This window comes from Panicum virgatum, chromosome 4N (genome assembly GCF_016808335.1).
Source record: "Panicum virgatum strain AP13 chromosome 4N, P.virgatum_v5, whole genome shotgun sequence".
Classification (NCBI taxonomy): domain Eukaryota; kingdom Viridiplantae; phylum Streptophyta; class Magnoliopsida; order Poales; family Poaceae; genus Panicum; species Panicum virgatum.
This window is the reverse complement of record NC_053148.1, coordinates 10,783,998-10,854,068: the sequence shown is the minus strand read 5'-3', so window position 1 is coordinate 10,854,068 and position 70,071 is coordinate 10,783,998. Positions and strand designations below refer to the sequence as shown.

The 70,071-nt window shown below is 48.8% G+C and overlaps 4 protein-coding genes and 1 long non-coding RNA gene across 6 annotated transcripts; 3 read left to right on the top strand and 2 right to left on the bottom strand.

Annotated features, from left to right (window-relative positions):
* The first annotated feature begins 64 nt into the window (after positions 1–64).
* LOC120669657 lies at positions 65–12,147 on the top strand. Its single transcript, XM_039949467.1, has 9 exons — positions 65–646; positions 731–868; positions 1,289–1,368; positions 1,862–2,247; positions 3,121–3,305; positions 9,748–9,833; positions 9,986–10,122; positions 10,992–11,294; positions 11,655–12,147. Exons 1-9 carry the CDS (start codon positions 131–133, stop codon positions 11,840–11,842), a joined length of 2,019 nt encoding a protein of 672 aa, XP_039805401.1. The 5' UTR covers positions 65–130; the 3' UTR covers positions 11,843–12,147.
* Positions 12,148–12,475: 328 nt separating this feature from the next.
* On the bottom strand, positions 12,476–15,945 carry LOC120671452. Its single transcript, XM_039951787.1, has 9 exons — positions 15,612–15,945; positions 15,319–15,488; positions 15,164–15,226; positions 15,005–15,024; positions 14,836–14,880; positions 14,331–14,398; positions 13,682–13,821; positions 12,914–13,002; positions 12,476–12,822 (listed from the first exon to the last, which is right to left on the bottom strand). Exons 1-9 carry the CDS (start codon positions 15,700–15,702, stop codon positions 12,705–12,707), a joined length of 804 nt encoding a protein of 267 aa, XP_039807721.1. The 5' UTR covers positions 15,703–15,945; the 3' UTR covers positions 12,476–12,704.
* A 17,726-nt stretch (positions 15,946–33,671) lies between these two features.
* LOC120670924 lies at positions 33,672–34,902 on the top strand. Its single transcript, XR_005673439.1, has 2 exons — positions 33,672–34,146; positions 34,477–34,902. It is a non-coding gene; the product is annotated as an uncharacterized LOC120670924 (long non-coding RNA).
* An 11,676-nt stretch (positions 34,903–46,578) lies between these two features.
* On the top strand, positions 46,579–50,541 carry LOC120669860 (TORTIFOLIA1-like protein 5). Of its 2 annotated transcripts, none has more exons than XM_039949730.1 (5): positions 46,579–47,571; positions 47,659–47,782; positions 48,035–48,582; positions 49,360–49,721; positions 50,022–50,541. In XM_039949730.1, the coding sequence occupies exons 1-5, from the start codon at positions 46,792–46,794 to the stop codon at positions 50,029–50,031; spliced, it is 1,824 nt and encodes a 607-aa protein (XP_039805664.1). In that variant the 5' UTR covers positions 46,579–46,791; the 3' UTR covers positions 50,032–50,541. The 2 variants fall into 2 exon arrangements, with proteins under 2 accessions (XP_039805664.1, XP_039805665.1); XM_039949731.1 differs by having other exon boundaries at positions 46,678–47,571; positions 49,360–49,726; positions 50,022–50,531.
* A 227-nt stretch (positions 50,542–50,768) lies between these two features.
* LOC120669859 (alpha-mannosidase 2-like) lies at positions 50,769–57,227 on the bottom strand. The gene is made up of 4 exons (XM_039949728.1): positions 56,504–57,227; positions 56,263–56,412; positions 55,414–55,446; positions 50,769–54,069 (listed from the first exon to the last, which is right to left on the bottom strand). Exons 1-4 carry the CDS (start codon positions 57,116–57,118, stop codon positions 51,316–51,318), a joined length of 3,552 nt encoding a protein of 1,183 aa, XP_039805662.1. The 5' UTR covers positions 57,119–57,227; the 3' UTR covers positions 50,769–51,315.
* Positions 57,228–70,071: the final 12,844 nt, after the last annotated feature.

The window sequence follows — 70,071 nt, the reverse complement described above, 5'->3', positions numbered from 1 at the left end:
GTGCGCGCCAAACTAATCCGAGCGGTCCACTGGAAATAAACGGACTCTTGTGCCGCCACCGTCCTCTGCCGCCGCCGCCGCTACTCGCTGCTAAACCCTCGGCCCGGGCGGTGCGCCGCCGCCTCACGCCATGGCGCGGCCGGCGCGGCCGCCGTCTCCCTCGCTCCGCGCTGCCGTGAAGAGAGAAATCGACGACATGGAGGCTACCGTTCACACTCCAGCGCCACCGCCCCGCAAGAGGCGCCGCCGAGGAGGCCTCCCGGTGACCCGGACCCAGCTTCCCCTGAGCCCTAGCCTCCTCACGCCCCAGACCATCCCGTCGGGTCTATCAGCGGATGCGTCCCTCGCCGACCTAACGCCGACTCCCGCGTGCTCCGCCGTCAAGCGCGAGCCCGGCGCTGACACCGATGTGGGGGCCCGCGGGAGGGCGGCCGGGAAGCCGAAGGAACCACGGGACCACCGCCACGGCCCGAGGCCCGCGGCGGCGGAGCCCCAAATCCGCTGGCTCAACCGCCGCCGCCTGGGCCGGATCCTCCACGAGCTCGTGGGAGCGCAACGGTGGCGCGAAGCAGCCGGCGTCGTCTCCACGCAGTTCTGCAGCACCGAGAAGCCCGGCTCCTTCCAGGAGACCCGCAGCCTGTTCGTGGTGAGCAACTCTGCCTGATAAGACCCTGCAATTTTAGTTCGGCGTAGTTGGGGTTTCTGATGTACGCCAGGTGTTCCATGAAAGGCCGCCATGGAGATTCATAAGCAGCTTAATGAGGACGGCGGCGTGAAGCAAGGCAGCAGGAACTCCTACTACCTCAGGACGCAGAAACTGTTCGATGTTTGGATGCGAAAGTTGATTTGGTTTCCTTCCTGCCCAAAAGTAAGATCCGAATTCAGCTGTAGAGCTTTCATAATTTGTTTATGCTGATTGTTGTTATCAGCTAGGTAACTGGAAATCTAGTATGATGGTTAAAATTGGAAAGTGCAATTGAATTTTAACGTATACCTCGGGTTTAGACGACCAGAGTTTCATTATCATTTGGATTTCCACTAAAAAGGTATAATTTAGGACATATCTGGTCGCATATTAAATTTTGGGGTGAAATGGAGGTTATGTAGACATGTAGTTTTACATCGCAAGCACAAGTTTTAATGGTAATGTGCTGGTTGTTGTTTCACCTAGGGAATGCTCCTTTGTTGCTTTAGATGGAAGGAACATTATGTCTTCCTTTTTTAAAACGGACCAAGATTATCACTTATGTTCTGCTATTTGCTTGACAATGTTATTTTTATTTGGCAGAAACACTTGGTTACACTCGAACTGGCATTATTTTACCTTTTACAAGGCAACATCGACAATGCATATAATACAACAAGAATGTGCGTCACCTGCAAACTCAGCCCTCTCTTTTGTTCTATTCTCTACACCTCTTGATCTGCTGTACTTATGGGTTACAAGCCTCCTTCACTTTTCCTGTTCAGTTTATAAAACCCAGTATGGCTTCATAGGCATTCAATAAAAGGTCAGGTGCTGCACGGATTATTAGACATGCATTTATTTTTCTTTGAAAGAATCAAGCATAAGATACTTGAGTTTTATTTAAGACATGTTGATTTAGGTTTTCTTTTGAGAATCTGCATATTTACTTCCTTCTATCACTGTAAAACTGTCTGTTTTTCGTAACTTAAATATTTATTATGCTAAAATAGCCCTGCTACCTTTGTGCGGTGGTTGTAATACTTGGAGCATTGAAGCTTTTCGATATTAGCTGCAAGTCACTTTTTACTTCTGTTTGGTGTTCTTTTTCTTTCTTCCCACATGACTTACAGATTGGTACAGTGTAAGAACTTGATAACTTCTTTTGTTTACCAGCCTAATCACTAAGGACAGACTGCAGACAGAACCAATCTTAAATCTGATTCATGGTTTGATATCATTTGATAAGTGGTACTCTGGCTTGCCTAAAGATATGCAAGTTGAGGAGTTTGATGTTTATAATGAATCATGCACGATTTCTATGAAGTCAGATGGCTGTGAAGGAACTAGTCTTGCGGATGATTCTGATGACAATAGCATTGATGATGATGCCAGTTTGCATCCTTGCTCTTCAGAAAGTTCGATCAATAATGAGAATAACAACATCAAAATGGATAAGAAACCTGGCATCATTCGTCCTAAGGAGGAAATTGATCCACTTGGATCTGTGAATGAAGATTTCCGAAGCATATTTTTGAATACCTGTGATGGCCCTACCTGTGGTAAGTGCCAGTTTTGTAGTGATTGTGCTTGTGTGTTCTCCAAGATGTTCTTTTGTTTTCTGTTTCTGTTAAGGAGCAAGGTATTTTTGTCGCTCCACATTGCCAGGAACTTGTACTCGGATGCAGGTGCAATAATGATATCATATTGGAACCATATAGAGATCAATAAATAAATAATGCTTAAATAGTTAATTGTTTTGTGGTACCTACCAGATTTTTTTTTTGCATTGATATTACTAATCCACATTTTGTTCTTGGTCCATCCAGTACTTGGTGTTACCTCTACAGCAGTTTTCTTGAATCCGTTAATGCTATAATTCTAAGTTGTTGATACATGTTCTAGTTACTAAGTATCAATTCCATTGTATGAGTTTACGAGGAGTGCTGAGCAAGGGAGCTATACATTAAAATGTTCTTATTGTAGTTATGAAGACTTGATGTCAACATAAAGGACAAGAGATAACACAACATGGCATATGCATTTCTCCTAAGTTAGGCTTTCTACTTCATTTTGGTGTGGAACAATATTGGGTTTCTTCGTTTCTAGTGTGCTTGCATCTTGTGGTGGGGTGGAGTGTTTGAGAGTTGCTTATAGCTTCTGTTATAAACCTGCTGCATGAAAGTTCTAGCATCGTCTGTGTCTCCTGCCAGATTAGTTCTCAGACTAACCAACCTCATTAAGCTGAATTACCAATATATGTTTTTGTAGAACACGCATGAGAGCTGCATAGCATTATATTAAAGAAAGAGAGGATTAGAAATCCTTGTTACAGACGAATTACCAGTATATTCCTCTATTAGTCTTTTTTTTTAAGTCACAACTATAGTTCCTCATGTTGTATCATAAATGTTACTTTCTCTTCTGCACTGAAGGATTGGAAAAGAGCTTGTTGCCTTTACGGCTAGAGATTCCTACTGGGGCTTCAAACGATTGTTTCCATAAATATTGGCAGTACAAGTCAACACCCAATGCCTTTTATGAAGATGCAGAAAAATGTCTAAGGTTGGCCCTTCATTCGAATCCGCCAGTTATGGCAGCCTTATTGCCACTAATACAGGTAATTGGAACTGATGTCATCGCATACATATTTAGGAGTCATCTGATTCTGTAATGCATTCAAACTAAAACCAAATGGACCTGCTTGCTGAACCAACCTAGGGCTATGGACTGTTTGTTTGATATACCATCTCCATCTTATTTGTACTTCATTCTCATTTTGTGCCTCTGACCCCTTATCTATTTAGTTTTCCCTGAAACTCTCCAAATCATGTAGAGACACATAAGGGATAACCACTCCATTCTGTTATCTGTAGTTGGTTCCTAGACACTTAACTAATGTACACTGCAGTCCATGTTTCGTGTCTTGGTGGTACAATCTTCATGCAAGTTGGTTGTTTCTTTCAGCTTTTTTTTTTCAAGCTATCTCTTGCATAAGAGATGTCCTGACCATAGTCACAAAGTTCCTGGGTTGTGGAACGGGGTTGGGGAATGTGGTACCCTACTTGTGAGGGGTTTTTACCTTTTACAAGGCAGGGACTAAAATGTCCCCATGTTCCCGCGACAGGTCGACGTTCCCAGGTCGAGGAACGCTGCCTTCGACCCCCGTTTTCTGTGACTATGGTCCTGATTGTCACTCATCAACACCACTCAAAGATGCCTTTATGGACTGCATTTTGTATTTTTTTATATAAAAAAATCTGTCATTAGGCACACGATAATTGGCTATGAGTGAAAGCGAATATGGCACGGGAAATCTGTGGATTGATTAAACAGGGGTACAGAGGTGTACATTATATAGGCAAGGAGCGTCTAGGGTTTATAGAAAGCACCCTAATCAACGGAGATCCTTGCCTATTCTAAATCAATCACAAGAAAACCCTAAGGCAGCCCTAGCAGCATGGGCTGGGCGCCAAGGCCCAAAGGCCAGCCTACTAATCACCTTGCTAACACGCCCCCGCAGTTTGATCGTCAGCCACTCTGCACGTTCAGACTAGACCTGAACTCCGTGAACACCGAAGAAGGAAGTCCTTTGGTGAAGATATCAGCATATTGCGACGAGGTCGGCACATGAAGGACACGAAGATCACCAATGGAAACCCGCTCTCGGACGAAGTGGAGGTCAATCTCAATATGCTTGGTGCGCTGATGCTGAACAGGATTGGAGGACATGTAGACGGCGCTGATGTTGTCACAATACACCAGTGTGGCTTGGCGGAGGGGGGCGTGCAACTCCTGCAGGAGTTGACGCAGCCAGGAAGCCTCGGCGACACCATTAGCCACTGCGCGATACTCAGCTTCTGCACTGGATCTTGAGACGGTGTTTTGACGCTTGGAGGACCAGGAGATGAGATTGTCCCCGAGGAACACAGCATAGCTTGATGTGAACTTGCGCGTATCCGGACATCCAGCTCAATCAGCATCAGTGTATACCACAAGATCTGTCGAAGTAGACGGGCGCAGCAGAAGACCAAGGTGTAGAGTGCCTTTAACATACCGGAGAATGCGCTTCAGAGCCGCCAGGTGAGGTTCACGCGGATCATGCATATGAAGGCAGATCTGCTGAACAGCATAAGCAATGTCTGGCCGGGTGAAGGTGAGGTACTGTAAGGCACCAGCAAGACTGCGAAAATCAGTAGCATCTGCTACGGGCGCACCATCAGCAGCTGCAACCTTGGGATTAGTGTCAATCGGAGTGGAACACGGCTTGCATTCAGTCATCCCAGCACGGTCCAGAATATCCAGCATGTATTGCCGCTGCGAGAGAAGAAGTCCATCACCACAATGTCGAACTTCCATCCCAAGAAAATGATGTAGTTCACCAAGATCTTTCATGGCGAATTCCTGTTGAAGAGCCGAAATAATCCGTCGAAGAAGACCCGGAGAGGACGCCGTGAGAACGATGTCATCCACATAGAGCAGCAAATAAGCCATGTCTGAGCCCTGCCGAAAGACGAAGAGCGAAGTGTCCGTCTTGGCTTCAACGAATCCCCGTGACAGCAGGAAGCTGGCGAACCGACTGTACCAAGCACGAGGAACCTGCTTTAATCCGTATAGGGACTTGTTGAGGCGGCAAACAAAGTCCGGATGAGCAGGGTCCTCAAAACCAAATGGCTGTGCACAGTAAACCGTCTCCGACAGGGTGCCATGTAAAAAGGCATTCTTCACATCCAGCTGATGAATGGGCCAACGATGAGAGAGTGCCAAAGAGAGGACTGTCCAGATTGTAGCAGGCTTCACGACCGGACTGAAGGTCTTTGCAAAATCCACACCAGGACGCTGAGTAAACCCTCTGAGGACCTAGCGAGCCTTGTACCGCTCGAGGGTTCCGTCGGCGTTGAACTTGTGCTTGAAGATCCACTTCCCAGTGACGACATTGGCCCGCGGAGGGCGGGGCACAAGATCCCAGGTGTGGTTCTGGAGCAAAGCATCATGTTCTTCCACCATAGCAGCTCGCCAGTTGGGATCGGCCAGAGCGCTACGGTAGGTCTTCGGAACAGCAGAGAGTGGTGCAGCATGGTAGAGTGCAGGCATCCGGAAACCATGTTTGGCTCGCGTGGACATGGCATGCTGATTGGAGACTGGGGGAACCGCCACGGCGCCTTGGGCAGCGGCTGGTCGGCTGGTGCAGCTGGAACCGCAGCCACGCTGCTCGGTGCTGGAGCGGAAGACGGCGGCGGGCGCGGCCGTCGGGTGTACACCTGCGTGATGACGCGAGCGGCTGGTGCTGGCGGCGTGGGCGAGGTCGCCAGGGGTGGAAACCCTGGTGGTGGTCCACTCGTCGCTACTAGGGACGTCCAGGCCGCGCGGAGCGCTGGCGGGATGTACAAGCGACGTGGAGTGGGTGACGAAGGAGCCGTGGCCGCGCGTGGCGCGGGGACGAGCGTCGATGGCGATGCCGCGCGTGGCGCCGGGGCAGGCGTCAGGGCCCCTGGGCTGCGTAGCGCAGGCGGGACGTAGAGCGCCGGCGAGTCGTCGGAGGGCACCCCGGGCACAGCCGAGGACGGACTGGCTGGGGCACCAGGAGCGTCGGAGGAGGCCGCCGCTGCCCCTAGGGGAGCGACAGGAGCAACGCCAGGAGGAAGACCTGCAGGCAAAATTGTGTGCAGCGGCCCAATGGGGGCTGGCACAACATCAGTAGCATCAAGAAACTCAAGCTCCGTGGTAGACCTGGGACCATTGCGCTCAGCGAAAGGAAAGGCAGTTTCATCGAAGATGACATGCCTAGAAATAATGACTCTGTTGGAAGAGAGGTCAAGGCAGCGGTATCCTTTATGGTGAGTGGAGTAGCCCAGGAAGACGCACAGGGTGGAGCGAGGGGCGAGTTTGTGGGAGGCTGTGGCAGACAGGTTGGGATAGCATTTGCAACCAAAGACTCGAAGGTGACCATACGCTGGGGAAGTCCCAAAGAGGGCATGGTGCGGCGTGGAGAATCCGAGGGTCTTGGTTGGCAGAATGTTAATCAGGACAGTCGCCGTGGAAAGAGCCTCGACCCAATAGGAGGGAGGCATGGAGGCCTGAAATAGCAGGGAGCGAACAACATTATTAATAGAGCGAATAATGCATTCAGCTTTACCGTTCTGGGGCGAGGTGTAAGGGCAGGACATGCGAAGATGAATGCCCTTGGTGAGGAAGAACGTCCGAGCGTTGGAGTTATCAAACTCCTTCCCGTTGTCGAACTGAATCGCCTTGACTGAGGTGCCGAACTGATTTGACACATAGGCGAGGAAGTTTGCGAGCGTGCTGTAAGTATCGGACTTGAGGCGTAGAGGAAAAGTCCACAGGTAGTGAGTGCAATCATCAAGTATGACCAAATAATATTTATAGCCTGAGATACTGACTACTGGAGATGTCCACAGATCACAATGAATAAGATCAAACTTGCTAGATGCACGAGAAACTGATGCATGAAAGGGTAAACGAACATGTCGTTCTAACTGACAAGCATGACATAAGTCTGAACAATCCTCTATCTGACAAGAGATACTAGAAGCAAGCTTCGACAAGGCTTCATGACCGGGGTGGCTGATACGCCGGTGCCAAAGTGGGGAGGCGGCCTTGGCGACAAGTGAGTGCGCTGGAGGGAGGCGCAGAGGGTACAGCGGCCCGGAGCTATTGCACCTGACTATCTCGTCCCGAGTGTGTAGATCCTTCACAGAGCAGCCAACAGGGTCAAACTCCACAAAGCAATTGTTATCGGTAGTAAATTGGCGAACAGAAATAAGATTCTTAATAATATGTGGAGACACAAGAACATTATTAAGACGAAGGGCGGGAGACAGTGCGGCCGAGCCAGTGCAAGTGACCGGGAGCAGGGCGCCATTACCGACAACAATGGATGAAGGAGTAGGATACCGCTGGGAACAGGCATGTGAAAGATTATGAGGAGAGGAAATCATGTGAGAGGTGGCACCTGAGTCGAAGTACCATTCGCCGTTGGAGGGCTGATTCAGCGACGCCGTGCTGAACGCGGATGCGAGGGATTGCTGGTCCCAGGAGGGCAGGCCGGCCATGGGATGGTACAGCCCTGGTGCTGTCCAAGGGCCGGCCCCATCAGCAGCAGGCTGCTGCTGCTGTTGCTGCGCGACGAAGGCTTGCTGGGGAGGGCGAGGCTGCTGCAGGGGCGGCATCGGAGGGCGGGGACCAGGCCACATCTAGATGGAGCCCGCCCAAGGGTTGTATAAGCTCGGCCACGGGGCCCCTTGGGGGGCAGCAGTCTGGGCGCCGGGGGTTGGCTGGGCGCCGCTAGCCTGCTGCTGCTGGGGGCCGGTGGTGGCGCGCTGGCCACCCCCGCCGCCACCAGAACCGTCGCCGCGGCCATTACCGCCACGCTTGCTGCAGCGGTTGTTGTTGCTTCTGCCGCCGGTGTTGGCGCCCCCGGAGCCGGAACCGGCATTGGCGCCCCCGGAGCCGGAGCCGGTCTGCGGAGAGGGTGCAGAAGTCCTGGTAGAGGCGGCGAGGGCGGCGGCAGGCGAAGACTAGCGGTTCACCAGAGTGAGTTCCTCCAGGATGAGATCGTCGCGGGCCTCCAGGAAGGAGGGGAAGGGTCGACCTCGCCGCAGGAGGGCCCCGACATGGGCGAAGTTGTCGTTGAGGCTGCGGATCACGTTGAGGACAAGAGCGCGGTCGGTGATGACTTCGCCGAGGGCCCCAAGATCGTCGGCCATCTTCTTGAGGCGGCGACAGTACTCGGAGATGGAGAGGTAGCCTTGGACGAAGTTGCGAAACCTCATCTCCAACTGGATGGCACGAGCCTCCCTGTTCCCGAGGAACTGAGACTCGACGGCGAGCCAGACATCTCTGGCGGTCGAGCCCTGAGAGGAGATGGCTTCAGCGAGGTCGTCGGCGAGAGTGCCGAGGATCCAGGACTTCACCACACAGTCCATCCGGGCCCAATCCGGAGAGAGGACTGGTGCATCGAGGTGGATGTGATCCTGGAGGGAGAACTTGCCGAGAGTCAGCAAGAACTGATCGCGCCAGCGACTGAAGTTGCCGGAGTCGACGTCGAGGACGATCGGGACGAGGCTGCTGATGTTGTGGACGACGACCGCCTGGGCGTGCAGATTCAAGAGGGCAGCAGCCTCCTTAAGGAGCATGGCGGTGTGGAGGTCCATCGCAACATGGGGACCCGATCCAAAGGAGCCTGGCGGGGCTAGGGCAGCCGCAGCGGCCGCCCGTTCCTGGGCAGCAAGCGCCCGGGCGGCGTCAAGGGCTTTGGCGGCGGCCGCGGCGGCGGCCGCGGCGGCGGCATCAACCTTGGCGGCCCACGCCATGGCTGCGTCGTGGGCGTCCTGGCGTTCCTTGGCGAGGCGGGTCGCCTCGGCAGCAGCAGCCGCCGCTGCCTCCTTGTTCGCGAGGAGGTCGTCGGGGCTAGGACCGGTGACGGCCGAGGGGGAGGATGGCGGCGCGCCAACCATGGCGCTGCGCGGCAGGGGAGCCGGCGCGCAGAGAGGGAGGGGGGCGCGACGGGAGTCGGCGCGCGAGCGCAGCACGGCGAGGGGCCGGCGCGCTAGGGCAGTGGAAGAGGAATCCGAGGGGAAACCCGGACTCTTGATACCATGAAAGAGAATATGGCACGGGAAATCTGTGGATTGATTAAACAGGGGTACAGAGGTGTACAATATATAGGCAAGGAGCGTCTAGGGTTTATAGAAAGCACCCTAATCAACAAAGATCCTTGCCTATTCTAAATCAATCACAAGAAAACCCTAAGGCAGCCCTAGCCACATGGGCTGGGCGCCAAGGCCCGAAGGCCAGCCCACTAATCACCTTGCTAACAATGAGTATGGGCGTTTTTTATTACCCTATTGGTCTTGTTCTAGTCTTCAATTTATCTTTCACCTCTGTTTCCCATCAAGCCAAATCATGTGCTTCTTATTTTGCACACAAGTTTTTTTCCTAATGTGGGTGCATTTTGTTTTGAGTCTTCTACATTTTGTTTTCTTGTATGAATTTTGCTTTCACCATTTGTTCAAAAAGAATTTTTACATTTCTTTTGAAAGATTCTCCTGCTTGGTGATAAACTGAAAGATGCACTTGATGAGCTTGAGAGAACCTGCCTCAGTTCAACTACAGCCCTTCCTTTCAGGTAAAACAATGTGTTGCTTTGAATCTAATCCCTTATACCTAATATTACATGATATCTTTCAATTATCATAGTTTCTGCCTTTTTTCCTTGTCTATATTGAAAGCAAACTTTTATGATTTAAATAACTGAAATTAATTTGTTTTGTGCTGCAGGTTGAGAGGTAAGCTGCTAGAAGAGTATTTTGATCAAAACCAAGTATCAACCATTTCCTCTTGCTATGAGGAAGCTTTGAGAAGAGATCCTACTTGTAGCTACTCAATGGAGAGGCTAATCAAAATGCATAGAAAAGGTGTGGGCTTTTTTTTTTCCTTCATCCACAGTGTTCTGCTAATCACAATATTACTTGAATAGCTTAGCTGAATTGTTCTTCCATATATCTGGAATAAACATGGTATGATTGTATATATGCTATCATGTTGAGACTTGAGACAACATATATACCCGTAGGTTTTTCCTTCACTAAAATGCCAATTTGAACCAGCTCTTCTTTTTTAACTGACACTGGTTATTCTATTACCCCTACCAGTCATAAATATAAGTCATTTTTGGACTATTGCCATTCCAATTTTTTTTAGCTTATATGATCAATACATAAAATACTTGATGGATTGAAATAAATAAAATTGGTGTTAGTAGATATATATCATGAATTGCTTTCATGATTTGTAATGTTGTTTCAAATATAATATTCTCATAGAAATTTATAGTCAAAGTTCTACTTCATAGATCATGTCAATGTTACACAATGCATATATCTACGATCATAGGGACTAGGGAGGAGTAATTGGTTGATATGTTCCTGTCTTTGCTTCCTTGGAAAGGACCTTATATACAGAGCTTTAGGGGTCTTAGTATATTTTGCATAGAAGGCCATATCCATTGATGAAAGCTCCCACAAGGTGGGGTCTTGAGAAAGTTATTTCTAGGCAGCCTGCCTTGCTTATTTTTCAAGGTGGATTCTAACCTAGGATCTCCAGGACAAGTGGAGGGATTCTACGTCCTGTGTACATTTGGCTTGGTACAAAAAATATTTAAACATCAATATGGGTGGTGGTTATAAAAGTTCACTACATCGCTTCTCTGCAAAATTAAGATTTGAAGTGTTCTGACTTTCTGAGCAATGTTTGTGTTCTCTTTTTCTTCTGCTGGTTGCCCCAGGATACTATAATACCATCCAGCTACTCGAGGCAATAGCTTTACATTTAGATTCCGCCAATGGGAAACCTTGCATCTGGGAGGAGCTTGTATCGTGCTTCCTTCGCCTTTTTTCTGGCAAGACTGCTGACTACGAGGATTGCATATCATGTACTAATGCCCAAGGAGATAAAGCATTGGAAGCTTTCAGTAAATTTTCTTCATTCTTTTTTGAGCGACTTACAAGAGAATCATGGAAGGTCCGATGCAGATGGTGGATGCACAATCATTTCAGTCAAAACACCTATGCAGCAGAAACCCTGACAGGTAGCCGCTTCGTTCCTTAAAGGGTCCCCTTCCTTAAATGTATGGGCAGATGTATACTTGAAATTAATATATCTAGAGAGATGATTACACAGGATTTTTGCTGCCCAAAACTGTTCATATAGATATCGATGCAATTACACAGGATTTTTGCTGCCCAAAACTGTCCATATAGACATCCATGCACTGGTACAGTGCTTGATTAGAAAGTTTAACAGCATTATGGTGTGAAATGAACGTAACCTTTCTAGTTTTAAGCTTAGTATTGATCATATGTGCCTCACTGGCTCCCTCCCTCTTGGCATGCTATCTTTTAGACAGTTTGCGATGTGGTCAGAGATAAAGCAGCTTGTGTTTGTACAGGTGATTTGAAGTTGCTGGCTGCCAAGGCGGCTTGTGCTGCTCATTTATTTGGGCCAGAGTTTCCGTACGTCAAAGCAGTTGGGAGCTATGTTGCCAAGCAAGAAGCTCTGGATGAAATCAGTATCATAGTCAGAAACAAGCAGAACTCTGTCAGGCTATTACAAACGTTGGAGAAACTAACATCTTGATTCGTTTATGTTCAGTATTTTACCATTGCATGCCATTGTTGTTGTTACCATCATCTTGACGGGATTTTTGTAGAGTTCCCAGAACAAGATAAAAAATTTTAGGATCAATAGCTGTCACCAATGTATTCCTTAGGTAATTTTGGTGCCAGTGACGCCATGTGAGTGTACCAGTGAAAAAGGGCCGATTGTATTGTTAGCACAATGGACCATCTCGAGCTCGTTGGGTTTGGTTTTGGGAATGTAAATGGGAATGGTGTATGTTCTTGGAAATAATTGAAAGAGGAAGATAATTGACACCTTTGCAAGAAAACTGAAAGTAATTTTGTTAAATTCACAATCTTTTGTGTGGAAAAATGATGACGAAATCATTCTATCTAAAAGGTATATGATCACAAAATCATTATCTAAAAAAGTATGGTTACGAAATGACCACAGCAACACAAGGATGGCGATAATGTTATGGAAAACAAGGAATCTGAGACTGGAGTCAGGACTACGCGAAACATCCCCCGACTCGAAAGAAATGAAGGAATTGATACCTTGGTAGACTAAAAAAGACGAGTAAAATTAAAAATACTCCCGGACTACCGGTTCTGTGATTTTGGTTTCAACGAAAGAACGGGTAGGGTTAAATTCTCAGCAATGTGTATATCGTATAAGAGTTCAAAAAAAATGTGTATCGTATAACCAGCTGGTCAGAGGGTCCTACTGACTACGATCCATGCCTCATTCACAAGCTTTTAGGAATCCAGCAGCCTTCCCTCAAAAAAAAAAAAGGAATCCAACAGCCACACTCCCACAGCCCTATTTCACCACCATCGGCCAAAACATGTGTATGTACAACAGAGCGACCAACGCTTATCTAGTTCGCGGCCTCCTCCAACCCGGGCATATTGTTGACTCCGCAGCCAGGGCACGTGTACCGCCGCTGCAGCTCATCTACAAGTGAAGCGTGCACCTTCGCCAGTTCAGCTGCCCGCGTGTTCCAGGTTAAAGAAAGCTTTGGCAAAAGCATGGAGAATTGAGAGTAAAAATTGCATAGAAACAGCACTGAACACAAATTCAGGATATTCTCCAATCTCCTTCAGCTGCTTACTCTCTCCCATCACAGCCTCCATAAGAGCTCTCTTTGCTTGGATATCGGCCAGCTCCTGACGGACCTGAAAACAATTCAAGATCCAAAATAATTCGTCTTTTTGAACAGGCTGGGCAATGTCCATGGTCAACAAGAACCTTTCCCAACTAAGGAGAGAGCCCTGACTGTTGATAGCACAAGTTCATTGAACTGACAGTTTGAAAAGGCAAACTGCTCTTTAGAATTTAGATGATGTTATGCATCATGCGCATCCTTCTGCTTGCATGTCAGCCATGGCCCTTGCCACTGCGCTGCCTACTAGTGTTTCTAATGCTCGACAGCCTTAGGCAAACACATGTACAGCTCGACAGTTCATATATAATTGTCTGCATATGCATAAACCAGACAGAAGAAAGCATTTTGCTCCACATTTGTCAAAAACTCAAAATGCAACTTGTGTCATCATCTTTCTGCTTTTCTTGATTCATGAACTACAAGGACGGGTTAATATGAATTTGGCAGCATGCGATCTGACTAGTGAACATCGTTTACTGGTGCAATTCAATGTTTTTTTACCATCTAATCTTAGTAAAGTAATATGCAGAGCATGACATCAGCCATTCAAGCATGGCGTGATTCACAGCCCAGTTTTTCATCGGTGAGGTCTTATGAATAGGATAACGAAAAGATGTCTGAAGATCTGTGCTTAATCAGTTAAATATTTTGCACAGAAATATAATTTGGTACTTTGGGAAGAAACAGACCTTATCATGATCAATCAGATCTTTTTTATACTCTTCTTCCAAGAGCTGCACCTCAGCGTCCTTGCTGCTCACCTTATCAGTCAAATCTTTCAAAATGCCTTCTGACTCCAAAATTTCAGTCTTGTCCTTGACATGTTGACCTGCAAGGGGGACATATCAGATTCTAAGATAGTCTAAGAAATGCATCTGACTGAAGATAAAGGATCTTTAGACTAATTCTGAAAGATACACTTCAGACATCAGATACTAGTGCTACAAAGTTCAGCAGAAAAAATTAGATTCATAAGTATATAACCAACTCTAAATTGGAGCACAGTTTCTTCATCTAATCAAATAATCACATTTTGTTTTGCTTACAATAATAGATGAGTTATCAGCCGTCAACTTGTGATGCACAACTATTCTAGATAATAATGTACAGAGCCAGTTTGAACAAATTCACATAATTAAAGATAGCAAACTTATGGGTGCAGAAATATTCAAGCACAGTGAAGTGTGCAATTCTTATAATTACAATCAGAAAAAAAAAAGCTATGCAGAAGAATAAAATAAGGAAATGACATGAACATCGCATATTTCAAGGAACCCATTGCATGGTTCAGGTGGTATGTTGGCATGCCGCATTACGATTTCCCTGCTTAGTGTTTACCTTCTGTAGACTGCAGCCCAGAGTGATTGTATTCTGCTAATTCTAGAGAGACCATCTGTTGAAATTGCCTGAAGAAGAGGATTATTGTTTCTCTTAGATAATTAACAAGAAAGTAATACCTTCCAATAATTAACATAATAGTAAGAAATCAAACAGACTTCAAGACAAGTTTCAGCTAGCAAGCAAATGCCAAATTGATGGTAAAAGTAGAAAGTAATAAGAATCTTATTAGTGCCCTTTTAGTGCAATGTCATGTCAAAACTGAATCACTATGCTACCCTGTATCTCATTTTCTCAAGAATTTGAAGATCCAAACAATATATCCTAGTCCTAGCCCTATTGAACAAAGTTAACTACCATTGCCGCTACACGCAAACCGGAAAAAGCGATGCAGCATCAGGCACAATTTGTTTTTCGATTGCATCAAACAACCAAAAAAGTCATCGCAGGCAAAACACCAATTACATACCTTGTCTTAGCGTTCATCAAAACACCAATTACATACCTTGTCTTAGCGTTCATCTCATGCATCAGGCTGATGAAATCGTCCCTGCAACAGTGTAAGAAGTGCGAGCGTGATCAACAGCCAGCAAAAAATACAAAATTATCCAAAGCGCCACATATGGAACATGTTGCCGAGCACCAAGGCATTAGACAGAGTTCATACTGCTCACCTCTCACTGTCTCCCTTGCTCTTTTGGAGCGAATTCATCAAGCACCGAGAGCACACCCCCACCAATTACAATTCGAACCATACACCCAAATAAACATATGTCGATTTAACAATACAGCAAGAAAGAGCCCTAGTTCGCTGCGAATTTCGAATCCCTAACCTTGAGCGCGTCCAGATCGGTGCCCACCTTCGAGATCTCCTCCTGGAGACGCGAGATCGTTGCCTAAACGCACCGATGTAATGCGGATTACGAAACCGGGCATTAGCAAGCGAGATAAATCGTCGGTTTCGGGGCGAGACGAGACGAGGAGAAACCTCTTGCGCCTGGATGGTGGCGTCGGCGATCGCGGCCTGAACCTGGCTCCCGCGGAGCTCCTGCTCCGCCGCCTCGCGCGCGCGTTTGGCGGCGTCAAGCTCCGCCGCGGCGGCGTCGGCCGTGGCGCGCACGTCGGCGAGGCGGCGCCTGAGTTCGGACACCCTGCGCTCTGCGCGCACACACACACACCCCCCAAAGAGGGAGGCGGAGAGTCCGGTAAGCGCGGGCGGGCGAACAACCCTACTGCTCTGCGGCGGTGCGGGGAGGGAGGGAGGGGGGTTTGCGTGCTTACCGCCGTGGGATTTCTCGGAGGCGAAGTCGCGGATGATGGAGAGGAGCTGCTTCGGGGTCTCGCTGCCCGCCGCCGACGCCGGCGCAGCCATCTGCGCAGCAGGGGGAAGAGGTCGGGGGACACGCCCTTCTGGAGGCTTCTGGAAGGTTCGGGAAGGGGGTTTTCCCGCCTTTTTCGATGATGCCCTGTGACTTGCTCGGGAAGGGGGAATGGAATGGGCTTGAACGCGCTTGTGGAGTGGACGCCCGATTGATCACTGCTGCTGTGTGGAGCAAACAAATGGGCCTTAAATCGTCGAGACGTTTAGGAGGCAGCTCACTTATTGGCCCACGGTAGGAGTGGGCTTTGGATGCCCCGGACCAGAATTTCGGCGAGGAAGACTCGAGCAGCAGAACAGAGTCGTGTCATTGTGTATTGTGTTGTGGCGTGCCAAGTGCGTACGTTGTGGTGTCGGTGTGGGTGGATGTTTGAACAGACGGTACAGTTGAACTCAGATGAGAAGAGGCGGAAAAAATTATATGAGTAGTGTCAAATTGAACTTTCTTTTAATAAAGGAACAATGTTGCAACAATGTTTTTGAACGTAAATAGAGGAACAAATTAATTCATGTATACAGCCATTTGCTAATCTGAATGGTCGGGATTTTATGCAGTATGTAAGACATGCGTTAACTACTAACCACTACTATCTCCATTTCAAATTACAGATTGTTTTGATTTTTTTCTAGATATATAAATTTCTTATACATTTAAATATACGTAACCAAACAGTGTACGTCATAACTGGAACTGCGGCGAGGCTTCGCTCACGCCTATGATTGCCGACATGTATCGCTCACCGGCTGATGATCTCCGCATCAGTTGCCGACATGCACTACTTTCTGGCAAAGATCGTGTACAACTACATGCTATGATTACAAATATTTCTATTTCGTCACAAAGTCATCTGGGTATCTTCCGGTCCGGGATTCGGTTCCTGACGGGACAGCCTGACTGATAAAACGGTTGACTCGAATCGGAGCACGCGGCACACGAGCCTGTCCAGGAAGCTGCTTGTGCTTGGTGATTGGCTGCTTGCTGCCTTTGTTTATCCTCCTCCGACCAAACGCGAAAAGAGAGAAAAGAAAAAAAATTCTCAAGAAAGCTGCATCCTTGGAGCGAATGGAGGTAGCATTTAGTTAGTTGGAAAGCAAGATGTATAGATGAAATTGTTCTATCTCTATTTAGAATGGAATTGTTCCTACCGAGCTATTTTATTGGAGGGATCGAATGGTTCCATTTCATATTTGGTTGGAGGATAATATATTTTTTAGTCCATCGTCATCCGTTTGTCGATCCCGCATATCAGAAATGTCCCACATGCCTGCTCCGGCAGGTCGCCGCCACCCATCCTACCAAGGGCGCCGTCGAACACTGCGCTGTGGAAGCCAGGCCATAAGCTCACCGGGGTCATGTCTATCAACCGACGTGATCATCAAAAACAATTAACAAGTATGAACAGTGGTTTCCATTGCATTTTACAAAATTCGTTGACCCAGTGAGAAGCTGCAGCTCCGCCCTGCCCCCAGTCCACCAGCACGCCGCCACCACGGAACGTCCGACCCCGGTCTATCGCACAGCCGCTGAGGTTCCTACTGAGGAAGGGGGAGGCGATGAAAAGGAACGGGAAACACCTGACATGTGGGAGCCACGGTGGGGAGGTGCCTCAACCGCGGGGCAAAAACTGGACGGTCAGGCACAACGTGAGGCATGTGCACGCATCTCAAAAAAAATCCAATGGCAGCGAATGTGCCTGCCCGGGCCGGCGCCGCCGGAATACATTCACCCCACAGGAGCTACGGCCTACGGGAGCCCTGCGCGGTTTCGCCCTCCCATCCAAGTGATATCTTTGCCGGTCGGACTGAATTCAGCCAACCAATCAGGCAATAAAATCTAGTGACGCGAGGCTGCCTTGTCCCCAGCCGCCGGCGGACGGCAGGGACGAGAGCTCCGAGTGCTCGACCGGCGAGGGCAGGCACACGCGGCGCGAGGCGTGTCGTGCATCCAGCCGGTCTCAACTCCCCGTGCCCGTGCCGTGCCCGTTCCCGCCGGGCACGGCAATCTGCGCTCCCCGGACCCGGCCCGGAACGCCGCGCGCAGGGTCACTGTATGGATCCTCGTGTCAGGTGCCGAGAATGTCAATGCAAGCTTCGCCGATCCGGGCCCGGCGGGAGGGTCGCTGCGCCTGCCGACGACGCCGCGCCCGGCGCCCTCTCGGTTTCGTGGAACGGGGCGAAGAAGGTGGGACACCGCTTTCACGGGAGTAAGCGCGGGTGCTTCTCCCACGACGAGCGAGGTGGACAAGCTGTGTTTATCTAGCCATGAAAAGAAACAGAGAGAGAGAGAGAGAGAGAGAGAGAGAGAGAGAGAGGAGAGAGAGAGAGAGAGAGAGAGAGAGAGAGAGGATTCAGAAATCTGTGGGTGTTGTCAGATGTAACCTCGTTGAATGTCCTTCGATATGATTAATCCTTGCCGTCATATCGATGGAGAAGCATGCATGACATTCCCGGCGCATTTTCGAAGCTCCTCTTCGTGGCATTTTATTATACGGTTGTCCGAATAACGAAACGATTTGGATGTGGGACGACGACATTGTACCGGACGCACGGCATCTATGACTCCCTGACTCGGAGACGACTGACGACGAAGCGTCCAGGAAGCGAGCTGAGACGAGACTTGCCCAAGCGACCAAGTCTCCTGACTGGGCTAAGGTGTCCAACACGTTCGTTTCCGTTGAGCCGTACACGTAGTATTTGGTGAGGATGAAGCGTGCACCCAGCGTCCAACCCTATTGTCAGTGGATCTGGTTAGTGGAGTGGTAGCTCACCTGTGCAGAAGGACCTGTAGAGGAGTTAGTATAGCGTACCCTGGATGGCCAGCAACAGCAAGCAGTACACGTAAAGGAAAACAAAGTTCTTGAGAAGGCCAGAAGGGTATGCATCCATCTCCATGTGAACAACTCTGTTACTCATATATCAGAATGCAAGTGGGGCGGCTGCGGACAGCCCGCCCCACATCCGCACGGCCCACAACAGCTTTGCGGGTTTTGCGTGGCAGAGCATACAAGAGCACATCTGCTTCGCGGGCTTTGCGTCAGCCCGCATAGCGCCGCTAGCCAGCAGGCCACGCAAGCTTGCGTGTAAGCGGCACCATCGTTGCTGCTGTGTTATTTGCTTGTTAGATAACGACTTCGGACGTCCAAGCACATCTAGTATGTTGTAACATTGCCCCAGTGAACGTCCGAGACTGCAACCAATCATGAATAAATGATTTTGATCAGAAAACTACAACCGATCAATTCCAAGTCTTATTGATGTTACTGAACAAGCGCAACATGTGCAAAAAAGATCATGGGATAAAACCATGTACTCAAAAGGTTAGTGTCAACTACTCCTATGTTTCAACTAAAAGTTGTCATCACAACTCTTTCTTATCCATGCAGTTGTAGTCATCGCCGTCGCTGTCAGTGTCCATGGCAATGTCATTGTTGTGCATGAACAGCATGCAAAAAGAAAGACATATACATGTAGGATGATCAGGCCAAAACCAACCTAGTATGCATACATCAACCAAGCATGCTAGTATCCCATTTTGAAATGCTAAAGTTACTGCAAGGAAAAAGAGAACTGCAAGCATCCCAATGAATCAGACCAATATCCGAGCATAAAAAAACGAGAAAATGAAAGCCACATCAACACTAATGGTGAGTACTAACTCGAAATCATTAATAATCAGTAATGTTCAGTTCGCCCAACAGTAAGCAAAAGCAGAAATATGACAAGAATGTCTGTGTGTTCGGTCTACTTGAATTGATTAGCAAGCAACAGCTCGGTCGGCTTCCATTCTATTTCTAAAAATTTATATCCTCTTCAATCTAGAAACTAAACAAGGAGGACAATGCCATTTTTATTTCTTTCTACAAAAGGGACTACCAAGTATCAAAACACCTTCTTCCATAGCTATATACAACACTACCGACGTTTCCCCATGCATATGCTTTGTTTACAAGTTGTTGATGAGACCAATCTTTAGCTGGAAGTGTCGTCGCACAGTTATCAATACTGAAAACTTTTGGTAACTGCGCCGGAGGAGTATTGTGATGATGACACTCCTCTCTGGTCCCATGACACACTCCTCTTTTCTCATAAATAACTGTCTTGTTAGCAAATTTGCTGATGTGGTATGACATTTAATACTCGCTCATAACACTTCTAACACCCTACATCCAGGATCGATCATCAATCACTAATTAATAGTACTACCACTGGTCCATTGCCAACTACAGTACCAAAAATGATGGCAGCATGGGCAAAGCATAATCTAGTAGGGGTGGTAACGGGCCATAGCCCTAGTAGACTCTTTATAGCCCAACAAAACCCTTAAATTTTTTAGCTCAAAATTGTATAAGATTAGAATCCGGTCTTTTTAGGGCCCGACTCTTATATTTTCTAGTTCAAAATATTGGGCCCTTTACCACCCCTATCTAGGAGTGGTCGCGTACTACACTACTAATCTGCACCCCAGGCGCCATGGGCTCCCTCCCGCCCTTTGCGCATATAGTACGCGTCATCCTCCCTCCCATGCATGCAGTTCATGTGGCCCTGCTGAGAAGGAGCTAGCCCATTTCTGACCAAACGCACAAGCATAAGCACAGAGCATCAGTAAAGTAAACAGACTTTGGCCTGCATGATTGCGCGTACAACCAGCAATTCGGTCTGTTCAGATGTCCATGATCCGCACAGAGAACGGAACATACTTCTAGTATATGCAGGCCATGGTTGTAACTGAACTTAGCGAGCACTGAGCAGACTAGCAGAGCGCACACACATGCAGCGGAGTGGCTGCCTGCCTACATGCATGGGGAGCATGCACGCATGATCGGGCTGCCGCGTGCCCATGTGGTCTGATACCTAATCCACGGGCTTTGCCAGGGCACATTGCATTTGCATTAATGTCGCGTGTCACATACCAATGGCAACGCCCAGCGGTAAGACCATTTGCGAACACTGTGGGCTGTGTCAAGACTCAAAGAGATGTCAGTCTGGTTCCAGAGATTCCAGAGACAGAGGTGCGTAGTCGCTGTGGATAAGGCGCTGTTTGGGACCGCGTTTGCTTCGCTTCTGAGCTAAAGAAGCGAATTAAATCCGCCAAACGGGCTGCGGCGGACGCGCGTTGCCCGGCTGCCGCGCGTTGAATAAGCGGCTGTTACAACGTGCGGCCCCAGAATCGCGAAAAGCGAGCTCCGACCCGCTTATGCGCGCCTCGCTTTTTTGGCTCGCAGTCCCAAACGGGGCCTAAGTCGGGTGAGACTGAAATAAGAAGTTTAGGTTTTTATCCGGATGAGGTTTTGCTTATTTAATTTGGTACCGATAAATTGCTACTGGTTCACTTTTCTAGTACGGTAATTGCTACTGGATGAAAGCTTAAAGTACGGTAACCGTACCATGAGTGCAACTGTGCAAGTGCAAGTGCAAGTGCAAGCATGGTTTGGCACTTTGGCCGTCCAGTGGAAAGCCTAACGATCGACAAGGGGTTCTCTGATAACAAAAGCATCATCACTCAACAGTGTGTGCGCCCTTCTCGTGAGGCCAATGGTGTTCGGGGCCGGGAGGGTTTGCCTCTTTTTACTGAAAAAAAATGTTGGGTTTTCATCGGTAATAAGGTCTTGTTTAGATCCAAAAACACAAAACACAATTTTTTTGTAAATCGTTTTCATGGTATACTAAATGTAGTCAAAAAATAAATCGCATTACACAAATGGACTGTAAATCGCGAGATGAATCTGATGAGCCTAATTATGACGTGATTAGACACTAAATTGTTACAGTAATGCTACAGTAAATATGCTCTGATGATGATTAGTTATGCTCATTAGATTCGTCTCATAGTTTACAGACGAGATCTGTAATTAGTCTACATTTAATATTTTAAATATTGAAAATTCTCTTCTAAAAACACAAAAATATAAAATACAAAGTGATCTAAACACACCTAAGAAAGAAAGAATTCATTGCCCTTTTCCGGATGCACTCAAGGAGATGTCCCAAAGGAGGCCGACATGCAGAAAAGAGGGCTTCAGCTTCAGAGCAAGTGGACCCCCGAGCCATTGAATTTGCAGCACTCATCCTGCCACCTGTCTCACAGTGTCCCGTCTCCCGTTCCCTATCCATTCCCCATTCCTCATCCTGCGCTGCATCTTAAAATCTGTGGGGACTGACTTTGCGCTTCGCTTTTGTACTGTGGAGTGTGGATTCCAACGACGATGTGCCATGTTTCTTTTTTCTTTTTCTTTTATAAAAATGATGTTCTGATTAAGCTAGCGTTGATCGTTGCTATTGCGGCGGTTTCCAGTTAGCAAGCTTTGTGAGCCGCTGCAGCTTGTGAAGCTTGACAAAGGAAGAAGATAAGGGTGTGTCGGTAGGGGCTACACGACGGCGGAGGAGAATCGAATGACAACTCTCCAGAGTGCCAGGGATGCGGCGGCGGCGGCGCAAACGGCCACCGGGAAGAAGGGGGAATTCCGGGCGGGCACATGCGCCGCGACCCGCGACGCGAGGTGGTCACGTCGCGATGGGAGTGGAGTGGTGGCAGCGGCACATGCCACAGGCGGCCGGCGAGCGGCGAGGCATGGACGTCGCCCGGGATCGCAGCACGCCACGCTGGACCTGGACGACGCTGCCTGCGGTTAGATGCATGCAGGCACGTGTAGGCCAGGGGAATGGGCCGGCCGGCATACCTATCCCTATCCAGTATCCATGCCCAGGCGACTGATTCATCAGAGGTGCGTGCATCTTCTTCTTCCCGGAGCTTGACTGTAGTACAGCAGTGTGCTCCATGGCAGCCAGTAGTTCCTCCCAAGCTGTCGGAATTTTGCTGGTTCCATCATTTCAAACGGCTGTAGATCCAATCCAACAGGAACTGAGGGTGGGTGATGGAGCTCCAGACGGCCGAATCTGCAGAGAAAATGAGCATGCAAAATCGATACCGCCGCTATAGCATCTCCATGCGCCACTGTGTTTTTTTCATTCTCTGCACAGAGAGGGAACCTAGAGCTCCTCCTGATTGGGGATACGCTACACACACAAGGGGTCAAGGGGGACATGGATCCATGTGAAGCGTACGCGAGACCGTCACATGCGCCCAGCGCTGCAGTGCCAGCATGTTGGCAACCGAATTAACGACCGGCAGCGCGCGGCAGGAGGGGGGGTCCTCTCCTCGGCGGTCGTCTGCACGCCACACATGCGGTTGTTCCGATTCCCCGAGCATGCACAGCGCGGTCACGGCGGCGCTGCCGATACGAACCAAGCAACCTGACAGCGGTCAATGTAGCTAGGGGACGCCCGGCCTCCACAGGGCATTATTAGTGTCATGTGGAATAATTGAGCAATCAATCTATGTGTGCCAGTCCCGGCACGGTATTGTCGCTTGCCCAACGCAATCATCTGCTGCATGTGGCGTGTCATCGGATACGCTTGCGTTGAGCTAGCTAGCTAGCTATCGTTCTCCAACCGCACTGGCAGATCATCAAGCCATTGTTCTCTTCTGTTATTCTTTTGATGAGCTTCTCTTCTGGACTTCTGCCATTATTAGGGCAGCGGTGTAGAGGGAGTGTTGATGCTCCGGTGATTATTGTTGTTGTTCCTGTTAGGCTAGTCGATCTTATTGCATAGTTTCATTGTATTGTTGCCAAAATTATGAACTTGGTAACTGAGCTGGATGAGTTTTATGGGTGATGAAACTCCTCTCACATCCTATAAATTTCCTCCTCTATCCTACCATGTTAGCCAATTTGCTGATGTATGTGGCATAAGACGGTTTACACCCTCAAACTATCACAAAAGTTCGATTTTCAAAATTCAACTATAAAACCGGATAACAAAGGATATCCAACTGTTGAAACCGGGTAAATTTAACCTCTTAGGTGGTTTCGAAGGTGGGTTTCCAGTTTTTGAGAATTATAAATATTTAAATTTAAACTAAAAAATTATAAGTAATATATTTTGAATCAAGTAAATATGAAATGAGTATCAAAAATTTTCTGAAAATGTAACCTATCTATTGATATGATAATTGTTAGTTATTCCGATCCAATTATTTTATATTCGTAGTATTTAGTTGCTCATAGTTATGCCTATTATTTTTGAGTAACTAGATTCAAATAGAGCAATAATATATAGGTTATTTTTATTTAAAAAATGTTGCTACTAGTTTCAAATTATTTTATATAAAATAAATTAGTTCTAATTTTTTTAACTATATATATATATACCATAAGGGTTAAATATATGCGGTTTAGACAGTTGGATGAAAGTTGAAAATTAAACTTGCAATAGTTTGAGAGTATAAATCAAACTTCTTCTGTACATTTAATGCCTATGAAACTTCTTATGATATTAGCCTTAGGATGAGAATACTACTTTGGGCCTGCATTTGCGAGATCCCTTGCATTATTGCTGTCAAGTGAGCGCACTGATCGAATAGCCTTTGCATTGGGTCTGCCCCGGGTGACGTTAATTCTGAACGGCTTCTTGTTCCTCGGTCAATTCATCAGCTCTCGGCCTCTCGCTCTTCGCCGCATCTACCGCGCTGATGCTCCGACTGAGATCATCACTGTTGTAGGTGATCCTGTGGTTTGGTCAACTGCACCGTGCACGTCTGCACGGTCGACGGGATTGGCGGAGCCCCGGTGCTCCTTGCAAGTCCTCCGCCGGATTCTCACCAGTCACCTCCAGCCCACCGACTTCGATCAACAACTATCCTTTGGAGCACCCAACAAAATGGCTCGGAGCGGACGAGCTGCCTGCTGTTTTTCCGAGTTCTGACGCGACTGGGCAACTCCTTCGTCGGTCCAATTGGTATAGGATGCTCCTGCAGTCATTTCGGTGTGGGAGAAAACAGAAAAGAAAAGGCAAGCCGGCATATGCAGGACACCGGCACAGGATCGAGGCAGCCTTCTCTGCCAGCTGATGACTGGCTTTGGTTCACGAACAGGCACCGGCTTTCCGCTTCCATTGGTTGGTCTTATTTTATTTTCTTTATAGTTGACGAGGGTTGATGCCGTACGGTGAGGGTATGCTAAGCCCTTGTATAGTCCCCTTCAAAATTCCAAAATTTTATAAAATTTCCCGTCATATCGAATCTTTGAACTCATGTATGAAGTATTAAATGTAGATAATAAAATAACTAATTACACAGTTTGTCTGTAATTTGCGAGACGAATTTTTTGAGCCTAATTAACCCATAGTGGGACAATAATTATCAAATACAAACAAAAGTACTACAGTACTTTACAAGTGCACTTTTATGCATCTAAACACGGCCTAACAAATGGTTCCACTTTCATCAAAGGGGGGGGGGGGAGAACTTGGCACGGCTACCTCTTCTTTGGCAAAAGGTGGCTAGTCTTTTAACAAAAGTTGCCGCGTGTACATACCCCTTGTTTAGTTCTCTTCAAAATTTCAAAACTTTACAAGATTCCCCATCACATCGAATCTTTTGAGTCTAGTTAACCCATGATCGGATAATAACTACTAAATACAAACAAAAGTGCTACAGTACTTTACAACTTCCCTTTTACACATCTAAACAAAGGCATAGTACTGCAGTTGTACTAGTACCCTCACTACACCAAAATGGATTTATCTTGGCGGTCATAGTTTTCCTTGGCGGCCAAAATCGAGCCTCCAAGGAATATAATGTTTCCTTAGCAAGTGACAGAAAATCGCCAAGAGAATGTAATTCCTTGGTTATTTTTATGAACCGCCAAGGAAACTGTGGGTTTTCTTGACTGCTCGTGGAAGCTGCCAAGCAAAGAATTGATTAACTTGGCTGTATTGATGAACCGCCAAGGAAAAGAAGGGTTTCCTTGGCTGTTTGTGTTAACCGCCAAGTAAATAGTGGATTAACTTGACTGTTTAGCCAAACTGCCAAGAAAAGCATACATTTCCTTGGCTGTTGTCATCAGCCGCCAAGTAAACAAGGTATTTCCTTGGCTATTCTTTAATGAGCCGCCAAGTTAATTGTTTACTTCAATTTAAGCGAAGAATAGAAATACATGTTTTTTATAACAATTACTAATATAACTTCATAATTGCCAATGTTATGGTCAATATGAGGTTATGTCCAAAATTGAGGTACATACAAGTTCAAAAATGTTAAGATATATTTAAATCTCAAAGTTTGACTTGAGTTATAGGAAACTAGTTGAGAGATGTATCCATTTGTGAACAATATATAGTCAAACCTTATTAAAATCATTAAAAAAATTTATGATAACTTTATGGATCCATAATATGTTGTAATTCCAATTTTTAGAAACTTTTGACCAAATTAAATTATTATTACAATTACTATGTGGTAATTTTGAGTTGTCCCTAGAAGATAATTTAATTTTCCATCAACCTTGATGAAATGAGTTATAATGGAACATATGAGTCTAAATATAGTTTTTGTGCAATTTTTCGATTCTCAATTTTTCGATTCTTATTAAAGGTACACATAGTTCAATTTGAAATTAATTTTGATAACCATTTAGAAATTCATTTAATGTGTAAAAAATAGTAAATTGGTTTCAATTTTTTTAAAACTTCTACAAGACAACTTATATGTAGTCTATTACATATAAAAAATAAATTTGTGTATATAAGATAATTACTTATGTGTGATACTTCACAATGGTGCAATAAAATAAAAAAGAAAAAGAAAAAAACATTAAGCTGAGAAGGAATGAAACAAAGCCCGTTTGGCCCATATAGCCCAGCTATTGTCAGCCGTCCATCACCGCATCCACGGCTCCAAGCGCGTTACCATACCATATAACTAGCTGCCCCTGGCCAAACCCTAGCTCCCTCCTGAAGCGTCCCCTCATAAGAGAAGACTTAAATATGATACAAATATCAGTCCCAGGAGGCTGATACACATTTATTATATAAGATGGTATATCACCGTACAATCCTCCAAGGAGGTGGACACTCGAGACAGACAATAACAAGAAGTAAGAAGGCTACGGTAATACACCAGAGCACGACCCACATGGGATCTAGCTCGGGCTCAGAGTATCGCGCCAGCGAAAGTATCCTGAACAGGGCAAACACCACAGGCAGAGTTGGGTGCAGGACGGAACCCCTATTCAACGTCTTCGGGAACGAAGTCTGGATCTTCCTCTGTAAAAATTAGGAAAGGGGTGAGTACAAACGTACTCAGAAAGTCCAACCACACCCACGGAGGGGGTATAAACATAATATAATGCATAGGGTAAATCAAGGATAAGGCTAGGGTTTAATTTGCGGAAAGCTAATTTTTATGCAGGGGTTCATTTGAAAGAAAAGGATTTTCAAAACAACTTTCTCGCACCAAGTAACACGTAGGGTTTATCCACACAGGATCCAAGTTTTAAATTTGCTACCGGACTCTTCATCCACCATAGCACACGGCACAACTGCCGGACACTTTTCCAAAACAACTCACGCCAACACATCCAATCCCAGAAGAAACACTAGTTGTGTGACCAAACCGTAACTCGCCCAGTACCGTGGGCACGGCTATTCGAATAGATTTTAACTCTGCAGAGGTGTGCAACTTTACCCACAAGCGGGGTACCATAGCACGATCACCTTAGAGTCGGTGCAGATCCCAACATAGCCATTACCCACCTTAGCTAGACCTGACTAGCCAACACGGGATCCACCAAGGGGGCCATTGACCTATCACAGAGGTTTTAACCGGGGCATAAGTCACACAGAGCTTATCCCTTCTCCTTGATCACCTGTTGCTCTCAGCTCTCCTGATGGCTATCAGACTAACTAGTGGGATTTATGCTAAACCGTTGCCGCATACAACGGTCGAGTGATTTACACGATAGTGGAGCTAGGCAAGATGACACATCAACTCGGTCCTTAATTGTGACAAGATGGATATCTCCCTTCCTTGCTCAACCACACAAGTACGAGCACACCATTCAGCAATTCACACAGAAGTGCCATCTAAGTCATCTTTCGAAAATTTCACATTTTCCCTTCCCACACACTCACACATTTTCTTTTTATAAAACAAGTTGTACCATGTTCGAGGTCCTAAGCGTTCTAGCAGCGATTAACATCCAAACAGAATAAATCATATTCAGACATTAATCTAGGTGGTCAAGGAATGGTTATAACAAATCAAGGGGTGGCTATCCAACCATGTTTTCAGCAGTCAAAATATATGCAGTTTTGTAAAACAGGCCAATAGGTTGTGTTTATAAAACTGGGACAAAATATGCATCAAAGGATGGGATTGAACTTGCCGTTCTCAAAGCCTTCTGGGAAGTCCTGATCGAGGTACTGTCCTTCAGGTTCGGGGTCGCACACTTGCTCGCAGTACTGCTCGTCGATGGGTTGTCCCTCATTCACACCGTGATCTATGGCGCATACAAACAAGCACACAATAAAGAAAAACAATTAAAGATTCTATCGTTGAGCTCGAATCGGGAACAATTAAGATATGGAGATAGGAGTAATATTTTTGGGTGATTTTCTAATGGCATGGCCAAAATTATGCTAGAAATGGTGTGGTAAAGTTTTGGGTCAATCGGAGAACGTTTGGCGCATGAAATGATAGGTTACAGAGAGGTTTAGGGGTTGAACCGGGATCAGGGGCCTATTTGTAAATACTTTTGAGAAGGCAAGGTCTTGATTGGAATTTTAGAAAATATCCGGGCTCTTCTGGAAAAGGGCAGGGATCTACTTTAAAATTAAGTTTATAATGTGGGGGCTAGTTCCCTAAATAAAAGTGGAGGGCTTTCTTTGAAAAGATACTAGAGAGAGGGGGGCTCTTAATAGAATAGCAGGAAAGGCAGGAGGGTATGGGCAAAATTGCCCTCTTCTTCCTCCTCCCTTCGCTGGGAAATAGGGGAGGGCCGAGGGGGGTCGCCGGCGGCGGACTATGTGACACTCTATGTGTCTGCACAGTAGAATTGTATTGATTTTATGCATCATGTGTTTATTTTACTTGATCAAGGACCTTATTGTTAAATTATAAGGTCAAATGTGTAATTATGATTTAATGTAAGGTCTTTTCTATAACTTAATTTGAATAGGGAGAGCAAATATTGTTTTTATGGAGGGTTTATTTGTAAAATTCAGTGTAATCATTGCTTGGCAGAAAATTTTGCTTTTTAGTTTGAAATTAAACTGAATTTACATTGGAAAAGACCAAAGTCCATTAAATTCAAAATCATTCCAATGTTTTCAAAATAACTCTCAAACCTTTGGTCAAATAAATTTTTGGACAACATCAAAGTTGTAGATCTTGAAAAGTTGAACAACTTTCATGTTGGGCACTTTTTCATTTGAGCCCTAGTTTAGAAGTTATTTTAGTTTTACAGTAAGATCCCTAGAATTTTTTGAAATTACAAAGAAGTCCAGTCGTCTTCCACCTCCTGCCTGCTTCTCTGCTTTCCCTGCCGCCGCCGCTCGGGGCCGGCCGGGAGGCCACCTCCTGCTTGCGCTGGCCGCCCACGCGTCGTGCCCGACCTTCTCCACCGCCCTTGCCTTAGCGCTGGAGCTCTCCTCTCATTGCCACGCGCCCCAGAGACCACCACCGGCCGCCACATCTTCGATGCCGTGGCAAGCTCGGATAGAGTCCCAGTTGCCCTTTCATTCGCGCGCATCAGAACCAGGAGGATCTCCTCGACCTATTCCCCTCACTATTGCGCTGTTTCCTCGACCTCAGACCCCGGAACACCTCCGCCGCTCACCCGAACACTGGCGAGCCTCAATCTCACCGTCGACCCACTCCTCCAAGGTCGCTCCGCCCGCGCCGACCTCACCATTAGCTCCGCCTCGCTCTCGCGCAGCTAATCGGCCACCCCTCGTCGACCATCCACCACCGGAGCACCCTTGCCGACGAGCCCCTCCGCCGCCGCAACCCTATCTGCCGTGGACCGCCCTCCTCCGACCATCTCCCGTCGCGCCACGAGCACCAGAGGGTACGACTCGATCTCTTCTTCGTTTCCCCCAACCTCTCCCTCGCCGCCGGCGAGCCTAGACGCAGGAAAAGGCCGGCCACCGTCCTTCCCTGTTCCCCATCCGCCCAGGGACCTCTCTGCTAGAATTTAAAGAAACCCAGGGGGTTATCTGCTTAGACCTAGACTCAAGTGAATAGTGACACTAGGGACCTTTTTGTTATTTTGTCTATAAACTTTGAAATTCCATAGAAATTCGTAGAAAAATCATAAAAAGGAAAATCTAGATGTTTTGGAATCCTTGAGAGTAGATCTATGCATTAGAATCATAATATGTTGGCTGTTAGTTGAGAGTTTTTGCTGTAAAAATAGATTTGTGTTACTAGTGCTTAAATGCTAGTTGTTTTTATCTTTTCCATAACTGATGTTTGAAGCAATGTTATGCTGTGAAATTTTTATATTAGAGTAATAATGTGATGCCAGGTTTACTATAAAAATTTCGTGGTCAGTTCTCATGTGTATCTATAGCTATGATTTAATTCTTATTAAGTGAACTTTAATTGTGATAAATAGTTTCCTTACTTAGAAAATTCCGATAATATTTGTGGAGCCTTTTTTTGATCATATATTCATTCCTGTGAAATTTGAACACCAGTTCATGTCTAAATCAGGAATTAAAATTGAATCTTGATTTGTTTCTGTTTGTTTTGTTTATTTTATCAGAATTAATTATTTGTAGATAAAATAATGAAAATTTACAGTAGCTAAGTTAGCTCTGTTTCGACCTACTGTTAAATTCCTAGCTTCTATTTTGCTCTGGTCTAACCTTTATAATTCAATCTTGTTCTAGGTGTTGTCTGAATAAATGAATTGTTCTGAATAAATGGCTGCATGATTTAGTACAAAATTTGCAAGATAGATTACTCTGTTTACCTTCCGTTTGATGTAATTTTTTCTGATTTTACTATTGAATGTGTGCTGAGTTGTTTATTTATGAGCAAACCATGACTTGCATGCTATAGGAACCACTACAACTTGTTTTATGAAGTAGTGAGATTCTTTTGTGCTGTTGATCATGATGCCTTGTGTAGTTAGAAATGTTAGTATCTACTCTATAAATGCTTTGCCCATGTGAATGTATGTTTGCTATTTGTTAGACTACAACTTTATTGTGAAAAGAGTGTGATTGTAATTTCATCTCTTGCATCACATATAAATACGACTGTTCTAGCGGACGGGACATACGAGTTGATCCCAGAGCCCGAAGAAGGTGATCCCGAAGCCCAGGTGAACGCCGCTGTATTGACTGAAGAACCGGACCAAAGTCCGGAAGAGCCCAAGGCTAACCTAGCTAGCGATTACCGAGAAGGCAAGTCCCGGACATAACCCATATTTCAAATTATTATAATTTATCGTTATTATTTACTTGTGCATTTACAGTTCTTAGGAATTGAATTGAAACCCTAGATGCATGATCCTAGGAACCTATGTACTGAACACTAGACCTGAGTTCGAATAATTGCTAAGCTTATAGGACCGGTAAAAGTCGAGTGATTGCTTGTCACTCGCGAGCTCTATAGGAATTGCTTGTTTACTTTCTGCTATCAATATAAGGACGACGGATGGGGTCGTGTTCGATATCATGACCTTGTGTGAGACCCCGTCTGTGTTGATGAACTTGCTAAGGTCGCGGTGTGTGGTAGTGCTGGTTAAGTTTTTGAACGTACTAGCCACATGCCGTAAATATGGTACGCGGTAAGCCTAGTAGCCGATTGGACCGGGGAGTGGATATACCTTTCACTCTCTCATAGGGATAGGTTTTATTTATGTTTATGTTGCGCAACACCGCGACTGCAGGGACGAGGTTGGTGCCCTGTAGTCGGTGAGAGTGACCCTATCCATAAGCCGGAAAGAAAGGTAAACAGTTGTTTGGGAACGACCCGACGGTGTTCCAAATGTGTGTGTTAGGTCTGCCTGGCCAGGTTAACAAATTCGATTTGAATCGTCCGCTTCTCATGGTTTGGGACTGCTTGATCTCTTTGCCACACAGAGTAATAAGAGCAATATTATTATGATCAATCTTGATGTTTGCTTAAAGTTCTATCATGGTTGAGTAGGATTAGTGCTTACATAGAATGGTTAATCAACTAGAATATGGAAAGCTAAAATGTGAAGTAAGGACCCACTCTTTATTGATTTTCAGCAAAAGGAAAACCAGAGCCTCACAAAACCCTGCATAGTCTAGTTAGGTGGGCTAAGTATACCCGTTGACGGTTAAGTCTTACTGAGTATTAGAATACTCAGCCTTGCTGTTGAAACCTTTTTCAGATATGAGTTTTGATGAACAATCGCTAGTCTGTCTTGGCCCTGCTCTTTGCCTCCTGGCTGGTCCGTAGAATGGAATCCGTCTTCGGCCGGCAATGACCCTGACGAGTGATACCTTGCTTGGGCTAGCTTGGTACCATTTTGCGATGTGTTGTACCTGCGACGTGTTGTGGCCGTCGTGTTTTCTTTCTGCTACTTTTAAACTCTGAATGTGAAACTTATGTCTTGTTTAACTGTTTTACTAATTTTGGACCTGTAATATGGCTTTGAACTGGTTTGTAATAATTACAATGCTTGTGTTGTAAAATATGTGGTTGTAATATCTCTGGATGCGCCTTCGTGCGGGGTATGCTTGTTCGATCCGAGAACCGGTGGTTGTATCGGGACGTTACCCGACAGACCAAGAATTGTTTTGTTTGAAGTGCGTTTGTGTCAGTGTTGCCTTTATGGTGATGGCCAGCGCACTTGAGCCGGGATAATTCAGGTGGTTCTGCCACAGCCTGGCCGGCGGCCTTGGGGCTCGACGGCGCTCGGGAGTGGGGGAAAGGGAGAGGAAAGTGAGAGGGATTGATTCCTGGCCGCAGCTCGGGCGGAGGTGGTCCGTGGAGGCTTGGCCACGGCGGCAGGCGGCGGCGACCGTGGCGGCGGCGCTGCAAGGCTCGGTGGCGGCCTAGAGCTTTGGGGAAAAGGGAGAGGGAGGCGAGGAGGTTCTTTTCCCCTACTTACCTCGGGCAGTGGCGGCGCGAGGAGGCGGCTCCGCGTTGGCTGGCGGAGGCGGGCGGCAATGGTGGTGGCGGCGGCGCTGGAGAGCTGGAGGGAATGGCTGGAGGTGGCAGGCGGGTTGTGGAGGTGAAGGGCGGCGAGAGGGGCCTATTTATAGGCGGGGTAAGGTGGTGGAACGGGCGGGGCGCGGCGGGCGGCCGGTGAGCTCGGCGGGCGGCCTTAATGGCGCTCGGTGGAGCGGCAGTGCGATTCGCGGCGGTGACGCGATGGCTCGGGCAGGGGAGGACGTGCAGGGGAGGACGAGCACGTGGAGGGGCCAGCTGCTGAGCTCGGCGTCGGGCTGTGCGGGCTCGAGGGGAGAGGCGGGGTGCAGTGCGGCTCGGGCGGCGAGGCGGCGGCGCTGCACCGGTCGACGGGCGGCACGGCGAGCGGCGCGGCCGTGTGGAACGCGTGCTGCGCACAGGCTCGTGCGCGTGCAACGCGTGGGGGCGGCCGGGACGAGTCGGCAGTGGCAGGCGGCGCGGTGAGCGGCACGACCACGTGGTGCGCGTGGGCAGGGGCGCGCGTCGAGGCGGCAAGGGAGCTCGGTGTGCGCGGCGGGGATGGGGTAGGCGGGCAGGGCAGCGGCTAGGGGCGGCGCGGGCGAGCTCCGAGCTCTGCTCGGGGCGTTCGTGACCGAGCCCGGCAGTGAGGAAGAGGGAGGGAGAAATAGAAAAGGGGAAAAGAAGAAAGAAAAATAGAGAGGGAGAGGGAAAAAGAGAGAGAGAAAAGAGAGATCGCGGCGGCGACGACGGCCGGACGAGCACGCGCGCCGGTCGGCAACGCGCGGCGCGTTGCGCGGAACGAGGGAAAGAAAGGGATGGGAATTTGTAACGGTGTCGGGACGGCGGGTCGCCGGGATTAGTTTCGAGGAATCAAGATCTCGGACGAAAGGGATTTAGAAAAATTTTGAGCTCAACGATAAAAAAAAATTAAAAATTATTTTTAGCGCTTGATTTATCTTCATAAATTTTTCGGGACATTATACCTCCCTCCTCCGCTGCTCTCCACCACGCACAACTCCGGCAGCACCCCAACCCGCACACGACCTCTGCCTCCACCTCCGTCTGCACCCCCTGTCTCGCCTCCACCGCGCTCCTCCTGAGGGCCCCGCGGCGCGGCCGGAGGCGCTCAGCCCGGGATTCCGAAATCCCCGGCCTCCGCTTCATCACTTCCAAATCCCCGCCACCCGGGACTTCCTCACCTCCCTAGCTCCCTCCTCGACCCAACCCCCTCACGCCATGGCAGCCAGGGTGCCCGGGATTCCAAATCCTGTGGCCGCCATGGCCGCTCAGCCCGGAGCTCCACCTCACCGTCAACGGCCACCTTCCCAACCTCCTCTTCGCCGGTCTGCACCAGCCATGCCTGAGCTCGGCGTAGCTCTGCTCTCTTCTTATGGAGGTCTCGCGACATGAGAGCCACTGCCGTTGGGTGCCGCCGTGCTACCGTCCAGGGTCGCCATAGACAGGTTGCTGCAGCTCCTCTCTTTCTTGCCGTTTTCCTTAACAAAAATAAAAAGAGAAATATGTGAAGGATACATAGGCTTCAATATCTAGCGAGTGCCAGTGCAGCATTGCTCTGTGCTTTGCATTATTGTCGTTTTCCTTTAAGAAAATAATAGAGAGAATATGTCTGAAATACATTTAAAAGTGATTTTCCTACCTGTTTGAACAATTGATATAAGGATAGCTAAAGTCCCATTTTAGTCTAAGTGATAAAATATTATGATTGTTATTTAAGTGGTGGCGGAATCAACTATTGAGCTGATTTTTGGTTGTATTGGTTTTTGTGGATGCAGGGAAGCTGAATTCAGATACAGACTCTGTTTGTGTTAGGACCCCTTTAGGGATCAACCAGTCCTTGACGCCAAGCCCCTTTGTCTTTGGAGAGCGACTTGGATGGTGAAGCAGAACAACAGCCCACAAGACCTTGAGCAGCAGCAACGCCCAATCAAGGACGCTTGCTCCCTGTCTGCCTGCTCTCCTTCCGCTCTGCGCATGGAAGAATGGTTTCTCGTAATCCATTTCTTTCATCTACCTACTTAATGTGCCATCTAGATTATATGTATGCAGATTTGGTGTTGATGGTTGCTCTATGCAGCAATGGACTTGTAATGAACAAATTGATGTTGGATATATGATCTGTATGTTGTTGTTGCTAAATGAAATTGAATTGTGGCTGTCAAAACATTGATCTTGTTTATATTCTATTGGTTAATGTGCAATCATTTTCTCCCAAATTAATTTTGCAGTGTAAGCTGTCAAGGAAAGTATAATTGTTTTGGCGTACATCCTTGGCTGATGATATCCTTTTCCTTGGCTAATGTAGGCTGCCAAGGAAATGTATTAACTTGGGTGTTTTGGACCGCCAAGGAAAGGAGTTTGCTTGGCGGTTGAAGGCAACCAAGAAAACAAGTTTGCTTGGCGGTCAACGGCAGCCAAGAAAAGATGTTTACTTGGCGGTCGATGGCAGCCAAGAAAAGATGTTTACTTAGCGGGCGTACATTTTCCTTGGCGCGCTGAAATTTTTAACAGCATCCTAGTTACCTTGGCGGCCAAACAGCCAAGGAAATAATCCTTGGCAGCTGACTGCCAAGAATGTTGTCTTTTCTTGGCTCTTTATACTTGGCGGGTTTTGCTTGGCGGCCAGCCGCCAAGAACTATTACCTTGGCGGTAAACTTATATTTTTTGGCGGTTTTTGGCCGCCAAGGCAATTCGCGATTCTGGTACTGCCTCCTACTGGCAGGCGGCATAGCTTTGGGTTTTGTTTAGACGTACCATGTAAAGTTTTTGAATTTGTTTTTTCACATTTGAAATATTAAATATAGACTAATCAAAAAAATAATTGAAAAACTCATCTGTAAATTACAAGATGAATTTATTAAGACTAATTAATTCATCAATAACACATATTTACTGTAGCAATTTAGTATCTAATTATGACCTAATTAGGCTCATTAGATTCGTCTCGTAATTTACAAGCAAACTATGCAATTAGTTTTTTATTTCGTCTAGATTTAATACTTATGCATGTGTCGCATATATTTTTTTTGAACATAATGTGTCGCATATATTCGATATGATAATTTTTGAATTTTGAATTTTGCATCTAAACCACGTGTGGCCGGCCTCCTCTATTGACATGGGATGCCACTCATGCCAGCGAGAGGAAGGACACCAGCTGGGTGCAGTGGCTTCCTGTACGCGTTGACTGACCAGGGTGCTACGAATGTACGACCGAATCTCCTATTTTTTCATGGACATGACCAGAGACGGGCTGATGGCACGTCTCGTCTCGGCTAGCTGGCCAGTAGCCAGCAGGACAGGACGCAGACGATAGGACGATGGCTTGCTTGGCCGGACGCACGGCGTGGAGAAGGCGTGGTACGTTTCCCTGGCGCCTGCCGGATGCGTGGCACGGTGGCTAGACGACGCTGGTGGAGATCGATCGAGTTCACGGCCACCTAGGCACCTAGCCCAGCGGCGCCGTGTCGTGCGCCGGCCCTGCACGTACATGCCCTCGACGTGATTGCGTGTGTACGCGCCTCGTGGTGTACGTTGCATGCAAAGCGCAGGTCAAATGCTGCGGTACACGTACGACGCATACATGCCATGCCAGGGCATCTCGGCCGCGCGAGGTGACGCGACCGGGATTCGCCCCGGCGGAGCCGTGGTCCCGTGCAAAGAATATTAATTTTTAGTTTAGATAATCTAAAGATTGAATACTAAAAAAATTATATAATTTTAAATTAAAAATATTAAAGATCAAGTTGAATTGTGAAGATCATAGCCGCTACCACTTCTACCCGTGCGTGGTTGGTTTCGTTGATCTCCACCGGATCGGAAGAGGCGTGGTGCAGCACCGGCCGGGCCGGTAGGCGGCGGCGGGCATCAGGAATTCACAGGATGGAGGACATGCACCGGGTCTAGCAAGTCGCCACTTGCCACACTGGGCTGGGGTTCGATTACGCAGGAACGCATGCGGCCCGTGTAGGGCGGGGAATGGGCATGCCAACACTATCCCATCCCCCCCCCCCCCCAAAAAAAAAGCTTTCCTTTGCCCCCCTTTTTCTTTTCCTTGGCGGTGTGATCTTTCACGAGTTTAAAGCTTAAGTTCCATTTACCATTACATTAAAATACTCGACGATTTACATATTACATGCACATTTAAGCTTATATTAAAGCTGTAAATTTTTGCTGCCGACTCATCAACAACATTTCAGCCTTTTGAGGAATTACCTTATGCAAAAAAGTTGTTTGACAGTCTTTTTTGGTAAGGCAGCTGGTTGTTATTTGCAACCAACATGAGCTGCAGCTTACAGTATATATTTTGCAACCGAGTTAACGACCACACAGCCCTCTCCTCTCTGGCTGCACGCACATGCGTAGAGCTATATGTTTCCATTCCCAGGGCCCTGGCGGGCTGGCGGCGCTAGTAGGTACTACGCCTGAAGCAAACCTGGCAGCAGCGGCTACGGTAGGACAGGCGCTAAATCACCGTGTTCGGCAGGCTGGAGCTGGAGTGATGTGAGAGAAAAATACTGTTACTTGGCTGGTGGCTGGAGGCTGGAGCTGGAGTGATATGATAGAGAAATACTGTAGGGGTTGGAGGGCCGGAGACCAGCCGAATGCAGTGAATATGTCCAGAGAGATCATATCAGTGGCGGAAAACACACAAATACCATGTGAAATAATTGAGCAATCTATGCTACTCGAGATTATTTTCGCCTATCCAACACAATCATTCGCTGCATGTGGTGTGTCATCGGGTACTCTGGTGTCCCCTCCTGCATGCCTTTTGGTGCATCATGTATTCGAGATAAGAATCATTCTGGTGAACAGAGGCACGAATTATATATGTGGCTTATTATGTATACGTAGAACTGTCGATGAATATAATCAAGTCGCCAATGATTAGCTTGATGATTTGCCGTTCGTAAACGGGTAGTACTACTGTACTAGTAGTGTTGTGTTGGATCTCCCCTATAAGCTAGCTAGTCCTGTCAGTGTAGCTGCGTGTAGGAGAAAAGGCAGGCTGCAGCCGGCGTGATATGGATGGATCAAAGCAGCAGATGCTAGTCCTCTTTCGATCAATGCTCTTAGGCCTTTTTAGTTGTGTAAATTTTAGGGTGTAAAGTACCGTAACACTTTCATTTGTATTTGCTAATTATTATCCGATTATGGATTAACTAAGCTCAAAAGATTTATCTCGTAAATTACAGACAAACTGTGTAATTAGTTATTTTATTTAGCTATATTTAATACTTCATGTATGTGTTAAAAGATCCGATGTGACGATGAATCTTATAAAATTTTGGAATTTTGAATGCAAGGCTTAGAGAAGAGCAACCACGGACCATTTGTTGTTGGACAGGCACACCCGGAGATCAAGGCCGTGTTTAGATGCCGTAAAGGCAAAACAAAAAATTTTTGTAAATCGCTTGCATGGTGCATTAAATATAGTCGAAAAATAAATCGCATTATAAAAATGTACTGTAAATCGCGAGACGAATCTAATGAGTCTAATTAGGACATAATTAAACACTAAATTGCTATAGTAATACTACAGTAAATATGCTCTAATAATAGATTAATTAGGCTTATTAGATTCGTCTCGTAGTTTACAGACGAGATCTATAATTAGTTTTGTGATTAGTCTATATTTAATACTTCAAATATTGAAGATTCTCTAATAAAAATGCAAAAATGCAAAATGCAATGTAATCTAAACACACTCCAAATTCTGAAATAAAGCTCTAGCTTCTCTATCAATACATGCCTTGGCAGTAACGCTGGCCACTTCAAAAAAAAATTCCTGAAATGGATACCTGCATGATGAGCCGATCCCCGGCCGTACTCCAAAACCCCGGGTACTCCAGCAGTCCAGCTAGCATTAGGAGAACACTGTCACGGAACTGGCGGACCAATTGACCGCATAAAGTATTAAATGAAGTCTATTTGTAAAAAAAATTTAGGAATAAGTTTAATTTTTCGAGATGAATCTAATGAGCCAAGTTTCATCGAAATTGACTACAGTGATGCTACAGTAACAACGTCTAATTATCCTCCAATCGTGCAGTCAAAGGCCTTATTTGCTAGAATAACAGCTACAGTGCATAATTGTGGAGATAATTTTGTAATTAGATTTTATTAAATATCTTTAATTAGTGGTGAAAGTATCAAAAAGTTTCATGAAACAAACCAAACACGGCCACGCTTCCGCTTTCAGGGGCTTTGCGCCGAGAAGGCGTGCGTGCAGCGCAGGGCGCGGGCAGCTGGAGTGGTGCTGTCTGTGTTGCTGCATCTGCAGCGTGCCCTGGAGCTGGCCCGGCTCCGTCCTCCCCTGACATAGTGACACGCACTCCATATCGCCGCCCGGCGAGGCGGGGGCAGAGGGCTTTCTTTGATTTTCTAGCTTGAGGCCTGTTTAGTTGGAACGTAAAAAAATTTTCGAAAGAATTTTACTAATTTAAAGTATTAAATGAAGTCTATTTACAAATTTTTTTGCACAGATAGATTGTAAATCGTGAGACAAATCTAATGATGCTAATTAATCCATGATTAATTCATAATTAGCGGATGGTTACTGTAGCATCAATGTTGCAAAATCATAGATTAAGTAGTCTCATTAGATTCGTCTCGCGATTTGTAGCCCATACATGCAAAATTTTTTGTAAATAAACTTCATTTAGTACTCCATACATGTATCAAAATATTCAATATGATATTTTTTTGTGTTTTCGAGATTTATGGAGTGAAAACTAAACAAGACCTGGTTGCTGGGTTGCCACTGTATCTCCAAGGACGTGCACGCATCATGCCAGTCTCCAGCAGTCCAGCTGCCCTGCACCGGCCGACTCCTGCGGCTTTTTGCTGACCCCCCACCCCCACCTAGACCTGGTTCACATCGATGTGCATGTACCAAGCAGAAGATGAGCATCAAGCACTATGTAAGGATGTTTTGTAAATAAATTTCGTTTAATACGTAGCTAACTGTACATACCGCTGCAGACTCTACCAATCCATCGTGCTAATCCACAACCATTGCGGTGCTCCGCTCTGAATTTCTGATCCTTCTACAGCTGAGTTCATATAATTTTTTTTGCTGAGTTCACTGGCTTTGTTTGGTTAGTTTTTGTGCTAGAAGTAGTAACACTTCGACCGCTAATTACAGTGTCAAACAAAACTATTTTGCGAAACCAACTCTAGAACTCCTGTGCTAGGAATCTGAAGAATCTAATGAGATCTTTGACCACGTGATTAGAGGATGCTTGCTGGTTGCTATAGCATCACTGTAGTCAATCATAAATTAATTACCGTTATTAGATTCGACGCAAAAAAGTTATATCTATGCCTAAAAAGATTTTACAAATAGTCTTCATTTAGTACTTGATGCATACGAGATTCTCCTTTACGTATATGCTAGGATTGCAGCGCGATCCAAACGAGGCTAGGCCCTTGTTTAGAGGTAAAATTCAAAATTTCGAATCTATCACATCGAAAGAGAATCTTACATGTATGGAGTATTCAATCTAGACGAAATAAAAAATGAATTGCATAGTTTGCTTGTAAATTACGAGACGAATCTAATGAGCCTAATTAGAATATGATTGGATACTAAATTGCTACAGTAATTGCTACAATATATATATGCTCTAATGATGAATTAATTAGACTCATTAGATTCGTCTCGTAGTTTACAGACGAGTTCTATAATTAATTTTGTAATTAGTCTATGTTTAATACTTCAAATGTATAAAAATTACATTTCAAAAATGTTACGGACGCAACTAAACAAGACCTAGAATGCTTTTTGCAGCACGATGCTCTGGTCCTTCCTTTGAATACTACCCTCCCGAGTCCCGGGGACCCAAGCGGCGCCGGCCGCCGGTGTCTTGCTTCAGCGCAGCCTGCTGGGATCGTTCGTTTTCGTTTCGTTCCGCTGGATCGTTGGTTGCTGTTTCTTTCCCAACAGAAATTTACAAGGGAAAAATATTTACAAGCGTCTTTTTTGTGCACTTATAAATACTCTTGGGAAGCCATTTGCAGTTGAAAATAATCACAGGCCTTCCAGACAGATCCTTATGGTAAATGCAGACCGGCTTCACATACGAGTTGACTGAGGCTTTGTTTAGATGGTGTAAAGTTTTGGTGTAATATGTCACATCGAATATTTCGGCACACGTTTAAAGTATTAAACATGGACTAATTACAAAATAAATTACATAATCTGTATGTAAATTACGAGGTGAATTTATTAAGTCTAATTAATCCATTGTTATAGCATGTGTTACTGTAGCAGTTTAGTATCTAATCACGGTACAATTATGCTCATTAGATTTGTCTCGCAATTTACAAGCAAATTGTGTAATTAGTTTTAATTTTGTCTATATTTAATTCTCCATGCTGGTACCACAATATTCAGACCCTTTTTGTACATGAATTCTTTTTAGTCCCTATCACATCAAAAAAATCTTACCATTTAGAAGTATTAAATAAAATATGTTTATAAACATTTTTACACAGATGACTGCTAATTCGCGAGATGAATCTAATGAGCCAAATTAATTCATAATTGCTGTTCTTCCGCACTTATGTGGAGCTTATGGAAATCCCGCAATGAGATTTGTTTTCAGGGCAAAACTTGGATGGGGGAGAAGCTGATCATAAGAAGAATGGTGAACATGTTGCAAAACTGGCAAATTCTCTTCTCGGATGGCGACTGGAACTTGCTGAATCAAGTCCTGGTCCGTTTAAACAACAAACTGAATCAACCGCTGGCGCTACTGGGTACAAGCTCGACGACTCTACCTCAATCATCCTTGATGGCGGTGAGCGGATCAAGTTTGGATCTGTTCCCTGGAAGGCAGGACTCTACAATTGCAATTGGAGGCGCTACTGAACCGCCAAGTCTACCTCAGTCGCCTAGAGTTCCTGGATTGTTTGTCACACCTTGCTTGTAATAAGTAGATACTTTTCCGTTTGCTTTCTTTGCTCCGTGTGAGCCTGCACTTTTACACGCTTAAACTTCTAACGCCGGCTTTGTTTCGGTGAAATAAAGCGGGGAAACCTTTTCTCTAAAAAAATCTATTTGCAAAATTTTTTAGAAATGGACGTAATTTTTCGCGACGAATCTAATGACGGTAATTAATCGATGATTTGATACAGTAATGATACAGTAACCATCCTCTAATCGCGCGGCCAAAGGCCTCATTAGATTCTTCAGGGTCACTAGCGAGGGGTTCTGAAGTTGGTTCTATAAGCTAAATTTGTTTAACATCATAATTAACTGTCAAAATGTTACTGTTTCTAGCGCGGGAAGAAACCAAACAAGGCCGCTATCCTTTTGTGTGCACGCGTCAACGGGTACTGTCCCAACCGGAACCCGAGATCTCGAGATGGCTCGCTCCACCACGGCTCGGTACGAACGAATCTCCTCGGCGGGCGGTAACCACTGACCACTACCAGAGCTGGGCGCTGTTTGGATGTTCAGATCCAAAATGTTGGATCGAAGAATTTTAATTTTTAAAATATTAAATAAAATTTAATTACAAAACTAATTGCAGATTTTTAGAGCTGCTTTGCGAGACGATTCTAACAAAGTATATTAATCCACGATTAGTGGATGATTACTGTAGTATCACTGTAACAAATTATGGCTTAATTATCGTCATTATATTCGTCGCGAAAAATTACATCTATCTGTAAAAAGATTTCGCAAATAAATTTTATTTAATATATCATACCTGCAAGATTCTTTAATCCAAAAAAATTAAATCCCTGCAACCAAACAGGGCCCTGGGCACCTGGCTCTGGCTGGCTGGATTGCACAAACAAGCGAGGGCGGAGTACGGAGCCGAGGACGCGACGCGCACGGCGGCGCACGGCCCGTCCGGCCGGCGCGCGCGGCAGCCCATGCCGACCACCGCGGCTTTTGTCCCGTCCGCGCCGCCCGCGCGAGGCCCCTTCACGTGAAGGAAGACGAGAGGATTCGCCGCGGACGGGCGCTAGCTAGCTAGCCAGGAAAACTAGCTGGCCGCCGAAGCGCCGTGGCTTGGTTGGTCAAGAACAACGGACAAGTACAAATCCCGTGATCGCCTAGCTAACTAAGCTGCTACAAAGTACTTCAGAGTCTCGCAATGCGTGACCCAGCAAATTAATCAGGCAACCCTGTCCTCGCAACCATTCGAGCCAACTTTGGTCGCGCAGGAAGCAACTGCTCAATCCTGTGCCGGAGATCGTGCCGTCGTGCGGCGATGGTAACAAACCAGAGGGACCGCTCGCACCGCCCAGCACGGCCGTGGTGTGGGTGGCCGCCACGCGCCCACGCTCACGGGCGCGCCTCGTCCTCGTCCCGTCGGCGCGCCCGCGAGGCCGCGACCACGCTGGCCTGCCCTGGATTCGGCGAGGCAGGGCGCGGGCGCTGCGCCGGCCTCCGCCAAACCGGCCGCGGGCACGCGACGCGAGCACCCGCCCGTCACCCGTGGTTTCACGTGAACTGGAGCGGCCGTGGCGCGCCGCGCACGGAGGGATCGGCCGGACGGTGGCGCCAGTTTTTATTAAAGCACTCAGGAGCACTGAGGAGTTATTTAAGATTTTGGACGTCCACCCTACCCGAACTCAACACAGAGGAGACTGTCCGATAAATCTCGAAACGCGCCATACCGAAGCACTCATATCACACGCACACTCACTCACGCCCACCACAGCATCCGGTGGAAAAAATCCCGCGCTGAGCAGAGCTCCAACGCGGGACCGGCGGCCTCCACACCTGGAGCGCGCGCCAACCGAGCTAGGCTCGGTCCCCGGTGGCGCCAGGTCTCGGCTTGCCAGGCGGCGGCGAGCGGCTGGACGCCGTGGGGTAGAGAAACGGTGGCCCTTTTTGTACGGTTGCGGCCGCCTGCCTGCAGTGTCCCGGGGGCCCCGCGGCGGCCAGGCGAGCGGCACATGCTCGACGGCGGCTGGCCGGGGAAGGGGGCGCGACGGTTGTTGGATGAACACAGCTCGGGCAGTCAGGCAGGCTCGTGATTGCCCTATTTGCCTGAGCTCCGGCGAATCAGCTTGCCTGTCTTGACGGCAACAGAGTTTACTCGGGCACACAGAGTTCTCTCTCTTTTGAAATTTGAAAACTGACGGTGGAGTGGTGCATGCGGCGGCAGACCAGGCATATCTTCTTCTCCCCCCCGTTGATACAAATGTCAGGAAAACAGCTACATTTCACTGGAGGGGATAAAAAGCAGTTTCCTAAATTTTAAGCAGTGCGATAAATTACCATACCATATATCATATTAAACTGTAACTGCAAGCTATGCCTGCACGTTTAAAGCTGCAATTCTAAAGTTTATTACAAAGATGGTAAAAAAGTAGCAAACTGCAAAAATTCCAAAATTAGTGATTGCTCTGTTTCATCAATGGAGGGTTCTCTGACAGAAAACTTTCAATGGCCTCTCTTAATACATTCAATCTAGCACGCTATTGCGGTGATAAATCGTTCTCAGCGAAGTTTATATCGCGCCGAATTCCTGGATTACTTCCAGCATCTTCATATGTACTTCCGGCATGTCCCTTCCCCACAAATTGATAAGCCATCTAACCTTGACAGAGAAAAAAGATGCGCTCTCAAGACGAATTTTTTTTCAAAACCGGCTGAGACTTTGTTATATCTTTTATCCAGAAATGGACGAATATACCCTTTTCTCCGATTGGTAAGAAGATGCCCATCCTCTTCACCTGCTACTGTCGCCGGCCACTTAGGTTAGGTCCTAGCCAGTGAAGATCAAGTGTTAATCTCAAGCCGCGATCGAAGAACATTTCGATAATCGTGTCTAACCTGCTCGTGTTGCGATGTCTAGATCAATCATCATTTTGGTAGGGATGCCCTAGCTGCAAAGTAGTTGGCATTTTTCCCTTTCTTTACCCACAATATTCTTGTCTCTGTTTTTTCTTGTTTATCCCAACTGGGTTTTTGTGATGTTATTCTAGGCACCACAAGTCCCCTGCTCGAGCTCACATGGATATTTTATTAGAATATGTGCTAGCTTAATGAACAATCACTAGTCTAATCTGTCCTGTGATCTGTACTGCTAATTGCTAGCTAGTCGGTGCCAATGTAGATTTAGAACCACGTGCCCTACTAATAATGCTTGTGACAGGGACAAATATCTAGAAAAATTTTAACATACAACGAAAAGCTGGTGCTCCACTGTTTCTACTTTGTAGTCGCAGGCACATACTTTGTTCGGTTTAGAAAAGTGCTATTTCGGATGTTTCAAAAAATAATTTCGATATCCAAATCAAAATGTTTTAATATATTTTCTATAACATAAAAAACTACAACCCATAGAGGTAAATTGCACTTTGGACTAGGTAAAGTTGTTGCCCCATTTTTTTTTTCACTTCGTATCACATCTCTTAAGTGACACTTGTTTCACTTCGCGAGATCTTTGGTGGTGGAAAAGAAACTCTTCTCCCGGCTCTTCAAGAATCAGCAAGATTTGCTGCGTGACACATGTAATGTATATTGACCGTATCAAATGAAAAATGAACTGAAAGCTGGTGCGGCACTGTGCCTGATCGCTGACAGCACACCACACAGCATCTCCCAACACATTCCAAAAAAAAAACTCCCACATTTTTTTAAAGAACCAAGAGAGGTTGCTGATGCAAAGGCAATGTCAGCCACGTAGTTTCCCTGGGCTTCGTTGCTGCGGTTGGTTTTTTCCGGTGGAAGCACCAATCACCCGGTGATAAACAAACACGTCACCCCACCGGAGGAACCACGCAAAAACAAAGCCTGATGACCCTGATCACATGGCATTCCATGTGCACATCTGTCAAAAACACATGTAACCACGCTACACTGTTTCACCGACTGGATTGGCACCCGGCAGAGGAATAGAGAAAGGTTTATGAGATTTGGAGGTTCATGTAGGCCCATGGAATTAGGGCTCTCCCATTGGTCATGTCAGATCACACAGTGCATCTTGAATGTGTTGTGTGGTAAGGATGCTGGTGAGTGGCGATCCTGAATTTTCTAGGAATCAAACTGGCTTGACAGATTGGTTGATCAGAAGGACGCGGCAGCTTAGGGACAAGATGGAGCAGTGTATGAGAGTTGGAGTTGTGGATAAAGTTTGGAATTTATAGTCACATGCTCTTCGATCTCGATGCACCGTTACATCAGCGATGGCGTGCAGTGCGATTTCTAGGATATTCATCCATTGGACGGTGGTAACTTTTATTTGTTTATTTACTGTTACCGGGTTCCTACCGATTTTCCTCTAATATAGTCCTCAAAAGGAGCTGCTTAAACGATTTGTTGAGAAGTGTTTTCAATGAAAACTTCTTTTTTTTAAAAAAAAGATTGGATGAACAATGATAAGAAGCTTCTTTCTTTTTTGTCTAACGCTCTTTTCTTACCAGGAAAGTTTTCTCTCTTTGTTATCGTCATGAAAATTTTATCATTAGCTGGTTGTACGATTCCTACAATGCTAGTAGCCTTATAACTGGTGACACCTTTTGTATGTCATTACTTCCTGGTGACACCTTTTGTATTGTCCTTACTTCCTCCAATAAAATGGCATGGCATAAAATTACTTTGAGATAAACGAAATGCCCAATTACATCTGTCCTACCAAAAAAATTCCAAGGAAAATCACCAACCTTGGATAGTTGGATGCCAGCTTCTGCTGTCAGACTCATTTTCACCACTACTCATCAAACCAAGCCACAAACCAACCTGCCAAGAATTCACCAACTCATCTCCAGAAATGAGCACCAATCGGTGTGTACAAGTACAAAGATGCCAAAAAAAACATCACAATTGCGGAAATGGCATCGAAATACTGCTAAAAAAGACTATTAATAAATGCGCGGCGCTCCAAGATCTCATCTTCCCCCTCCCCTGTCCCTGTGGGCTTGTGGCCTCCCTCCTCTCCCACCCGCCATCTCCTCGAGCTATTAGTACCCGCCACGCCACCGTCCCCCACTCGCCGCCTGCCTCCCCGGACTCCTCGCCACCTTCCTCCACCCACCTTCTGCACCGAGCCCACGACGGCTCGGGTACCGCCGCCGGCGCCGCCTCTCCCGGAGCAGTGAAGGTACACTAGGTGCCATGGGCCCCGCGCCGAGGGAGCCCATGAAGCAGCGGGTGAACCGCTGCCTGCTGCGGCTCTCGGACCGGGACACGGAGGCGATGGCGGCCGCGGAGCTGGACGCGATCGCGCGCGAGCTGGACGCCGACGAGCTGCCGGTGTTCGTGGCCGCGGTGTCCGACGCGCGGCCCACCGACAGGACGCCGCTGCGCCGGCACTCGCTCCGGCTGCTCGCGCTCGTCGCCGGCGAGCACCCGCGGGACGCCGTCGCGCCGCTCGTGCCCAGGCTCGTGGCCGCCGCGCTGCGGCGCGTCAGGGACCCGGACTCCTCCGTGCGCGCCGCGCTCGTCGACGCGGCCCGCGCCGCGGCGGGGGCCGCGCAGTCCCCGCCCGCGGCGCTCGGCCCGCTCACCGACGCGCTGCTCCACGAGCAGGACCAATGCGCGCAGCTGGCCGCCGCGCTCGCCGCGGCCGCGGCCGTCGAGGCCTCCGAGCCCACCGACGACCTCGCCGCCTACCTCCGGGCGCTCCTCCCGCGCCTCCTCAAGCTCCTTCGCAGCGCCGCGTTCAAGGCCAAGCCAGCGCTCATCTCCCTCATCGGCACCGCCTCGGCAGCATCCGGCGGCGGGGCCGCGTCCACCGCTGTGCCCAGCCTTCGCGACGCGCTCACTGGGGATGACTGGGCCGCGAGGAAGGCTGCCGCCGAGGCGCTCGCGTTGTTGGCCCTCGAGCACGGAGACGACCTCATCTCCCACAAATCTTCCTGTATTACCGTATTCGAAGCCAAGAGATTTGATAAGGTCGAATAAGTTGGGATCTTGACCGCGGTATCCTCGTAGATCTGCGGCTTCTTGACATTTTTTTGACACTTTCTTGGCACAATGCAGGTTAAAATTGTGCGTGAGTCCATGAATCGGATGATCGAGGCGTGGAAAGAGATCCCAGACATGGATGAGGAGGTCTGCTCCTCCGACGTGCCACCATCGTCCCAGGCTAGATCTTCTCTCTCAGGTGATGTGGCTATTCTTGAGGTTCTATGCTTGCTTTGGGGTTTGGACTCCATATATTACACTTAATAGTTAGTCTTCTTGCTAAAACACAGAAATATCCGTGCTTATCAGAACATAATGAATGATATACATTTTTTACTGAAAAACATATTTTGGTTTATGGTCTTTTAGAAATGTGCAATTGCCATTCATACATTTGCTTTATTTATTTGTCATGTCCTTTCCTAACATTATGGATTATATAATTGAACAGAGACTGTAAGTGATGGCCGATATCCCACTGATTCCATGGGCTCCAACTCTGCCCCTTCTATTTCAAGGAGAAACTCGTGGCCGACTAGCAGGCAGCCTCCACCGGATGCATTGCACAATGCCAGCAACAGAAAAGCAAGCCCACCTTCCACTATAAGCAAGAAAAATTTGCCTCCGTCACGCCCCAACGCAGACCAAGCCAAGAGCTATGAGGACAAGGTTGATGTAACTGTCTTTCCGGATGCAACACCAATCAAAATGGTGACCGAGGAGAAGCTCTTGAAAGAAGGCAATGTTAGAGAGAGGCTTGAAGCACGGAGGGTGCTGTTTCAGAAGACTGGTGAGAAGGGTTACAAGAAGTTGGTTGGTCCCAAGCCAGGATCTAGAGTTGTTCCGTACAATGGGGATGGTGATTTGGAAGAGACCGCCGGGACCCAGGATGCGCCTGAGGAATTTCAATCAGCTCACAAAGATGAGGACCTGTCCAAGATCAGGATGCAGCTGGTTCAGATTGAGAATCAGCAGGCCAGTTTGCTCAACCTTCTCCAGGTAGTATCCCTTGTTACCTTGCATACCAAACGGCAATAATTCGTTGAAACTCTTAATTCTTCGTACTAAATTGAATTTATTTTTTCTTTCCTCTCTCTTAAGAATATCCCATGTGCATGAGTAGATGAGATGTCATAGAAGATCTTGTTGCATGGAAAAATTTTACACCAAGCAAACTGTGGCGCAAGCTCACTCATTCCCGCTGTTAAAAAAGAACCTACCAGTACCTACTGGACGTTTTTTTTTCTTGTGTAACGTGGACTACTGGACTGATTTGTGCATTGAAGGGAGGTCTCATCCTTCTTGCATCAGGATATTTAATACGTGTTATTTGGCCTCAATGAGCAATGCTGACCGTTTGGTATGAATCATGCATTCATTCAATGCGTCCTGATAGTACCAGTCAAATCAGTATGCATTCAGGTCTGGACAGTGGCATGGTGTGGGGAAACCCTGGACCCCAATAGTGCAATAGGGCACGCACTAGCAATACGGCAGTGTCTTAATCACCGAATTATATTAAATGTATCTTCTTATGTCACCCATACGACTGGTTTATCAGGAACATTGATATTGCCTGCCTGCATCCTAATGTTCTGATCACATATCATATATAGACAATATGTTCTGTGCAACAATTTTATTTTTGGTATTTAAATTTGTACATCTCAATAATAATTAATGAATGATGTTCCAAAAACATGCCTAGCATTGAATTGTTCCTGTTACTCGTAAACTGAAAACACATCTGACCCTTTAATTACTTTTGCTCATCAGAAATTCATGGGGAGCTCCCAGAATGGGATACGTTCCTTGGAGACGAGGGTGAATGGGCTGGAGATGGTATTGGACGAGATATCCCGTGATTTGGCTGCCTCTTCAGGAAGGATTCCAAACAGCGAACCTGACACCAACGCATGCTGCATTCTGAGCCCGAAATTCTGGAGAAGACATGATGGAGGTAGATACACCTCGAGGTACTCCATCTCAGATGCACCAAACTACTCTGAGGAGAGCAAAGCTTCTTACAAGTGGGACAGGCAAAAGTTTGGAGGTCAGGGAGGCGGATTGGTCACCAACCCCATGGCAGAGCCAAACACTTCTTCTGTAAGAAGAGACTCAGCTCAATACATGTCAAGGTAAGGTAATAGAAGCCAAACCAATAAACTCTGTCATCCATGCCATTAGATTTGTTAGGTACACCAATGAAATTTCTTAAGGACGCCTTGGAAAATGAGAGTAGCATCACAAGTAGTTCCTTTCAAACACATCAGAATGAATTTATTATGGCCCCAACCCTAATGCTATCTTCCTGTTATGATGGGGATTTCTTCTCAGTGGCACCAACCTATGTTATTATAGAATTTGCATGGCCTTGTCATAACATTTTTTTTATTCAGTAAAATTGCAACTAAATCGTCACTTTCCGTTTTCTTCAGGTTGGGTTAGCTGCAACAAATCGGTTCATGTGAAGTGAGAACTACTTGTCTTAGCAAGACAGCAGAGCGTTTGAAGATCCCACTATCGGAGCATTTTCAGATGCCTTTTCTTTTCTCCAAGCTTAGAGCTGAGATTATACAAATTTGTGAGGTTTTTATTCATTAGTTGCCTGGGTTTCAGACCCCCTGATATACGGCCTAAACTCTAAAGCAAGACCCTGACCGCGAGCTGGATAATCATGCAACAAATTGCTTGTGGAGATTCGCTTGAGGGTAGAATGCATATGTGGAGTTTAGCATTTAGCAATGAGAAAGTTCTATGTTCAGTTTCCTTCCGGAGCAGTTCCTTGCAAGGACATGTAGTCATGGATGTATCTTGTACTGCTTGTAAATAGTTTGGATACAGTCATGTGCTTGCGATTGCGAGATGTTGTCACAAAATTTTTCTTTGGTATGCTGAGATCATAAAAATAGGGGAAAAGGTCCACAGCTTGCAACAAATGCAAGATATTCTTTGCTATACTTAGCCAATATACTTTTTGCAGATTTCCCTACCAGTGTGGCAAATGGCAAGAAAGCCAGTACAGAAAGTATGGTAGGCCAAAAGTGTAGTATCAGATCAAGCAACAGGATGGCAAAACAACCCAAGGGCTGGCCAAACCTGACTACAAACTGACCGCAGATCACAGTGTCTGGACAATTAGGTTTGTCAAAATGTTGCAACAAAGCATACAGTGTCAAGCAATGTTTGGGAACTTTGTAGCCAGAACTGATGGATGAAACCCCGATAAAGAAGGTGGGGTGAGGCACTCGAGCAATCCTGATGTGCTTACAAGCAGAATTTTGTACATATTATCTCAAAATCAAGAATCGTGTACCTAAACTATCTGGTTTCTGCCAGCAGGCTGATGAAACTACAAAAAGAAAGATGCAAAATAGAAATATACAAATTACAAAACTTGTCTGATATAGGTTCTTGTTGTTGTGTTAGCATTGGCAGGAGCAACACTATAGTAGTGAGCAGACACAAATGGACACTAAGAATTAGCTATGCTTCAGTGTGCCGCAAATCTTCCAAACCATTGTGCATAACCAGAAAAAATGTATGCACCTTCGTCAACAGAAAGGCTGTAACCAAATGCCTCAGCAGCAACGGTCAGGAAGTTCAAGAGGTTCAATCACCAACGTATGAACACATATACATGCAGCACTGTATTTGTTCCAGCACAATCTTGCTTCCACTATCAACTGTTTCAAGATCCATCTTCAGACTTCAGTCTAAGTTGTAGGCAAACTACTCTTCCTGCGATGATGGTAGCTGTAGGTCTAACTTGTATGCCTGAATCTCCATTGGTGAGATAAGAACATTTCCCTCCTGAGCAACATCACCGATCTGCTCAAGGTACCCTAGCATTTCAGGGTCATCGTGTAAGAGATTCAGCGAAGTCGCCTTCACATTCACAGCTGAGAGATCTTTGAACATGTAGAACAGATTTACTGGTTCTTCCCCAACTGTTGTACAATGCAATCCGCCCCTTTTGCAATATGATGAGTCCCAGCCTCTCCTCTGCAACAGAATGGCAAATCTTTGGCTGGCTGCTTCAGCATGAGGAAATCTTAGGGGCTGGGGGACCTTTAAGTTCACAATATGTACATCGCAGGGCAAAGAAGCAGTTAATGGAGTGAATGACTGTTGAGGCAGCTTGAAGGATTTTTCATGAGGTTTTTTGCTCATAAAAGCATGCATTGGGTAGTTCAGATGCGCCCCAACACGGTGCGAGAGGAGAGATGGTTGAAGCGTAAGCAAACTATGGGTTTTAGGCAAAGCTGAGACATTGGACTCCCTGAGGAGATGGAATATAACATTCATGGGCCGGTTGTCCATTACTCCCTGCCCCAGACCACGGCCATCATCCTGAACCAGCCTACGATCCAACATAATCTCTAACCATCCATTTTTCAAGCTTGCTGCCCCTAATGACTGCTTGGAGTGTACAGAAAACCGATTACCAAGTGAATCCTGCAAGAAGGCAAGTGATGGCATTGGGTAATAATTTCCCTGTAGAGGGATCTTATCATATGTCTGCCTCCTACTCATCTGAAAGCCATTTAGATCAGAATAGAAGATCCTTTGGTTGTCAATATTTGTCTTGTACCTGACAATAAGTTCCTTATCATTAAAAACATGGCCGACAAGCTCAACATGGTATTCCTTCTCGATCAGCATATCCTGTATAGAGTCCCCACAATCGTAAATGCGTGTACTATGTGAGAGAGGTGGCTTATGCCATTCAGTTTTTGGAAGAGAATGGGCTTCTTGAACCAATGGCCCTTCAGTAAGGATGAAATGTCCTCCTTCCTCGACAATTGAACGAGCTTCCCCAATTGGTTTGAACAAATACGCTCCACTTCCACGGCTTTTGTACATGCCAATTTCTTCACCTATCACAGTCTGTTCCCCATCCTTGTGACCAGTTACTGTCTGAAGAAGGCCATGACTTACATCAAAAGAAAGAGTGTAATGAGAGTTCTTCATCTCCACTGTTTTGCCTTCCAGCTTTGAACAAACATATGGTTCAGGGCAAGGAAATTGCTGTGAAGCTGTGAATGTTTTTACAACAGCAGGAGTAGCCTTTTCACAATCCTGCCCAGTAACCACATAGTAGGTCTCCAAACCTAGTGCAGGAACAGAAGCCCTCCAGTAAAGACGGTGACGGCCTGTGGATATCTTTTCATCGCTGACAAACTGCCACTCTGGGGAAACTTGACTTTGCAAACAGGAACCATTTGAATTCAGAACAGAAACATCAGGAGTACTTACAACAACCATAACAATCTCATCCCTTGTTTGTTCTATTGGGTTAAAAAAGACAATCGATTGTGCCTTCCCTTCATGAGGGTCAAGAACCCTATGCACCGGCTGAACATCATATTTTGAACGTTCCTGCACTGTTTCAAAATGTGATAGCAATGTAGGGTCAGATCTATCATGGAAATCTCCTAAAAGCACTTCAACCGCCCTGGACATAAATAACTGTAGATCTTGCAGTGAAGTGTGCATTCTAGTGCCATAGTCCACCACAACATGATCCTTAGCTGTGCCAGTTACCCCATCATGATGCTGAAAAAGAGCCAAATTCCTCCTTGCTGCTGTCAGTTTGTGTGAGAAGCTGATGGGGAGTTTCGCACACTGAAACTTCTGACAGTACCCTAGAACAAATGAACCCAGAATCTCTGAGGCACGGAGCGTTTGTTCTAGTACACGGTCAACAGCTTTGAAGAATGGCCTTGATACATAGTAACCACTCCAGTAATCCTGATTTCTATCAGCATATGTAAAGAAATCCCCTGAAAGTGTTGGAAAACCTTGCAACTCAGCAGAACCCAATTCACCTGGGCGTGAATAGTTTATCTTTTCAGCTTCATCTCTTAGTGTGGAGAAGTAATCCTCCAGGGTACCAAATTTGACTTCAGCATTAAGATGGGGATTTGAGTTTATGTAATCAAAAAGCTTCTCGTAATTGCGGAATTGTACCTCTGCTTCATCCACGCTAACATATCGGAAATCATCACCCAAAGGAATGAGAAGTGTATTTGTTCTGTACAAGGTTGACTTTTTCCTGTACTGATCTAGAAGTTTCGTTGCTCTCTCTTGCACATTGTCAGCATCTGTCTCAACAGGATCAAATCTCCATGGGCAGGATTCATAGCTGAAACCACGCATTCGAGCAAAGTCAAACTGGCAGCAGATAGCTGGTTCAGGCCCACATGTATGTGGAATATCATAAGAATAGAAGGGCATCATATGAACAAAAATGTCAGTTGTTTCTTCAATATCCCAGTTCTGCCTCCACAAATATTCAAGATTCTTTTTCATTGCAAGCTCCTTTTTCAGCTCATAGTGCGTTCTCTGGATTAACATGTTATGGAAACCCATTCTCCTAAGCAAATAAGCCATTGTAGATGAATAACCAAATGGGTCGATTGACCAAGAATTTTTAGGAACAACTCCAATAGTATCATTGAGCCACATGTTCCCCTCCATCATCTGTGGAAGAAATCACAAAGGTCAATAAACTTCATCATAATTAAATAATTGTCCAAGTCATGCATTATAATCATATCCAACAAATATCAACTTCGCTCATAGGGACCAATACCAAATCAGGCATTGTAGTGCAAAATTAAAATATTGATTTTGCATTAAAAATATATATCGCATGTAGCCCGGTTCCAATGAGATATACACTGCATTTACTCCTTTGGTTGGATTGATCGATTTCTCCTTGAATCCTGAAGTTCAAGCACCACTGTGGAACTTACAAGGAAAAATAACAGCCCCTCTTTATGGACTGTGAAATTGGTCTTTTGAAATTTTCCTTTCAAATAAAAACTTTAATAATACCTTTTATGTCTCACTAGATAAAAAAATTGACTAATAACCATATGTAAATACGACAGATACCAGTAGTATCCATTATAAATGGCAAAGAGGTGTAAGGTGCAAGCCATTGGCCCAGGTTCAATCCCTCAGGCACACCAGTTTGGAAGGAAAAAAAGTATGAGCTCCCGTTCTTGGATAATATATAGGTGCAATGAAAGAAACCCAGCCCCCGACCCCCGCGCGGCAAAAACAAGGGAAAAAATCAAAGGAAATATTGCCTGCCTAGACCCCAGCATAGAGGTGATATAAGACCCAAGGCCCACATATCTTTCACACATGGAATGGCGTTCTCCAGTTGACGCCTCGCTATCAAGGGGGTAGGCATTTAAAGAGTTTGTGTTTCTTTTTCTAATCCATGATATAGATCATTAGACCCATCCACTAAGCGGTTTATTTAAAAGCTTCTGAGATGAGGATTTCATGCAATGGGCCATGTTTGTATCATCCCACAGGCCTATGCTAATTAGATTTATTATATTCAAATATAAGCAAACCTGTACCATTCATAAGTGTTATTATGCACTATGCGCGAAACTGCACAATGAAACACTCGGGAAAAAGCGATAGCATAGCTAGTTCCCATAAGTCATCCTGTTGCCATCTCAAACCAAGAGTATGAAGTTATCCTTTTTGAATATACTATCCCATAATCTGTGGTGTGCTCTTGCTCTAAGTTTGAAAAATACTGCAGAAAACTTGATCCCAGCTTTAAAACATGAGCAAAATAAGTAAATAGCATCAAACCAGAGTCTATAGCAAATCTCTAAGCATATTTTCCTTTGACATTTACAGTTCCATGTACTTTTCAACATGGTGTGTTCATATGGGGAGTTTCAAATAAGAAAGGGATAAAGAATGCACCTCATTTACACATCAGCTACGGATAGTCATAAGAACAATATTTAGCAAAGAGCAAAGATATAAGAGTTACTCTTTGTGTATACTTGCCTGTTCTATGATGGCAAAGTAGTGGGAGTTTGCCTGCATTGAAAAATAAATGGAATTCAATGTAGCTTCCCTTTAATAAAGAGAAATAAATATGAGAATATATTTTGGCACAAAAGATTAAAACAACAGACAGGACGATAGAAATGACAGTGTTATAAACAGGATAATCAACATATCTCCAAAGGAGACGTTCATATCTGTAGAACAAAGAATGGCTGAAGAATAGAAAGAAGCTCACAGCAGCAGCAAAAATAAATTAAGTGCTATTTGTAGCTATTTAGCCAGTCTTGACTGTTAGTTGAATCTCCTCAGCATGTGTACTAATTTTCAAATTCTAGAGCAACACAGTGTCAGTGTGTGGCATAAATGCATGCTCAGTTGCCACAGAATCTGTAAAATTTCCTAAGTATGAGGTGGGTGGGTAGCACAGGAGTCACAAATACACAACACCCTAGAAGCAGACTAGCCCAGAATCAACTCTAAGCATAGAAACTACAAGCACGCAAACCAACGAGCTACAAATCCAAAAGAAGCTACACTCAATTCATGCCTAAATATGAAACAGCATTGAATGCATACATAGTCCTAAGATTCGAGATCACAATGTGCAAAAGGAGAGACAGTGAAATACAGTGATACAGCATCCTAGTCCTACAACCCAAATTCATTCCTAATCACTAGGAAAATAGGTAATAAAACGTGAAATGAAATTGCATTCCATCCATAGCCTAGACAGGTGATGGAAGCATAGCATGCCAATTAGCCAATGACAAGCACAAGCAAGGAAACGGAAACTACGGTGTACTCCTTAAACCCCATCTAAACCACAAAAATTTGCTTCCCACTCACCTCATCGTTCATGACCCAGCCGCCGCTCACGATCTCAAGCTGCCCATCACGGACAAGCTTAGCGAACGCCTCCTGCTTCTTCCGCGGTGCGTCGCGCCACCACCTCTCCAGGTACGACATCTCCTCCCATATGAACTTCCTTCGTGAATCCTGTAACATAGCAGACTCGTGATGATCGTCGAGAGGGGCAGAGGACCAAAGGCCAAAAGGGAATCTCGAATGAGGAGAAATGGACAGGAACCTTGGAGAGAGACTCGACGATGGTGTCTAGGATGTGGCGCGACTGGCGGTCGTAGTACTCCTCGACGGTGCGGATCCACCCGGGGTCGTTGTGCGAGTGCGGCGCGACGAAGACCTTGAGCTTCTCGCCGTCCCACTCGTCGCCGCGGTACTTGACCTCCCACCCCTGCTTCCACGCGCCGCCGTCGGCGTCGAGGAACTGGATCCGGTCGTAGAGGTCCCTCGTGGTGATGTCCACGGGCGCCTCGCGCCCGATCCGCGCCGCCACGGCGGCCGCCGCGGCCTCCGCGGCGGCCGAGTCGTGGAGGCGGAAGGCCGGCCTGCGGGTGAGGCGCGCGCGGGGGCGGGCGTGGGGCGGGCGCGCGGCGGGGCGGGAGGAGGGGAAGCCGAGGCGGTGGAAGGCGAGGACGAAGAGCGCGGCGAAGGCGGCCGCGGCGAGGCAGAGGGCGCGGCGGGAGTAGGGGGAGGAGGCGGAGTGGGGGCCCCCGCGGCGGCGGGAGGAGGCGGGCGCGGAGAGGGAGGACTTGGAGCGGAGGTGGTGGTGCGCCTTCGGCTTGGAGGTGGTCGGGAGGAGCGCGCCGGAGCGGCCCCCGCCGCCGCCGGAGAAGAAGGGCATCGCCCTCGCCTGACTTGACCTCGCGCGCGGGGGGTCGCGAGTCGAGTGGGTGCGCCGTTCCGCTCGTGCCCGGACCTGCACCGGCGATATTTTTGAGCGCTTTGTTTGATTCGCGAGTCGGGGTGGGGACTGGGCGCCTTGGGTTCTAGGTGGGCCAAGTCTGGTGTCACAGTGGCGCCGTGAATTGGTTGGTGGGTTGGTGATCAAGGGCGTGTTTGGTTGGGCGCGTTTAGTTCCCAAAAATTTTCACCCAAAAATTTTCACCTCTCCTTTAAACACACGTATGAAGTACTAAATGTAATTGAATAATAAAATTAATTACACAGTTTGGATGTACACGTCGAGACGAATCTTTTGAGCCTAATTAGTGCATGATTAGCCATAAGTGCTACAGTAACCCACATGTGCTAATAATGCGGTCAAATGCTTCAAAAGATTCGTCTCGCGGTTTCCAAGTGAGTTTTGAAATTAGTTTTTTAATTAGTGTCCGAAAAGTCCTCCCGACATCTGGTCAAAGAATCGATTTGACACCCAAAATTTTTTGCAAACGGAACTAAACGCGCCCTAAGGCTGAAAAAAATTTCGCGAAAACTTTTTACACCTTTGACCATTAATTTAGAATATCAAATAAAGTCTAATTACAAAATCATCTCCACAACCCTCCGTGTAAATCGCGAGACGAATCTAATGATGCCTTTGACGTGTGATTAGAGGATGATACTGTAGCATCAATGTAGCGAATCATCAATTAATTACCGTAATTAGATTCGTCGCGAAAAGTTATATCCATCCCTGAAAACGTTTTGCAAATAGACTTTATTTAGTACTACATGCGATTATTTGTCTTTTTGTGTAATTCTGATTTTACGTTTTAACAAACACGACCCAGCATCAACTGATCATGGTGGCGGAGGTTCCAAGCCATCAGTCAATTTTTTGAGGTGAGGGGGTAGGGGGAACGGATTTAGGTTGTTTGGTTCAGGAATTAAATTTTAAACTATGTCACGTTAATGGAAATTTTGATATTTATTATTATTAAATGAAATCTATTATAAAACTAAGTGTAGAATCTTGAGGCTAAATTACGAGACGAATCTAATGAGATATATTAATTCGTAATTAACATATGGTTACTATGGCATCACTTTAGTAAATTATGAATTAATTAGACTCATTAGATTCGTCTTTCAAATTAGCACTCATCTGTTAAAAAGATTTTATAAAAAAATTATTTGATTATTCTAAATGGTAAATATTTTTTGATGTAACAAAAACTGATGGAAACAAAAGGACAAGGATGGCATGGAGTACGCGGCCCTCGTGAGATTTTTCTTAGGCAATATAGATCGATGATACACACCACCACCAAATCAACAGAAAACCAAAAGGGAGTGACGGGGGTATAAACCCGGGATCCCTAGCGGGCTAGACTCGTACGATCGGGAGCCCATCAGGCTCGCCGGGCCATGAAATGCGACGACCCACTAACCGGCGCGGGAAGCTGCCTTCGCTTCTAAGGCAACGAGTCCGGGAGCCCGGCCTCCCGGGACACGTGACAGCCCCCCGACCTAACGCCCCGGGTCAGAGCCGCGCCAATGACCCAGGATGTGCGCTCCAAGAACGCCGCGCCTCCTGACAGGCGTGCCGGGCAAGATAGGCCTCGTGCAGACCTCAAGACGCCGGCTCTCTTTATCTTGCGGCAAGAGGTTAGCCAGCAGGACCCCCTGACAAGGGGGCAGCGCCGCAAATGCGGGCCCCGCGACACAACGGAAGGGGGCGTCCACAGACGCTGCCTCCCCTCGCCATAATGATGGTTGCCTCTGCGCACCATCTCATTACGCCAGCGAGTGTGATCAGACGCCTCCGGCCAGACCTCGGTAAGACACCCCTCACCAGGAGCGTCGCCCGGCTGACAAGAGCTACGCAAGGGAAGTGTCGGTGTCCCGACCCGGGGGGCCGGATCCCAACTAGTAAATGCTGCGTGATTCCTCGTCCCAGATGATGATGCAAGAGGCAACACAGTAACGCACGGTTTATCCTGGTTCCGGCCACGGGGCCGTACGTCCAGCAAAGGGGTTGTGCGAGGGCACTGTATTATCTTGCACCCGGAGTGCTTGTAGTAGGGGGTACAAGCAAGGCGAGAGAGGGAGGGAAGCTCCCAAGTCTCTGCTAGAAGAGGGGTTGAACGTGGCGAATAGGGATGCCGGAGCGCAAGCGATGATGGATCACCTCTGGGAGTGTCTGAGCGTCCCGTCTAAAGGTAGCCTGCCTCCTCCTTTTATAGTCACAAGGAGGGGCGGCGCACATGAGTAGGGGCGTGGAAGTCATCGTCTTCCACTGAATCGCGGGGGTACAGTGGTCGGGCAATTATAGGAAGTACACTGTGGGAAGGCGGCGTGCGTCGCAATCGTCCTGGATATCATCCTTGGTCCTGCGAAGATCGCGCTGGTCGTCCTGCAGTGTCCCTGAAGGCGGCGTGGTCGTCGCTGATGTATGGTCTTCTATATACTGCGCGGTGGCATTTGGTGGGCCCTGCGGACTAGGATCCTGCATGCACCAGCGGTAGTAGGGCGCGCGGCGGCTCCGGACCCCCTGGTCGGAGTGCGGGCGTGCACACTAGGAGGTCCGGGGGACGCTTGGAGGTCCCAGACTCCTCAAGGGGGAGGTCCGGGGCTCCGCTCGTGCGTGCTGAGCGTCCCTCTTGGAGGGACACGTGACGTCGCCGGACCCCTTCCCCAGTGGGAGGCGAGTTCGGATGGTCGGTGTCGGCAGAACAGTAACAGGAGCAGTGCCGAGCCTGTCTTGCCCCGCGTCGCATGTCCTACAATGCTGCTATAGCCTCCGGGATGGCGGAGCGGTGGCCGAAGTCGGCGGATGGGACCCCGGTCACATCTACTGTGGGAGTGGTGGCCTGACGCCGCATGTCCTGGGCGCCGTGGCGGAGTGGCTGGCCTTTAATGCCTTCGTATGGCGAGTGGTTGGGCAGCAGGGCTGTTTGTCCCTTGTGCCGAGGGGTGGCCTCGAACAAGGCGGAGATGGCTTACCCGCTCGAGGGTAGATCCGCTACCCTCGAGCGAGGCGGAGATTGTCCAGCGGGCCCGAGGGGGACCCTCGAGCGAGGCGGAGATCGTTCCGCGGGTTCGAGGGGGATGTGAATGGGCCGCACGCTGGGCTTCTTTGAGTCCTTTCCTTTCTTCCGAATGGGAAGCAGGACGTGGGCCTTTGTGGGCCCAGTTGTTTTAACAGGTGCTTGTGTTTTTAAAGCGATCTTAGTACCTCGATTAGGGTGTCCCTAATCGTGGTACCCGACAGTAGCCCCCGAGGCTTTGGTCGAATCAATGGATTCGGCCAAAGGGTAATTCAGCGATTTCCCCTTTGACGTGATCGGTCAATGCCGCGCACCCGCCAGACGCGCCTGAGCGCCAGCCCGACGGATGTGACAACTCACCGGTCGGGGTACTACCCCCGCGGGAGGAGTACTTCAAGGCACGCGCCTCTTTGTTGGTTTGTTTGAAGGACAAGACGTGTCCGCGCGCTGAGGGGGGCCAGGGCGACTGCGGCGCCTGCTGTCTGGCAGCTGGTGCTTTCATCGCGCTGTCCCGCACATAGGGCCTTGGCCCCGGCATTCCTGGTTGCTTTGCGGCGCGCCGTTCGAGGGTAGCCGGCCAGAGCCGATGCTGCACCGCTTAGCGTCCAGGGGCTCAGCTCCGCTTTATTTTGTTTGGTCGTGTCTCGGCGCGGTGACCGAGATCATCCTTTGCTCGTGGGGTGTCGCGTCGTCACGGGTAGGGGTGGTAAAGGGCCCAACATTTTGAACTAGAAAATCTAAGGATCGGGCCCTAAAAGGATCGGGCTCTAAACATATGTATTTTTGAACTAAAAATTTTAAGGGCCTTATTGGGCTGTGAAGAGGCCATTAGGGCCATGACCCATTACCACCCCTAGTCACGGGCGATACAAGCCTCCGCTCTTCGACAAGCTTTGAAGCTTTGTGCCCGGCGTAGCTATAAATAGGGGTTGTGGGGTTCCCTTTCCTCTCCAACCTCCCAGCTCTGTCTTCTAGCATTACCCAAGTCTTAATGTTTTCCTTTGCCTTTCGTGGCCGGCCCCCAGATGGGGTGGCCTAGCTTTTTTAGGCCTTGGCGCCAGAAGAATGCTTGCGAGCGGTGGGGGAAGACCGGAGAGGGCGTGCGCACCATCCCTCAGCTTCAGTGGGATCAGCAGAAGAGCATTGGGCCCGTGGGGTCCTGCTCCTGCGATGTCCCCTAGCCTGAATGGGGATGGAGACGCCTGATCGTGGTGCTGGCGCCAGGTCTGACGGCTGTTTTTCGCATCGCCCCCCCCGGCAACAAGGTTGCTCTCGGGGAGACGGTGCGGAGGGTGCTGTCCGCCAGCTCGACCCCCCGCATGGTCTTTGGTGGGGGAGACGCTAGAAGAAGGCTTGCGAGGAGAGCGTCCCGCTGGACCCGTGAGGTCTGGGGGCTGCTTCTCGCATCCCTAGCAGCCTGGCCGTCGCGTCAGCCAGGGGCTCGGTGCCTTTCTTTGTCACTCATTCCTCCCCAAGACAGGAAAAATTGCCACATAGGTGGCAATGTGTTTGTATCTTTCGATGGCTTCGCGCCGGTAACCCTTTGTAATCTTTATTTGCATTGAGCAATAAAGTCCCCTTTCTCCTCTACGGGGAGGATCACCGAGGGTATAGGGGTGTACAGAGAGTTACGACCCTCGAATATGTGTGAAGTCTCCTTCGCGGGGGCGCGTCAGCGCACCCGCGGGTGTAGCCCCCGAGGCCTTGGAGGAGAGTTTGTCCTCGTCCAAGGGCTATAAACGTTGTCCCACTGGGTGGCCTTACTGGGAGGCCGTCCAGCATCTTTTTCAGCCGGCATCGGCACTTTTTCAGCCGGCCTCGGCACGCTACAGCGGCCCGGCGTTCAGCTTAACCAGCAGGAGAGCGCACGTCAACAGCGGAGGGTTTGGTTAGACACGTGGAGCTTCACAATTGACGGTCGTCGACTTATTCGAGGGTGCGGTTTGAACCGTGGTGTGCGAGGAGCCCCCGAGCCCAGGCCCGTGTGAAGGCATTCAGGGGAACCCTCGACTTCGATTACGACCCTCATCGCCCTTCCGCAGGGAGGAGGGGTGAAGCACGTCATGCTACCCATGCCCGGGCCGCGAGCTATGACTGCTTCAGTGAGCTATTAGCGGGTTGTTCAAGCGGACGTCCATTCCCCGTTCGATAGGGGTCGGCTCGTGGTCCATAGACACGTCACATAAAGCACTTGCGAAGGTTCGCTAGGCGGGGATCGGACCCATTCGATAGGGTCCGAGGGCTCGATGCTCTCCCTCGATGGGATCCCCCTTTTAGGCACCCTCGGCTGGCCTTGAACACAGTGTAGGATGTCTCGAACTCCGCGTTCGAGGGTGGCTTGTACGGCCCATCCCTGCAGTCCCTGACTCTGGAGATCTGGGGCGCCTGTCGAACCTTCGAAAGGCCAGGCTTCGAACCCCTGATCAGTAAGGCCTCGAAATGTGATTCCTTCGAGGGTAAAGGGACTCCTGAAGGAATATTCCGTCTTGATTCGGAAACGACGCGGAGTCGTGAGTCACGCGCGCGGGTCTTCCGCTGGTAGTGGGCGACGTGGCCCGATTTGTGCGGTGCGGGCGCGCCTTTTGAGGCGAAAGCCTCGGGCAGACGAAGCGGATGGGATAGCGCAATAGTCGTGCCGCGCCCGCCGGTTACCGTGCCACAGTTATTGCTGCATGCGCGCGTGGGAGACTCCGCGGTCGTGGGATCCAGCCGTCAGCGATAGCGAAATCTACCACACTCAATGCGGTAGATTTGGGCCGTGGCCGCGGCTGCACCCGTCATGGTGAATAAAAATGAGAAGAAAGGGGGTGTTTGGGTTCACCTGGCCATTCGCCTTCATCCTGCTTCGCGCTTCTCCGCCTCCCCTGCATCCTGAGCCCGTAGCCAAGAGCGGAAGGAGGAAGAGGAAGGAGAGAGAGAAAGAGAGAGAGAAAAAGGGAGAAAGAGCACCTTAGCCATCCCAGAGCCTTCGCTCCCACATTCCCCCTCGAATTGAAGACATGTCGGACATCCAGGAGCCTTTGCCGTGGGGGAAATCCTCCGCCACTGTGGCGGTTCTGGAGCAGCTGGTCGCCGACCGGCTGCTGCCGCGGAACTCCGACTCGGGGGTGCCGGCATGGATTTCCCCGCACCCGGACGAGACCGAGCCGAAGCCCCCGCAAGGCTACGTCGTGAGCTTCATGCGCCTCCACGAGCGAGGCTTCGGCATCCCCGTCAGCAGATTTATGAGGGCGTTGTGCGACTATTACGGAGCGGAGCTGCACAATTTCAGCCCCAACACCATCTCGCAGGCGGCGGTCTTCGTCGCCGTCTGCGAGGGGTACCTTGGGATAGAGGTGCACTGGGATCTCTAGATCCACCTGTTCCGCGGTGAACTCTTCGTCGAGAGCGGGCGGGGCCAACCGAGGCGGTTTGCGCGCGCCGGCTGCCTGACGTTCCACGTGCGTCACTCCCGGAGGAACCTCTACATCCACAGCAAGATGACGATAAACAACGCCGGGTGGAGCCGAGGGTGGTTCTACCTTCGGAACTACCATGGCGCGCTCCCGGCGTTCACCAACAGGGTGCTCCGGGAGCGACCGGCGAAGTGGGATTGGGGGGTGTCGCCCCAGGCGCAACAGGACAAGCTCGGGGGCCTCACCGACGCGCTGGCGCACCTGGCGAGGAAGGGGTTGATGGCGACGGCTCGCGAACTTCCACCGGCAGAGGGTGATCCCTCTCGTGGAGAGGGCCCTGCCGATTTTCCAGCTCACCCCCGGGAGCCAGGTGGAGGGCTCGAGGACGTCGAACAAGCTGCTTTCCCACACCACCGCCGCCCGGAGGGTGAAGTACGCGGTGGCGGAGTTCCCTCAGAATCCCGAGAATCTCTGGAGGATCAAGATGCGCCCCGAGCCGGGGTACATTTCTCTGGTAAGTTTTTTAACTTCGAATCCGGCGCGTGTTGCGTAGCCCTCTTTTCCTGACTCCATCTCGGGCGTGCTTTGCAGGGATTGAGGAGCGGCATCTCGAAGCCCCCGGTCCCGGAACAACGCCTGATCAATCGCCTCCACGTGGAGAAGATGAAAAGGCGGAAGGACGCGGCGGAGGCAAAGGTCGAGAGGAAGAGGAAAAGGAAGGCGAAGCACGACAAAGCGTGCAAGCTCGCTCACGCGGAGGGAAAACCGCGGCCCGCCATGCCCGAGTCCTCGGAGGAGGACGAGGAGGTGGCCTCGGACGCCGAGGACCACGCTCCGATGGGCGACGGGGAAGCTGCGGGCGCGAGCCCCCCGCCGTTCTACCTGTGGGACGATGACGAGGGGGAGCCGGTGGCGGCGGCGGAGAAAAGGGCTGCGGTAGAGTCCTCGGCGCACCCATCCCTCGAGGGGGCTGAGCGGGACTCGTCGGCTCTAGCAGCCGGTGAGGAGATGCCCGCGCCCCAGGTGCTGGTCCGTGGCGAAGAGGCTGCGGTGGGCGAGGAGTCGTCCGTGCTGGCAGCCTCGAGTCTCCAGGCCGACACGAGGGGGGAGCCCTCGGGGCAGTCTTCGAGGGGCGGCACGATGACTCGAGCCCGAAGAAGCACCACGAGGAAGCGGAGCATGAGTGCTCGATCCGGGTAAGCAAACTTCGGTTTCGTTTTTGTTGCATGTTTGGTGGATTTCTCGATCCCATTATCCTCAGCTTGTGTTCCTTGATTTCCAGCCCCGGGGCCGTCCCCAAGGATGCGGTGCAGCTTGCCCCGGCCAAGGCCCTCAAGATCGGGGCACGCAGCATGCCGCACACGGCGTCACAGCCCCTGCCTGCCGTGGACCTCATGGCGGAGGCGGCGAAGCTGCGGGCGGTCGTGGCCCGAGGGGCCCAGGTGGCCCAGCAAGCCCGAGTACAAGAGGAGGGCGACACCGGCCAGAGCGGTGCCGAAGCGGCCGCTCAGGCTGCCGACGCCGAGGAGGCCGGCCAGGGCGGCGTGGACGGTGCCACTCTAGCAGCCACTGAAGTTGAGGCCGGTCGGGGCGACGCGTCCAGCGCCGCCCGACCGGATACGGAAGGAGAAACTGGCGGGGGCGCGCAGGAGCACCCTGCCAGCCAAGAAGAGAAGGACACCCTCATCCCCGAGCCCCCGAGGGCCGAGGGCGAGGGCGTCGCAGAGGAAGAGACGGCGCAAGGGGTGCCAGTGGTGGAGGGAGCCCCCGTCTCAGAGCCCAACGAGGCCTGGGACGAGGGTATTCTCGCGGTAGTGCCCGTGCCAACAGCGCAAGGGAGCGTGGCGGCGGTGGTGGAGCTGCCGGACAGCAGCGAGGAGTACGGGGACTCGATGGACATCGACCCCGCTGCTACGGCAAGCGCCGCCGCGCATATCGCCGAGTTCGCGTCGGCCAGCGCGGGCACGCTCGAGGCGGGGACTTCCGAGGGGGGCCATCTCGGGGCGATCGTCCCGTCCGGGGTCCCCTCGGAGTTCCTCCGCAAGGAGCATGAGGAGGAGGAAGCCTGGAACGCGCAGATGCGCGTCGGTCGCGAGATCTTGCAAGCCCTCGACCGCGCCTTCCAGCTCCACCAGGATGCGGATTACCAGGTCAGCCAGGTAAATATTTTCCCCTGAAATTTGCTCGGATTCGGTTTAACTTTAATGTGTCTTTACCCAGGTCCTTCCTTTTGCAGCAGCTGAGGGACATCTCGCGCGAAAAAAGCGCCGAGATGACCCGGCTATACTCCCAGATGAGCCAGCTCGGGCAGCACAACGCCGAGCTGGTGCTCAAGAACATTGATGCCAATACGAAAATGGCGGATCTGGGAGCGCGTCGGCAGGCGCTGGAGGAGGAACTGGTGCGGGTTGCCGATGAGCGGGACGTCCAGAGGGCGACAGCGGAGCAGAAGGCCCGGGAGACCGAGGCGCAAGCTGCCGAGCTGCAACACCTTCGGACGGCGCTCGAGGAGAAGGCTCGGGAGGCTGAGGCGCAGAGCGTCGAGCTGCAGCGGCTGAGCACAACGCTCGAGCAGCAGAAGGCCGAGCTCCTCCACAAGGAGGTGGTCGTGGTTGCGCTCACCGGGACCCTCCGGGAAAAGGGCGAGGCCCTCAAGGGGATGGAGGTGGCCCTCCAGAACGTGGGGGCCGCCCTTAGGGAGAAGGAAGCCTCCTTGTCCTCGCTCGAAGAGGCTGCCCGGACCCAGAGGGAGGAGGCATAGAAAAGTATCACGGGTAAGTACCTTCGAGTTTTCGCCGATTTGTTTCTTTTCGTAGCTTTCGTTGATTTCCTTTGCTCAGAGCTGAGGCAGAAGGTGGCAGACGAGACCGCGGCGAAGGAAGCGGTCCACACCGCGCTCACGGTGGCATAGATGGAGTTTGCTGAGCTGGAGCAGACCGTCGTGAGCATGTGTCAAGAGCTCGAGGGGGAGGGTGCTGTCTCGGGCAGTTCGGTGATCAGCCGCCTGCGCGCGCTAGGCGGCCGGATTGCCGAACACACCAAGAGCACCTTCCGCCTCGGTGTCTTGCGGGCTCTCGCCGTGGCCTCGACACATTACCTCATGGATCTCTTGAGGGTGTCGTCGGGGTACGTCGTTCCCGATGATGCTGATGCGGACGCCGCGTCGGCCATTATGGATGAAGCCGACGCAGCCGCGGAGGAGTTCGCCGCCGTCCTCGCCGAGAAGCTCGAAGCAGACATCCCTCCCATCGCCGAATTCGACGCCCCTGAGGGCTCGTGAGGGGGGATGGTAGCCTGTAGGAAGACTGGGCCTCGAAGCCCATGTAATAGATTAGTGAATATATCATAGTCGAGCCTATGTTCATAGGATGCGATTACAAAGCTCGACTATGAATATAAGAGACTTATTTTCGTAATTTGAATGTGTGGCCCGTCGAGGCCTTGTGCGTTCGAGCCTATGTTTCTTTACTTTATTTCTGTGTTCTTTGTATGCGACTTAGATAAACATTTGCGAGGAAGTTTGCGATCATAAGCAACGTAGGCGTAGGGTGGTGAGGGGGGTGCCGTATCCCGGAGGCGTAGGCGGCCCCACGACTCGGCCGGCCCCATACAGTAGTTGCTTACACCTCGCGTCCGTTTTTTCCAAGGATACAAGAAGCTTAGGGTCGAAACGAAAATATTTCAAAAAGCATTGGCGCCTTTTTGGGGACGTTCGGGGGTTCCCCCCGTAGTAGCCCCCGAGGAAGGCTCGGCTTTGCCGAGGGTAAAGCCGAGCGTACCTTAGTGTTAGCGCGCATCCTAGCCTTCGAGGGCCCGGATGGTTCCCAAAAAGAAACAAGTAAAGCGTACTTTACTATTTCGGGAAATTGAAAATGTGAGTACAAACGATGTTCAAATAGCTTGAAATTTTAAGGATAGAAGCGACGTAGCTGTTGTATGTTCCAAGCGTTGGTGAGGACTTTGCCTTTTTCGTTTGCCAGCTTGTACGTGCCGGGTTTGAGCACCTCGGCGATTATGTACGGTCCTTCCCATGGTGGAGAGAGCTTGTGGCGGCCCCTGTTGTCCTATCGAAGCCTCAGCACCAAGTCTCCTTCGTTGAGGTCTCGGCGTCGGACCCTCTGCGCTTGATGCCTTCGCAAGGATTGCTGGTAGTGCGCAGAGTGTAGGAGTGCCACGTCTCGAGCCTCTTCCACTTGATCCAGCGAGCCTTCGCGAGCTTGCTGGTTTTGTTGCTCTTTGTATGCCTTGAGCCTTGGCAACCCGTACTCCAAGTCGGTGGGGAGGATGGCCTCGGCGCCATAGACGAGGAAGAACGGGGAAAAGCCCGTGGCTCTGCTTGGGGTTGTCCTCAGGCTCCAAATGACCGAGGGTAGCTCCGTGAGCCATCTCTGGCCAAACTTGTTCAGCTTGTTGAAGATCCTCGGCTTCCGTCCTTGGAGGATCATGCCATTGGCATGCTCCACTTGCCCATTCCTCTTTGGGTGTGCCACAGCCGACCAGTCCACACGTATGTGGAAACTGTCACAGAACGCCAAGAACTTCTTGCCTGTGAACTGGGTGCCGTTGTCGGTGATGATCGAGTTCGGGACCCCGAACCTGAAGACGATGTTGATGAAGAATTGGACTGCTTGCTCGGATTTGATCTTGCCGATGGGTCGAGCCTCGATCCACTTGGAGAATTTGTCGATCGCCACCAGCAAGTGGGTGAAGCCCCCGGGCGCCTTCTTCAGCGGACCGACGAGGTCTAGTCCCCACACGGCAAACAGACACGTGATGGGGATGGTCTGCAGAGCATGGGCCGGGAGGTGTGTTTTTCGCGCATAGAACTGGCAACCCTCGCAGGTCCGCACAACGTCGGTGGCGTCGGCGACCGCGGTGGGCCAGTAAAAACCTTGCCGAAACGCGTTACCCACTAGGGTGCACGGCGCAGCGTGATGGCCGCAGATGCCGGCGTGGATGTCGCGGATCAGCTCCTTACCCTCCGGGACGGGGATGCATCGCTGCATTACGCCTGAGGGACTGCGCTTGTATAGCACGTTGTCGATTAGAACGAAGGACTTGGCCCTCCTGGCGAGGCGCCGTGCCTGAGCGCGGTTCGAGGGTAGGGCCCCTAGAATCGTCCAGTCAAGGTACTGGACGCGCCAGTCTCACGAAGTGGGGGCCTCGTCAACTTCCATTGCTTCGGCCTCGTCCGCGGAGGTGATCTCGAAGTCAATGTTCATGGGCTCGACCCCGTCTGCCGGGGGGTTCCCTCCGGGGGAGCCGGTGGACGAGGGGTCCGGCTCCGCCGGATCTTTGAATTCGGCCGAGGGCTTGGTGATGTCGCGAGCGAAGATGTTCGGGGGGACGGTGGTCCGACCCGACGCGATCTTGGCTAATTCGTCGGTGTCCTCGTTGTACTTGCGCGGGACATGATTGAGCTCTAGGCCGTCGAACTTGTCTTCGAGGCGGCGCACTGCATTGCAGTACGCCTCCATCTTCGGGTCGTGACAGCTAGACTCCTTCATTACTTGATCGACAATGAGTTGAGAGTCACCGCGTACGTCGAGGCATTTGACGCCGAGCTCGATGGCGATGCGGAGGCCACTGAGGAGGGCCTCATACTCCGCCATGTTGTTTGACGCAGGGAAGTGTAGGCGTATCATGTATCGCATATGTTCTCCGAGGGGTGAGATGAAAAGGAGGCCGACACCGGCGCCGGTTTTCATCACCGACCCGTCGAAGTACATAGTCCAGCATTCGCCCTGGATTTGCGATGGGGGTAGCTGAGTGTTCGTCCACTCAGCCACGAAGTCAGCCAAGATTTGGGACTTGATCGCCTTGCAGGGGGCGTAGGTGAGTGTCTCTCCCATCAGCTCCACAGACCATTTGGTGATTCTACCCTCGGCTTCCCGGTTGCGGGCTATCTCTCCCAAAGGAAAAGACGAGACCACGGTGACGGGATGGGCCTCGAAGTAGTGGCGCAGCTTGCGCCGAGCCAGAACCACTGCGTAGAGCAACTTCTGAATCTGCGGATAGCGTGTCTTAGTTTCAGACAGCACCTCGCTGATGTAGTACACCGGCCGCTGGACGGGCAATGCATGGCCCTCCTCCTGTCTTTCGACTACGATCACCGCGCTGACCACTTGGGTCATCGCAGCTACGTACAGGTAGAGGGGCTCGCCGTCCATGGGTGGTGTGAGAATAGGGGCACGAGTGAGTGATGCCTTCAGCCTTTCGAGGGCTTTATGAGCTTCGGGGGTCCACGTGAAGTGCTCTGTTTTCCTCAAGAGTCGATACAGGGGTAAGCCTTTCTCGCCGAGACGCGAGATGAACCGGCTAAGGGACGCTAGGCATCCCATGACCCTCTGTACCCCCTTTAGGTCTCGGATCAGTCCCATCCAAGTGATGGCCGAGACTTTGTTAGGGTTGGGTTCGATGCCCCGCTGGGAGACAATGAAGCCCAAGAGCATGCCTCGAGGCACCCCAAA

Coding starts and splice junctions, on each gene's coding strand:
- LOC120669859 (XM_039949728.1), bottom strand. CDS start 57,118: ATGCCCTTCTTCTCCGGCGGCGGCGGGGGCCGCTCCGGCGCGCTCCTC. Junction 55,447..56,262: donor GCTGGGTCATGAACGATGAG/GTGAGTGGGAAG, acceptor TTTTCAATGCAG/GCAAACTCCCACTACTTTGC. Junction 54,070..55,413: donor ACTTTGCCATCATAGAACAG/GCAAGTATACAC, acceptor TTTCTTCCACAG/ATGATGGAGGGGAACATGTG.
- LOC120671452 (XM_039951787.1), bottom strand. CDS start 15,702: ATGGCTGCGCCGGCGTCGGCGGCGGGCAGCGAGACCCCGAAGCAGCTC. Junction 14,881..15,004: donor AGCAAGGGAGACAGTGAGAG/GTGAGCAGTATG, acceptor ACACTGTTGCAG/GGACGATTTCATCAGCCTGA. Junction 13,822..14,330: donor TGGGCTGCAGTCTACAGAAG/GTAAACACTAAG, acceptor TCCCCCTTGCAG/GTCAACATGTCAAGGACAAG.
- LOC120669860 (XM_039949730.1), top strand. CDS start 46,792: ATGGGCCCCGCGCCGAGGGAGCCCATGAAGCAGCGGGTGAACCGCTGC. Junction 47,572..47,658: donor AAGCCAAGAGATTTGATAAG/GTCGAATAAGTT, acceptor GGCACAATGCAG/GTTAAAATTGTGCGTGAGTC. Junction 47,783..48,034: donor GGCTAGATCTTCTCTCTCAG/GTGATGTGGCTA, acceptor ATAATTGAACAG/AGACTGTAAGTGATGGCCGA.
- LOC120669657 (XM_039949467.1), top strand. CDS start 131: ATGGCGCGGCCGGCGCGGCCGCCGTCTCCCTCGCTCCGCGCTGCCGTG. Junction 647..730: donor AGACCCGCAGCCTGTTCGTG/GTGAGCAACTCT, acceptor GTTCCATGAAAG/GCCGCCATGGAGATTCATAA. Junction 10,123..10,991: donor AATCAAAATGCATAGAAAAG/GTGTGGGCTTTT, acceptor TGGTTGCCCCAG/GATACTATAATACCATCCAG.